This window comes from Solanum lycopersicum, chromosome 6 (genome assembly GCF_036512215.1).
Source record: "Solanum lycopersicum chromosome 6, SLM_r2.1".
Lineage (NCBI taxonomy): Eukaryota > Viridiplantae > Streptophyta > Magnoliopsida > Solanales > Solanaceae > Solanum > Solanum lycopersicum.
Genome location: NC_090805.1, coordinates 18708170 through 18780258, shown reverse-complemented (window position 1 = coordinate 18780258; position 72089 = coordinate 18708170).

Sequence of the window (72089 nt, the reverse complement as noted above, 5' to 3'; positions counted from 1 at the left end):
ACTTAACTATCATGAGATGAGACTTTGCGGCATACAGAGTATGGGTCTCCTTATATCTCCTACTCATTGAACCTATACTGATAATATAGGGATCTAGAAGGGTTCAATTCCCTATATACTCTAGATTTTTTTGGGTCCTTTGTGCGATTATTCCACCTCTTTTTGGTGTGGGGAAGACACATAATTTCATGATGCTCACATGATCTATGTTTGTCAAAGTTAATGTTCCCAAAGAATGAATGAGGTCAGCCTCAAATGATACACCTAATGAAATGAGTGATACCAAAGGGTGTTACGATACAATAATCAAGAGGTTTGCTAGAATTAAGTAATGACACTAGGTAATTCTTGAACATTGCATAGCGAACTTGATGAAAGTCTTATACCACATTATAGGTATAGCTGGTATCTACACTAGCTTTTGATTTTATGAACTGAAGTACGTATGAATGAATGAAGCAAACTCTGTGCTTTCTAAAAAAGGCTCTCTAGTTGAGGTCCCATATATTTAGCCCTCATTTTTTCAGATGTCTTGATGTCAACTCCATGATTCCTAAGTCTCATGGCATATGAATGAATTATATGAAAGATGTTATGTGTTAAACACAATATGTTATGTGCTATATGCAATATGTTGTGTGTTATATGTAAGACGTTATGCGTTGTGTGCAATATGATACGTATAATGATGCATGTTACTCTAATAGCATGACTTTACCAATCAAATTTTGAAAGTCCACTGACTTTCCTAATCCAACTTTTGCAGGTCAACTAACTTTTCTAATCAAAATTTGTCAAGTCTACCTACTTAACTTTCCATAAATCATGTTGTTAGGAAGGAGTTATTCTTACTCATACATGTCCTTGGTGTGTCCTTGTATATACCCTCACTTAGTATAAGTGTCTACTTATCCCATACAACCCTATATTTTTTATACAAGCACAGGAAGACGCTAGAGCTTACAGGTTGACGTTGTAGCTATCCAGACGTGGAGATTTCATCTAGACTTGTTAATCCCTCATGCTTTCAAGGATTTCTAACGTTATTATCTAGTTTATATGTAGGCTATATCTTGTGGAGCATGTTCCACTAGTGTTTCTTTAAACTTTTGTTCGCACTCTGTATTGGTTTCATTTTTTCAAAAATATGTTTCATAAAATTATGAACTAATTTTTTTATTTTATTATCTCTTTATTAGATGGTTGATTTGTGAACACCTATGATATTAAGTTTAAAACTATTAGAATAAAATAAGAAAACATAAATTTCAAATTTTCTGCTAAAATTAGCCTAGATGAACTATGATTGACGTTTATAGGATTGACAATGACCTCTTAGAGGTCAACGACATCGGTCTCATCTGGGGTCTAAACTCGGGTCGTGACAAGTACAATCTCGTATCATTGGTGGTGAATCACGACACATCAAACAGTATGAGAGGCTATATGACTGTAGGGTTTCCTATCTTCATCATTCTCTTATAATTCCATAGAACTAAAGTCTATAAGATCTCTCTCTTATGTTTTCTATTCCGTTGGTATTTTAGATATGATTGGTTGGATGATATTATTCCCTATGCTTGAGGGAAAAACGGTGCGTTTAAATCGTAATCTTGGTTTTATACTTTGAATGAGTATGTGTGAATGTGAATTTTTGTATTTTTCGATGATGTGATTCCAATTATGTCTATATAGGAAAACTATGTGAAATAGCATATTATGTTTCAAAATATATGTCATGATATAATTAAAGTATATTAGAAGTTATTAAGGATAAAATGAGTTCTTTTCGAATGATGTGTTCCCAAATGGTTTTGCATGATGGTAGCCTTATGCTACGATTAAAACATGAAATGCTTGGTGACTACCTACGGAAGCATACTACCCTACGAGTACGTGCTTAAAAATTTCCAATGTTTTCCTTTACATGTAGTCCTTGAAAAGTTGCCTAGTATGTATTTGAGTCCTTTATATAGAATTCATCCTAGGTAAGATGATAGCTTGCTTGTCTTATTTATGTTTTGTATCCCATATGTCATGCTTTTCCCAACAATTGCCTCAATGTTGCATTTTGGAATTTGGAACCATGTTCACTATAATTTCCACAGAACTTACTACATTTTTGAAAAATCAAATAAATTGATCTTTCATTAAGATTTCATAAAATATGTATAGAATTTATGTATATGAACATAATATTGAACGTAAAAAGGAGTTGTGCGATTCAAAATAAAGAATGAGAGCCTTATGGAATGATGACTTGTACAATTGTTTCAAACATCATATTGTGTTATAAGTCTCTTGATGTTGTGGAATTGATGTTTCCATACAATTGGGGGTAGCACTCGTATCATTGTAGGGTGATGTTGTGGTTTTGATTGACCTAGAAATTACCTCACATTAATGTTGAAAAAAAAGAAAGAGTCCTTAAGACTAAGTAAATTGGTTAGACTTATAATGAAAATTGAGTCCCTTTTACAATGAAATATGTTGACTCTCTTAAAAACTATGTGACTCTTATGATTTGGAATTCATAGTTTTACGATCATTCTTGAAAATCGAAATATGTCTAGGCATATGGTCATGTGTGTGACTATAATTTGTGTGATTCTTCTCAAATTAAGCTTACCGTAAATGTGAGTACTAAGTTAGGGATTGAATTTTCTTGAAATGGCTTCCTATTTGTTGTGATGTAGTTGGTGTGACTTACTGATATACCGTGGTTTCACTGTTTTTTTAATGCTTTTTCCTTAAGTTTAGTGTGTGTACAAAAGCCTTTTTGTATTGATTTTTATGTAAGTTTCTATTTATTTGCAGGAAATCTCTCTAGAGATGAACGCTGAAGTTTTTGAGCAAGAAATGCAGAAACGTTACCACCTACGGAGCTTGTGCCGGTCTGTTGTGCCTGTGACGGTCCGTAGGTGGCATCGCAGTGAAGCGGCTGAAGGAAGATGAGGAAGTCTGACAATGTGTTGGGTTATGAAGTGCATGACGAACCGTCATAGCCATGACGGTCCATCCTGCAGGTTTGTCGTGATGAATAGAAATGTAGTCCCAGTACCCAAATTCAAAGAATTTAAGTGTTATGGAATAGAGACCCTCGACGGACCGTTGTGACTGTGACGATCCATCATACCTGACGTCGAGTGTAATGAACAGAGAAGCAAAAGAATTTTCAATGTATGGGACGACGGAGTCCATGATGGCCCGTTGTGACCACGACGGCCGTCACGAGGTCTCTCGACCCTGAAGCATTTTGATGATTTTCAGCAAGTAGAGTCCTTCTATGATTAGGTTTTTATTTTTATAAATAGTTCAAAAAACCTCGTTTAGGGGGTTAGACTCTTGTTTATTAGACACTTTCATGTTAGATTCTTTGTTAGTATATTATTTTGATTATTACACTTTTTATTGTTACACTTTTCTCTGGAATTGATTGTAGGTGATTTTGTCGATTAATCAAGTAAATTTATGGATTTATTTCTTTCTCATTGAATTAAGTGTATGAATTCCTATATTATATATATGAATATTGTGATTATGACTATAGGTAACTAAATTCCATAACTAGGGTTATGGGAACCATAGGTGAATAATGAGGTAAAACCTAACTAAAATAACAATTCTAAAATAGTAACTTGCATGTATTGATAATTCTTTTGCTTAAATGTATTTTTAATGGATTTCCAATGTTAGAACTCGCCTTAATGCTACTTTCCAGACCAAGGAGGTAGATAATAGGAAAAGAATTATCAACATAGATTTAGTGTATATTATCTAATAGGCTATTATTTATTGGTACGAGGTAATAGCTTGGTCAGATATCGAATACAATGCTTAATATGAGGTAAAGGTAAGGGTTAGTATAGCAACACACGTAGCCGGACCAAGGTGCGGACTAAAATTTTCTAGATGCCGGACCAAGGATTTAGAAATACATAACTTATCACTTTGCATGATAGATACTAGGGAACAATTGTTATAGTTATAATTATCAAGTTAGGAACATGTGGGCAACACGTAAAACCCTAATTACTTTAATTAATTAATTAAACTCCAACATTTGAATCTTTTAGGTGTCTACTTTAATTTAGTTAGTTATTTTCATTCATTTAGAAATAAACCCCCCTTCTATTCTCTTTGTTTTCAAAGGAAATAATTGACTAAATAGTAGAAATAATAGATTGAAGTTAAGTCTGAACTCTTTTTCTTGAGGGAACGATCCCAACCTAATTAGTTAGGTTCTTTACTTAATACAACCACTTTAGTTCTTTTTTTTTTGAAGTAAGTTTAAGCGTATCAAATTTTGGCGCCGTTGCCAGGGAAAATAACTTTTTGATTAATTTAAACTTATTACTATAGTTTAGGCAATATTTTCTTAATTTTACTTTGTTTCTTGTTTTTTATTCTTGCATAACTATCTTTCTTGTATGCCAAATACACAGAGAGGAACAGAACCCTTGTTTCCCCATGATCACGAATTAAAGTGTACACTACGCAACATGAATAGAAATTTGGGTATTAATGATGATGATCCAAACAAAAACATCCCACCTACGGTTTATGTTCATGGTTAGTTATTACCCGATGCTCCAGGTGAAAACCAACATAGGGGACAAAATTCCGCTCCAAATCCCCAAGAATACTACAGAGGCTATGACAATAAAGCAGACTCTGATGGGCTACTTGTCTTGCCCCCTCTACAACCAGGCCACACCTTTGTGGTAACTAGTAGCCTGATGCAAATGCTCACTGCAAGAGGTATGTTTTCAGGGCTACCTTCTGAGGATCCACATGCCCATATAACTAAGGTAAGGGTAGTGTGTAAAAGCTATATAGGGAGGCCTGCCTTGGACTTGGATGTAATAGGGCTAAGAGTGTATTATCTCTCACTAATGGGAGAGGCTGTTATTTGGTTTACTGAGCTCCCTTATAACTCAATTTTTACATGGATCCAAATAAGGAATGTTTTTTTAGCACGCTACTACCCTGTCTCTAAGAAACTAAACCACAAAAGCAGAGTGAATAATTTTGTGGCACTATCAGGAGAGTCAGTTAGTAGTTCTTGGGTTAGATTCACCTCGTTTTTAAGAAGCATCCCATAGATGCATAGATGATGAGTCACTAAAGGAATACTTCTATCGGGGACAAGATGATAATAATAAAGCAGTGTTGGAGACTATAGTGGGTGGTTCTATGGGGATTCTCCTTATGTCGAGATTGCCGAAAAGTTAGAAAAAATCTCCCAGAAAAATAAAACATGGACTACTAGGAAAGCAGATACTTGGAGAAATACCTTTGTAGTGCAATCGAATCACAACCCAGCCAAAGATGAGATTCGTGAAGAGATGGCTCAGATGAGATTGAGCTTGGGTTGGTATCAAAACAGGACACTAGGGGAGCATAAAAGATTAATGCAGTTAACTACTTGTTTAAACCACCATCACCACATGATGAATGCTATTATGAGGAGGATTCCTATGCATTAAATGAGCAGACGGGGATGTCCAACCGAGTGCGCAAGGCTCAAATCTGGAGAATTGGCGCCAAGGTCAAGGAAACCAAGGTCGGATACATGGTAACTATAACCGTGAGGGTCATTATGTCCGAGATGGAAACTAAAACCGCGACAACAACTTCAACAGGGGTAACTATGGTAACAGAAATGATAGGAATGGGCCCTATGTCCCTCCTCAAAATCGTGAAGTTATTCCTAGGGATGGTGGAGATTGTATGGAGCGAGTTGAGGATATGTTGCACAAAATGATGAGGAGGTTTGATGCTAATGATCAGAACATTAAAGAGTTAAGGACTGATTTAGCGGGTATTCGGCAGAAACTCGATATACATGCAATATTGATTAAGCATATTGAGTTGCAAATGGCCAAATTATCTGCAAATGTGAACAGATGGCATTTGGGCACTCTTCCTAGCAACACTTTCCAAAATCAAAAAAATGATGGACACTGTATGACAATAATTACTCGGGGTGGTAAGCAGACATTGACCCACCTATGCCGTCAAAGGACGAAAAGGTGATAAAAGATAATGATAAGGCGGTAGAGAGTAGTGGTGAAGTAGAAGATAACATTGGAAAAGATGCTGAAGTGCCTATAAAGGTAATTCCCATGCCTAGACCACCCCCCTTTCCTCAAAGATTAGTGAAAAACCGAGGATGGTAAATATTATTATTTTATAACAATGTTGAAGCAGCTTTCTATCAATGTCCCTTTGGTAGAAGCTCTAGAACAAATGTCCTTTTATACCAAGTTTATGAAAGATCTAGTTACAAAGAAAAGATCGGTCAGTTTGGAGAATGATGATAGAATACAACATTGTAGTGCTATTGCTACAAGATCTCTCGTACAAAACAAAGAAGATCTGGGTGCATTCACTATTCCTTGTATGGTCGGATCATTACATTTTGCGAAAACATTATGTGATATGAGGGCAAACATAAATCTCATGCCCTTATCGATTTACAAGAAGTTGGGTTTGGGTGACCCAATGCCCACTGCAATGTGGCTACTGATGGCCGATCGAACAGTGAAAAGGCCTATAGGGATACGCTACGATGTGCTAGTAGAAGTGGAGACGTTCATATTTCCAGCAGATTTTGTTATCCTTGATTGTGAAGTCGATGTTGAAGTGCCTATTATTCTTGGTAGCCCATTCCTTGCTAAGGGTAGAGACTTAGATGATATGCCAAAGGGGAAGATGAAATTTTGGTTGAACAATGAAGAAGCAACCTTCAACATTTGTAGGTCCATGAGGTAGAGCGGTGAGCTCCAATCGGTATCTTCTATATCCTACAAAAAAAAGATGAAGAAATAACATGACCTAAAAAGTAAGAAAACGAGAGTTTATAGTTGGGGATTTGGTGTTTTCAGACAATGCTAGGTTGTGTTGGCTTCCGGGCAAGCTCAAGTCCAAATGGACTAGCCCTTACTTGATTACCCAACTATTCCCTCAAGGAGTAGTTGAGTTAGAAAACAAGGAGGGTGTGCAGTTTAAGGTAAATGGACAACCAATAAAACTCTATTTTGGGCATGCTGACTCGGTGAATGAAGTGATAGAGGCATACCATCTTGATGAGGCTGGGTAATCAAGTGTCCTAAGTCATGCCGGGACATTAAATCAATCTCGGATTTGGAGGAAACCCAATACTTATAGTTTTTTTTTGTAATGGTAGAATTTTCTACTAATGCGTTTTAAATTTCTAGGTACATCACCAGCAAATTATGCAGAAAATCACTCTGCAACAGTCACTAACAGACACATCGACAGACTGTCACGCACGCGACAGACCATTGCAAAAATCCATCATGCCAGGTACGTCTTTCAATTATATTCATAACTAGGGATCATGTGATGGATCCAATGATGGACCGTCATACTTGCGACGGACAGTCGTCAGGCTTTCGTTACATCATTAATGAGTGTACCTGACTCGACCGCGTTGGGGTAATTTAAAAAATTTGCAACCTTTAAAAAACCCACCCCTTTATTTCACCTATTTCCTTCCCTCTCTCTCCCATTTCCCTCCCTTTTAAACTTCCTATTTCCTACCTCTCTTCTCTATCACTTCCCTAATTCCCCAAATTCCTAAAATCTACCCTCTACTAGTAAGATTCTGCTGCTGTGGTTCTGCTCTTGCTAACCAAGTACTTTCCCCACTTGTTTTTCTCAAATTCTCAGGTATGTGTCTCTGATTTCTACCCATTTACATTGCATTTTTGTTTATCAACTAAAATTAACCTATTTTGATTTTGGTGGGTCTTCATGCTTTGGTAAAATTTTGTCTGACCTAGGTTAAGAATCCTTAAATTGCATTGTTAAAACTCTAGACATAGATGACTTAGCATTGCTAGTTTATTAGGTATTTTGGTTAGTTACATTTAGGTTAACACTAAAGATTCCATATGGTTCATAGGGGATGATTGTGGTATCCCCAATTCTATCACTACATGACAGAACGAGACCCCGATGACTGACCGTCATACCCATGATGGACCGTCATAGGGTCCGTTCCAACACCCCCAACACCTTGCTGTCTGATTCTCTCAAAGTGTTTACCAACGGACACTTGCGACTGACCATCGTTACCACGACGGTCGGTCCTGCACAACTATTCTGGTTGTCAGAGACCCTATTCCCAAGGGTGTCTCACTTTTTCTAAGTGTCCTCTTATGGAAATCTACGACGGACTGTCATTTCCTCGACGGTCCGTCCTGCACAACCGTCGTGACAAACAGAAACTTATATCCTGAGGGTCTCCATACTTTTTATAAGTGTCCTCTGTTGGACATCTACGATGGACCGTCATATCCTCGACGGACCGTCATATCCTCGACGGTCCGTCCTGCACAACACTCGTGATGGTCAGAGACCCCCCTCATAAGGGTCTAAACAACGGACATTGACGACGGATCATCATGGTCACGATGGTCCGTCCTGCTTATCCTTCATACTAGAAAGAGACTTTCCTTTAGCGGTGTCCACATCAACAGAGTTGAAGTAAGACATGACGGACCCGATGACGTTCCATCGTACACACGACGAGCCATCAATTGGTCCATCATATTTTACTAATTATTGCAGAAAAATCATTACATATTGTTATATTTATTTTGTTTCGTTTTTGCTCATCTTGTTTGCTCCTTCTCGTACTAATATTGACTCTTTACAAGGACTATCTATTATGGAACCAAAATAAGATTGAGTTTACGCACGTGGGATATCAAAGTCTATCGCTCCGTCTGCTCTCCTGGTCATTGGTTCTATTGATGAGTGTTACCCCGAGTACGTGCCCTCTGGCAGTGCCACTCCATCCCGAGCTACACGTCTGCCAGAGCTACGCAAAAGTGGCGTCCGACGTAGTAACTTCCTCCAAGTTTGATAAGGAGTGTGCACTGATTGGCACATGTTCTGGGTCATCTACTCATTAAGAAGGAGCGTCTGTCTCCTTAGGAATTTTGTGGTCGGAGGAAGCCTCCGGGTCTTTTGAAGTCCCTGCACCTGCCATAGCTTCAAAGTCTGCCGCGTCTGTTGAGGCTGACAGTTCTGAATCCACTCCCGGCTCATCGACTCGTGCTCTCACCCTTGTTGCCGAACAGCCAAACAAGTTGTGTGTCAACAAGTATTATTCAGTTTATTAAAACGCAAAGTCTTTGAATGGTAAAGTAGTCAAAACACGGACCCTTACATAGGAGAGGCGGGTCCTTACAGGAAGTCTCCCTACAATGCAAGATATCCACAATCTCTTTACCAGACACCGACTGGAGCTTACAGTGCATTCTTTGGGCCGTTGAAGTAAAGAGTTGGTTCGAGAGTTCTACTCCTCCTATGTGGCTACTCTCAGATCACAGATTGATACGTGGGCTACCCCCGCCAAACAGGCCTCACTTGAGCATGTCTGAGTACATTACATTCAGGTTTATATCTCTCTGCCTGCCATCCGCCGATATCTATACGGTGAGGATGTTGATGCCAACCAGACCCCTCTCACCGCCGAGTTCGACTACCGTTGCAAATTTTCAAAGATGACCAATTCTTGCCTGTGTCATCGCTGAGAGATAACCAAAAGGTTGATGGCGTTGCACTTGTCTATTGATGTAGAGGGTGCCAACTGGGTAACCGAGCTGAAGGGAGCCATCAAGAAGGCTAACCTGACCTTCACGACTAAGTTCTTATAAGTGATTTTCCGCCATTGCCTTTCCCCACAGCCGCTGATAATATAGTCCCATGGTATCGTGCTGTTCTGATGGCGGCGATGATAGCCAGGTTAGAGGTAGAATTTGCTTGGCTTCTAAAGGCGCTCATGCACGAGTGGGATTTTAAGGTCACAACTACTTACCCTTTTTGTGCATGATATTTTCTTTATGCAGGTCCGCATGTGTGCCCATCTAGCACATTGATTAGCTTAAGATTCCGCTGGGCACTATTGATATCGGCCTCATAAGGGATGAGGACAATGAGTTGGCTCCACAAAGATGGCCCCATCCAGAGTTGCCTCCACTTGGTGACAATATGGGTGATACGGTAGCACAGGCTCGCACAGCTACACAGGCTGCTTCTAACACCACTGACACTACCCTGGTCGAGTCTATCTCGGGTAGTAGCACTGCCCCGAGCTCCTCTCGCTCATCCCCTTTCCCTGATTTGGTCCCACTTGCTAGGGTCCAGAAACTAGAGACACAGAGCGCTAAACTTCTGCATCACATCCAACGTTGGATGCAGAGGTCTATTGCCGAAGCAGAAGAGTACTTGAAGTGGAAAATGGTCCAGCACACAAAGTGGAAGATCGCTGAGGTTTATCAGCCCTTAGACGCTTTTGAGTTGCGGGTACTAGCACGACCATCCCCTTAGGTGGATGAATCGACCCTTCAGGCTGCGGGCGAGAGTCTTCGAGCGGACATTGATATGATCCTTGAGGTTAGGGTGCCTGAATCTGAGGCCCCTTCTTCCAAGGCTGTTGAGGACACAGTGATGGAAGCCTTATTCGCCACTTCTGAGATTCCACTACCTCCCCCTTGAGAGCATGCCAAGAGGCGTAAGGGTCGAGAGGAGGATGAGGCTAGAGCACGGAATAATAAGCGCCGTGAGATGGAGGCTACGTGGAGAGACTCTCTTGCTATTGATCCGATCAGGGCTGTACAGTCAGCTGCTGGGGCATCTAGCTCCATAGATGTGGCGATTACGGGGGCAATGTTGATTGTGTTGTTGCTGATCGTCGGTGCTTTATGCCCCAGGTCTACTTTACCTACCACTCTCATATTTCAATTTTTTATGCATTGGGGACAATTACATGTCTTTTTGTTGGGGGTGGGTAAATGGAAAGTTAGTGCTAGAGTGAAGTTTGAGTAGCCCAATTCACTATCCTCTTTTGGGGTTTTCTTGACTGTGTTCTTTTTCCACAAGAGACTTATTATTTTTATTTTTGAACCTACATGTCTATATCTTGTGTACATAGTTTAACTCTGAATCATGATGGGTAAAATGATATCCTGATGAAATGAACATGATGCTTGACTAGGCATATTAATTGATAACTATGTGGCTCTAAGAATGACGTAGAGATACACCACTGCATGTCTCTAAGTTTAAAATTCTAACTAGATGTCTGATAATCTGTTAAAGTAATGAGATGTCAAGTGAGTGTTAGGAAGATTTAAATCGTCCATAATTTGTAATGAGATAGAACTTTCTTGATTAGTCCTGCCAAAAATTAAGTTGTGACAGCCAATTAGGAAAAGATCATAGGCCCATTTTTAGCCTAAATACGAAAAATAAAAGAAATTATTCATTCTTTGTTTCACATGATTTGAGCATAAACTAGACCTTTCTTTTTCACCCCAACTGATCTTTTCTGGTAATATTGTGTTGGCCCTTGTCCCTCCTTGGACATGTGCACCCCAACTTATGCCAAAATCATAAGTTAAGGGTGGATAATGCAGTAAAAAACCTTTTTATAGCGTTGATCCAACTTTTGAGGCTGGCGATTATGAGAAATGCTCTTGAAAGTGGGGTTAAAAGAACAAAGATATAAAAAGAACAAAAGAAAATTGACTCAAGAACCAGTTGAAAGAAAATTGAAATAAAAAAAAATCAATGCAATGAATAGAAGCAAGAATTGAAGAGAGTAAGTTACACAAATGAAGAAAGAAAAGAAAATAACAAGGTTAAAGAACATGAGGAAGTGGGCGAAATAAAATGATAAAAACTGGTATGTTTAGCTGATATATCAAGGAGGGAAAAATTCACTACTGTATACATAAATATACTCTACCTTACTTAGAGCCTATGTTCTAAGCATAGAAATTCCTATCGTGATCCTAAAAGTTATATAGCGAACTTAAAGTAGTGAAAATAAGGGCAAGCTTATGACAATATGTATGAATGAGTTGTGAATTTGTTCTAAGAGTGAGTGTTGAAAAGTAATCCTTACACTCAAAATTAAATCATTGTGTGAAAAATGTGGGTTGTTTTAAAGTGACGACACCAGTTGTAATATAATAAATATTAGCACCTCGATGAGAAATTGAAGAGGATAAGTGTTAGTGCGTGGCGAGTTTGTGTAATTTTTTGGTTCAACATAATTCAAGCCTAATAGTTATAACATGCATAAATATGATGAGACTGATTGGTATTGATAGCCAAATGATTACTAAAGCTAAAACATGGATACTATTGAACAATGATTTTTGTAGTTAGTCATAGTGCATAGCTTGAGTACAAACAACGAATTTAAGTTAAGGGTGTTGATATACCGTGGTTTCATGGTATTTTTAATGTTTTTTCCTTATATTTTGTGTTTGTCCAAAAGCCTTTTTGTATTGATTTTTATGTAAGTTTCTCCTTATTTGTAGGAAATCTGTCTAAAGATGAAAGCGGAAGTTTTTGAGCAAGAAATGCAGAAACGTTACCACCTACGGAGCTTCTGGCGGTCCGTCGTTCCAGTGACGGTCCGTAGGTGGCATCGTAGTGAAGCTGCTGAAGGAAGATGGGGAAGTCTGACCAAGTGTGGGTTTATGAAGTGCATGATGTACTGTTGTAGCCGTGACGGTCCGTCGTGGTGGTTCGTCGTGATGATCAGAGAAGTAGTCCCAGTACTCAAATTCCAAGAGTTTAAGTGTTATGGAACGGAGACCCTCGACAGACCGTTGTGCCTGTGCCAATCTGTCATACCTACCATTAAGGGTAATAAAGATAGCATCAGAAGAATTTGCACAGTATGGGACGACGAAGTCCATGACGGCCCGTCACGAGATCCGTCGACCATGCCGCGTTTTGACAGATTCTCAGCAAATAGAGTCCTTTTTTTATTATGTTTTTGTTTTTTATAAATATTTCAAAAAACCTCATTTTGGGGGGTAGACTCTTGGTTAGTAGACACATTAATGTTAGATTCTTTTTTAGTAGATTATTTTGATTATTACACTTTCCTCTAGAGTTGATTGTTGGTGATTTTGTCGATTAATCAAGTAACTTTCTGGATTTTATGCTTTCATGTTGAAAGAAATGCATGAATTCTTATATTATATATATTAATATTGTTATTATGACTATGGGTATCTAAACTCCATAACTAGGGTTGTGGGAACCATTGATGAATAATTTGGTGAAACCTAGCTAAAATAACAATTCTAGAATAGTGTCTTGCATGTAAACGGATGGTCAATGTTAGAACTCGCCTTAATGCTACTTGCCTGACCAAGGAGGTAGTTAAGAGGAAAAGAAATCAACATAAATTTAGTGTATATTATCTAATAGGCTAGTATTGATTGGTATGAGGTAAAAGCTTATCAAATATCAAATACAATGCTTAATAGGAGGTAAAGGTAAGGGTTAGTATAGAAACACACGTAGTCGGACCAAGGTGCGGAGTGAAAATTTCTAGATGTCGGACCAAGGATTTAGAAATATATAATTATCACTTTGCATGCAAGATACTAGGAAAGAATTGTTATAGTTAGAATTATCAAGTTAGGGACCTGCGGGATACACGTAAACCCTAGTTACTTTTATTAATTGATTAAACTCCAACATTTGAATCTGTTAAAAGTGTATACTTTAGTTTAGTTAGTTATTTTCATTCATTTAGAAATAAACCCCCCCCCCTTTTTATTTTCATTGTTTCCTAAGGAAATAATTGACTAAATAATAGTAATAATAGATTGAAGTTAAGTCTAAACTAGTTTCCTCATGGGAACAATCCCTACCTCATTAGTTGGGTTCTTTACTCGAAACGACCGCTTTACTTATTATTTGAGAAGTAAGTTTGTGCGTATCCCTTACCATTTAGACTTTACTAGGAAGGAATCATGAGAACATTTGAATCTGTTGTACTTGCTAAGGTGTGAAACTCATGATACATGTAAGTGTGTTTAGGAGAAGGACATTCATCCATGGACACCACTAACCATGGTATGATTGAGTATGAACTTTATGGCACAAGATCTAACTAATGAAGATCTTTGTTGATTAAATTAAATTGAGTCTATATGCATTTAATTATGAGTGCCTAATTGTTGACATATTACTATGTGTGACTTAAATAATAGTTCCAAAGATGATCTCTTAATTAATTAAAGTGTAAGGATCATGTTATGACTAGCAGAAGGATTTCCTCTTATGAACTTGATAGAAGCCTTTGTGTTTGATGCATTAAAGAGTGTGTGAGTATTGGTTTATCTTGCTTGTTTGCAATGACTGCTATAATGTTTTGATGTTGTTATAAATTTTTTTAAGTGCTCTATGATTTATTAAAATCCTTGTTGTAATTAAAGAGCCCTAAGTGTCATTCGAGGACGAATATTCCCAAGTGGGGGATATTGTAAGACTCCAAAATGAGATAAGGTGTGTAGAGCCTAAAATGTTTGTTTTAAGGTTATAAGGTATTAAAATGACTTAGATTGAGTGTGGAAAGTTTGAAGTGATTTAAAACTCGAACGTCAAGGGACGACTAAAACGTTCGACGACTAGTCACCTATGTGCCTCATGTGTCTATGCATTCTTATATTTGTGTTTAGTGAGCTTATGAAACCTCTAAATTAGTTATAATTATGGTATATGATGTATCAAGCAGTTTGGAGGTCAAACGACCAAGAATGTCATAGGCGTTCAAAAGATTACCCTTAAGATGTTCAACGTGTGTTTTGATGGGGCTTGGCCTTTTTCGATGTCTTGTAGGTGTTTGTTTTTAATTAAATTTATGTGGAAGGTCTATTACTTATTAAGGGTTGTAATCATGTTTGAAAGTTCCGTGTATCATTTCTAAAGGGACCCATTAGAGGCCCCAAAAGAATGATCCAATGCTGTTGAAGACACTGCCTGGGCAGTGTCCATTGACGACAGAACGATGGATCGTTGGTCCCCAAAAGCCCAAAGAGAAATTCTCATCAACTGTAAATTTCCAGGGGCAGGTCACAATCAAAGAATTTGGCTATGTTCCAGGCGACGAAAGCCAGCAACGGACCGCCGACAGCATGACACCTCGTCATTTCCTCCATCGTTGGTGCATTGTTTGTTGCAGGCTGCATCTGTTTAACTAAAGGGGTTAATGGGAAATTCACCTCATGTCCTAAACTGACCCTAATTGGTTTATTTAGATATTTTTGGGTGTATATAAGTAATCAAAATCGTTATCACCACTTTCTAGAATCCTCTCACACGATTGAAGCCTTTCCGTCCAAATATATTTCCCTTCAAACATCCATTGCTGGTGAAGTCAAGAACTTCTTGGAGATGGGTTTTCTATGGATGAATCATCAATTTTAGAGCTTCTGAACTATACAAAGGTATGGTTATCTTCATCTCTAGTTATCTTTTCATCTAAAGATCCATTCTCAAAGATTTCAAAAGAGACAAATATGATCAAACATTGTCTTCTTCAATCTAGCCACGGGTTCTTTATAAAAATATTTTGAACGATTAAATCATGATTAATTAAAGTTAACATAGTGGTTTGAACGTAATTTCGCTCCAATTGCATTATGAACCCATGTTCCTTCCTCAAATCGATTTAGCCTTGCATGGGCTTTGTGATCTTATCTTGTTATCGATTGAATTATGATTCCATTATGTTGATTCTCCTATATCTACTATTGTTTACATGAATTAATGTTGAATTCTATGTAATGTATCCATGAGGATCAATGTATGAAAATTTGAACATGTTTAGCTTAGTTTTACATGATTCACTATAACATTGGCTTCTTAATGATCTAAAGTTGATTTCTATTAAGTTGTGGTTCTTGTAGATGCTATTTAACTTAATAAAATAGTTAGATTATGGATATAAATCTTGTATGATCAAAATAAAGAAGGCTATGGTTTAGTTAATTAGGTTCTTCTTGTCTATGGAATTGTAACTTGTGATCTTCACGTTAGGTTAGTATTATATGAATTGATTATGGTTAATGTCTATACCTGCTGCCTATAATGAAATATGAGGCTGAATTATATATAATGATCACAATATGGGTCAACTCATGATAGTTTGAATATTATCAACCTATGTAAACTAACCTTCCATGAACTTTTTATATGAACCATCTTTATGTCGACTTTAATGGCAATTGTAGTAGTTTCTCATCTAAACTATGATTTCATTAGCTACTTCCTGGCATGTATTTTAATTGGTAACGTATGATTGGTGATCAAGGCCTTAGGGGATTTATTGTATTGGAAAATTCCACTATCCTCTAGCGAATTGACATGTCTAATGCCTATGTTGTAGCTTGATCTTCAAGTGCTTGAGAATGTTTTCATTGTGACTAAGTGTATAATAACTACTTCCTTACAGTAATATGATTCATGAAATATGATCTATAATTCATATAAAAGAAATTGGATAACGGTCTATTTTCTTCTATTTTATAGTACATGTGAGATCCCTTCTATTATGTTTTAGAATGATCTTGCAGAAACTTGTACATGGTTTCTTCTATGATTAAAAGTACATTTAGCTAGTTCCCTATATATGAATTTTTGATGAATAAGGTGTATTGATCAATAATAATCGAAGGGTGAGAAATTTATAAGAATGCTTATCTCTTCTACTTTCTTTATAGTATTGTAGTTGATGAAGCCATGTATGGCATTGTGTGGTATGGTCCACCTATGGTGGCAGTGCTTACTTTATTGTCAATCTATATATGTGTAGACTATGGCGAAGAAGGCAAATTGATGAATATATGAGCATGTGGTTATGATGATACTATGTGAAGCTTATGCCTTCTTTCCTATTCTAGTTGTTATTGTGTAAGCAAGTGTAAATCCATGATAGGGTGAAGTATAGGTGCTTCCATTAATAACTTAAATTTTGTTAAATAATCTTTTATCTATGTACCCTTATGTGAATGCATGAATAGCACAAGTTAGGAGTGTAAGTGTAATATGAATTTGGCTTATCTCCTATGCTATTGTGTTTTCTGTGGTTTATGCTTGAAGGTATATTATGGTCTAACAGGGCGGCCTCCTCAATATTTTTTTTATAGCCATTATGTGATCATGTTGACCAATGTACACACACACTCACGCACATGCATATTACAAGTAGTATAGGTGATGGTGTCTAAATGAACAATTGTTCTCATATTCACTGATGTCTACTACTATCCATGTAAAGTATATGTATGTGAAGTACATTATGTATTCCTAACAAGGATGACTTCATAGGTGTAATACTATGGGCAAGGGTATGGGATTTTGCCTATGCATTGCACATGTGCACCCTTATAGCGTAGTTCTAGTTATGGTTTCTACATATATGAATATGTATGTATGAACTTGTGTGATTTAATGTGTTATGTGAAAGGTTTGATCACATATATATATACATACACACATGTATAAATATATAGTCAAGAGAGGGGCCTTCTATGGTGTATTTTTGTGTGCCCTAAACTAATGATGCTTTACATATGCTATGTTCATGTGAATGGATTCTTTACATGATTTGGGTTGATTAACTTCCCTATGAGTTGAGAATATAAGTGGATGACTCTCCTAAACCTATGATTTATAAAGTAAAAACATACTAAATGTTTTTTTAAAAGGAAACTTATCTTAGCACTGAGTGAACTTGAATATGAGTGTGTGCCTTCTTATGGTAGGAAGGTTGGTCACCATAAATATCACGAGGTGGATAACCAGAATGCATCAATGAGCATATATAGGATTTTTTTTAAATAAATGAATAACTACAACCCCTAATCTTGCCATAAATACTGCTTTCACATGTACCTCCAAGTTCCATAACTATATTGCTACTAGAGGATACTAGCTAGTTGATCCACCTACAAAGCTATGTCACATTTGGTTCTACTTTGGCCGGTAGAACACCTCATTTCCCTGTGGGTTTTTATGACACATGATTCCATGTTTAGCATCACATTGTCTATGTCGGTTAAGGCTATTGTTTCCCTAAAGTAAAATGGATAATGGAAGTGAAATTACTTGGACCCAAAATTGAATGACTTAAGTTAGATTACATAGGATAGGTGGAAGTAATGATAAACCAATGAAGACATTGCACAAAGATCTCCTTAGGAAGGTCTAGGGAGGTGTTCTAATGCATGTCACTATGTATATGTTCCCTATGCATGACATTGTAGTATTTTTCTACTTTTTAGGAAGATGTGCATGATATGACTGTTTATGCATGATGTTGATCTTATAGACTATATGATGAACGTCTTGACGCAACTATGTATATGTTGTATTATACTTCTATGATTGTATGTGTTGTCTTTTATAAATTATATGTAGGCTTTTCCTTATGATCCAAAGGTGATACATTGCACCAAGTATCCCTAAAGGATTATTTGGGAGACTAATGAATTAAAATAAATAGTTTACTGTAAAGAGGAATGAGCTCACTGTAAACTGACCTCCAATTGAACTTAAATTCCATATTGGCTTTTTTTGACGTTTGGCCTTTTGTTATGTTTTTATGGAGTATGAAAATGATGTAAAATCTTTTTTTTAAATGTTTCAGAAGGATTTACTCAAAAAGGCATGAAATATGATTTTTATGAAAAAGGTCCCTTTTACATGCATATTTTTGCATGGTTTCCATACTTAGTGCATTCTTGTACTAATCCCATTCTTCTCTACTTTTTACATGAATAGTTTATGGATTCCTAGAGGATGTCATTAATTGTACAGAGCTTTCCATGTGATTTTCCAAGCTTAAGGAAAGGAATCCTTAAGTCCAAGGATGTCCTAATATGTACTTATAATAATGTCTATTAAATATTGCATAATTTTGTTTTATGACTTAAGGGTCGTGTCCCTTATGTATTCTAATGTTGGTGAATCTAAGATTCCAAAGAGACTTAGAGTCTATATATGTTTTATGACTTATATTTTATATGTATATCAAGTAAAGTTTGTAGTATATGAGGTGTTATCAAAAGTTTTAAATTTTTCGCTAAATTTACTATGTCGATGCGATGAATGATAACTATGGGCTTGTATAAGACATCTGACAGGTCAAGTATGCCATGTTACTTCTAGGGGGTGCTCCCCGATTGTGACACTATTATCATCATGTGGGATACTTACTAGTATTGGAGAAGTTTCATGAAGTTTAGGTGGTGGTATGGGATACTATCATGACATTGAACAATAAGCATGAAATATGTTAGTGAGATTCCCTAGGTCTTCTCCAAGACCATTACTTGATTGGTTTTATGTGATGAATGAGTCTTAAATGAACTAATGAATGTAATGAGTTAGGTTAAGAAAGCATTTTAAATGAAGAAGAACTTATGTAGAGTAGTTAAGGGTTGTCTAGTTAAGGTATGAAGGGGGAATAGGAATGATCACTCTGTATCTTACCTAGATAATTCTTAAGAATGACTCTAGTTAGTGAAGTTGGTTGATTATGTAGACATAATCCAAACATAGGTAGTTTTAATGATTATTCCTGTAATTTTGGGGAGGTCAATCACGGAAGTTATCTTCTTGATTTACTAGAGTAGGTATTTAATAACTTTTGGAAGAGAGAATGTCATATTATTTGTATGTTCTTGTATTAAGTGAGTATGATCTTATCCTAGGTAATCTATAGGATCTTTTAAGTGTATTTGTAAGGGATCTTATGGGAGATCATTTCACAACTCAATAAAGTGAACCTTAGAAAAGTCTTTGCTAAGAGGATCTCATGTTTATGTGGTTTATGTATTATACATTGTTTATCTCATTATAGGTGGTATTAAGGATAATTTAGGTGTTCTTAGAGAGGGTGTATGGGCGTTCCTTATTCGTCTTATTTAGCTGAGTCTTAGGATAGCTTTTAGTGAGGGAATTACATCGTAGAATGTGTCCAAGGTAAAGATAAAGAACTTTACTGTAACAGTGACTTAGTTCACTGTAATGTTTCAAATCTGATAAATTTATTAAGTGATTTTTTACTTGTTTCTAAGATTTTAAATGTTGTTCTTATCCTTATTATATGATGTTTTAATCAAAAAATGCATTTTTCTAATAGATGTGTGTTTTCATGATTTTATGTAGTATGCCATACTTAGTACATGTGTTTGTAGTATTCCATGATTTGATATATCTCTAAAAAGATTCATACGTGAAGGTGCTTTTGGGGGATATGGTTTGATTAGATAATCGTTCAAGCAAGTATGTCCTCATTTGACTCAAGGGCATAGATGTCTTTTATTTCTTTCATTGAAGTATTGTAATAGAATAAGTATTTCTATATTCGTATTGTATGGGCCGTTTTCAAAATATTATTGAGTCTAACATTTGATAAATTAGACTTAGTATTTCCTATGGTTTTTATCTAATAGATGTTTTATAATATTTGTGTGAAAAGTTTAATTTTGCACTACTTTTCATATGTATTTATGTGATGAACGACACAAAAGGTCTTGTACAAGACCTCGAAGAGGTAAAATATGCCGGTCCACAATTCGAGATTGGAACTATTTTCTAGGGTGTGGTATCGGGTCATGACAATACACTTGCTTTGATATTGCTATAATTGCCTTTTATGACATTATTGACTTAAGATGATATTTCCTTGTCAATATGAAGAGTTCCTTGTCAATATGATGTAGGTCTACTAGATGACTCCCAAGATGACATGAACCAAGATATGGTGAGTTCAAGATATGCTTATTGTGTGAGGTGCTATGGATGATTTACATGCATTGCACAAGTATGCTTTGGGGTTGCTTAGGGGCATAGTGCTCATATGATATGGTGACCCTAAGGTCTTAATTATTAATGTGGACTGTGAGCGAGAACGAGCAAGGAGATGTTCTTAGCTTTGGTAGTAGTATGAAACACTACCTTCGAGTTGCACTAGTATACTTGAAGGTTGCTTGTGAGGCATTTTATTTAAGTAGGAAGAATTATGATCTAAGAATGACCTCTTATGTGACTTTATGATTCTTTATTTTGCTTACGTTTTTCATGTAATACTTATGTCTTATTCTTTTATGATTATGTGTATTATTGACTAACCATTTGAAATAGCTTAATTTGGTTAGATAATTTCCATACTTAGTACATATCGTAGTAATGCATATTGCCTACATCTTGTTCATGTAATGTCTTGAGGATATTGTGTTGGTTTCAAGGGTAGATTTTCCAAGGCTTGAAGGAAAGAAGATTGCTGAGTCCTTACAGCATCCAAGGTCATCGCTACTACATTTTCCTTTATGTGCTTTCTTGTCTAGACTCTTTTCATGGGCTGTGACCCAATCCTATTATACTCATGATATCATAAATGTTTTTTGAGGCACAGGTTAGACGTTTTATTAAATGAATTGTGCATTCTGTTTGGAAGAAAAACATTTAATTTCGTGCTATTTTTCATATTTATGCAATGAAAGATGTCTAAGATCCTTGTACAAGACCTACGAGAGATCGAGTACACCGTGTTGAGACCTAAGAATTCCTTAACTTCTATGGTGTATATGCGGGTAGTTAAAAACCTTGTATCAGAGCATAAGGTTATGAAACGATGTGAGGATGTCTCAAAACCACATCTAGTACAGTCTTATTCATCCGTGTGCATCGCGACACATCTATGAGTAGGAGGCTACGAGATGCTTAGGAAAGTTTCACTTCTTCATTCTTCAACTCGTGCCATAAATCCACAAGGTCTCTCTCTCTCTCTCTCTCTCTGTCTCTCTTATCCCTTATTTGATAGTCTTTAGGATGTGATTATTAGAATGGTTATGCTACAAAAATTGAGGGAGGAAGGTTAATAGAAACTCCAAGTACGACTAATTAACATTATAAAGTTTGGATGATTGGTTTTGATGTTGATTTTTGTACAAATGGATTGATACATGGTTTGGTTGATATTGGTAGAAGGCCATGATGCTTTTGTTGTATGTTGTTAGAATTTGGTTGAGTAGAGTGTGTGAGGACTTCCTAGAAGGGGTGAGTGAAAATACTTTTCTAATGAGGGTAGAAGTTTATTTTACCGTGGTTTAATAGTCACCCTAGGTGAAAGATGTGAATTTTAGGTGATGTTTAGAAAGGAGTTATCAGGCTTTCACTTAATTGGGGAATGAGGTTTTAATGTATCATTGAAGTGCATAAGCTAGGGGTTCTAGATATTGTCACCTTCAGTGCTGGAGTTACTACGAGAAGTTTAGTCCCGTTTTCTAGGATCATGTAAGATTATAAATACTTCCTAGTTAGATTGACCTAAGACTTGGATTTCAAGAAGAGAAGCCAATCATGTTTATTCTATTAGTGTGGAAAGTGCTCCTCTAGCCAAGATTGATCTCTTTATTGATTTATTAATTTTTTTTAGAATTTCATTTGAATATGAATTTTCTTGTGATTTTGTTGTTTCCTTATGATGAAGAATTGATGTTAGAAAGACATGTTTACTTATTCCACTATGGGGGATAAGGGTCCTTTGTATGAGGTATTTATATGATGATGTGTACTTGTGAGTAGGTTGGAATTGAATTGTTTCCTTGATTTAGGAGTGTTCATTTAGGTATAATGCATATATGATGGACTGCTAGTGTAGAATAGGTCCTTTAAATAAGTGATTAAGCAGGTGTCATTCGAGGACGATTGTTTCCAAAGCGAGGGATATTATAAGGACTAAAAGTTAATTAGCGAAACCTAGAGCCTAACATGTGTATCATGAACATATGACTTCTGAAAATGGTCAATTATTGTGTTTATAGGCTTGTACAAGGCCTCCGAGACGTCAAGTATGCAGTTTTACGACCTAAGAATTCCCTTAATTCTAGGGTATATATGCAGGTGGTGAAAGTTAAGGGATGAGGAAATTGCTTCTAAGTAACTCATTATTTACTAACGAGGAGTATTCATCTCAAGACTTATATTGGGTGCAGTATTTCAACTCACCAATTGTTACCAACCCTTCTTCAAATCCTCTCAGTGCTAAGCATATCTCCCCCACGGAGTCTTAAACATTCATTCTTAAAAGTTAAGATATTACTATTTGACACCACATCTTAACTCATGAAGGGTATCCATCTTCCAACCTATCTTAGAAAACTCTTGTGAATAGTGAGTTTGCTACTAAACCTTTCATCTCAACTCACGAAGAGTGTCTCCCCCAAATGTCCCTTTTTTCCGATGATAGGGATAGTAGGGATAGTATAGACCCTTCATGTTTATTCACAAAGAGTGTCTACCTTAAAATCCCCCATTAGCATCTATTAACTTCATTCACTCATTCAAAGTGTGTATGTATGTGATTACATGTGAGCACATCTTTCATATAATCACCATTTTCATAGCATTGACTCCGAAACATGCTCATACCTCCATTCATCATATATCACACACTAGCACGCTTAACATATGCATATATTTCACTTAGACATAATCTCTACAAAAGATATATTCAAGCTTCACAAAGTATATAAAAAGAGAACATCATTACTATCACTTTACTTGGCATCTTAAGTGTTCAAGGTCATATTCACAATACACATATAAATATATAGTGATATACTTCAATAAACACCATCTCCATAGGTGGACCATGCCACTGAAGAATCAGTTAAATGGATACTGACGAAATAGATTAACTTACCCTTCATCAAAGGTCTCACCAGGTTTTATTAATATTTCACCAAAAACATTAATAAGTGTATATAGGAAGTAACTAACCCATAATACCACATAACAAACTCTACTCTAACATTACCAAGATAAAATCAACAAACTCACATCGTAAGCCAAAAGTTGATATTGAGAATAAGTATGGTTTAATTGAATTTTTTACAATAAAATCACCAATTAACACTAAAAACAACATATTTTATTCCTTAAAACGTTTTCATGCAATGACCCATTCTTATAGTCAATGATAAAGGAAGTTTGAGTTTAAAATCCTTTTTTAAACATCTTTGGAATGGATCCTTGAATAAAATAATGTTCAAGGATGAATAAACATACCTGAGCGTGAATAAACCTAGGAAATTTTGATGAAGAAAACGTCAAAGCATTCCCTTCTAGCCCTTCCTTGAGTTCTAGCTTCTATGGAGTTTGAGAAAGCTCTTTCTTCAGTGAGAGGTTTTGAATATTTGAAAATGAGGTCTTGTAATGATATAGGACTGTAAACAAACATAAATTACCTTCAAGACCCTAAAATAATCATTATTGATTAATAGAAGACCTAGGGTGATTTTACCAAAAAACAACCAAACTAAACCAAACTAAACTGCAGCTGGAAAACTTTTGCATGCCAACCATCGACAAACCCTAACAATGGAACCATTGATTAGACGATGGACCCTGATACTGGGCATTGATTGGTTATAAGGATGGTATCCTGCTGGTGAATCTCCCACCACTAATGGTGGAGCTACGGCCTCAAAAGGCGGGGCATCAAAAGAAATACAATTTGTTGATGAGGGGGTCTTAGACTGCTAGATTTGGACGATTTTGCCAAAACGTTGGGATCCTCTCATAGGGCCACTTGTGGTTTACATGTGATGTAATACTGGTATATTTATACCCTATTCATGGTCATATAGGTCTCAGGGACTCAACCACTATCAATTTGGACTCAAAAATAACCTACCAAATATGTCAAGGCACACAAGAACTCATTTAAGTGAATAGACGTCTACTCGTCAAACGTCTTGGATGTCCCTTGATGTTTGACCTCCAAACATAAAAGGGCGACTTCAAATATTAAAATTATCTATTTAAACACATTATTTACTCTTTAAACACTAGCAAATCTCTAGTTCAACCTAGTTTGTCATGAGTGTTGTTACATGGTCCATTAAGATTGACCTTGAGTATTACCATTTAAAGAAGTGCTTATGTTTTAGCTAGGTGTGGTTAATTGGATGTTTCCTCCAAAGGTGATGGTGTAGGTTGAAATGACCTCGAAGTTACCTAGCCTAGTGTAGAAAGAAATGAAAGATACTTTATGGCCATGTTTCCTCTATTGATTCCCCAAAGGTTTTCATGACCCTTGGTATTCATAGTGTACTTAAGGTCTTACGTGGTTGGGTAAAATGACCTAGGCTGATTGTCATGATTTTCTTACATATGCTAGACATTTAGGAAAGATGATGCATGGACATTACCTCTTAAAGATAGAGATAAGTCCCTCTAGCATGGTTTCACCTTAAGGTGTTGATGATGATTTGAGTATTAAGAAATCCAAGAGTTCCTCGTAGCTTGCCCATCATAGGAGAACTGCATATAAACACGAGTTGCATGTTCTCCATATGTTGTGCATGTCAAATTAGAGCCTATGTTGTGCATGTTTTTAAGACTCTTAGTTACAGGTAAGTTGATTTATTTAAACAAACTCTTGTTTTCTTATGTTGATTGTTCCTCTTTATATGCTAGTTGTGTGTTTGACTTCATGACATAATATAAGGAGCATGCTAGATGTCCCTTTTAAGGTGTGGTGTTTTAGACCATCATAAGAATTAGAGTGTCCTTTAAATGACTAATTTATGAGTTCTCCTGAAATAGTGTGACTTTTACGACTTGGGAAGTTTCATTGTAGGCTCACTCTTGAGAAGTGATGGTATGTTTAGCTAGTGTTCTTTATGTGTGCCTATAATTTGAAAAAAATTTCCTAATTGGTTCATATTTATGAAAACTAGTGGTATGCTAGGACTTAAAATAATGTGAAATGATTTTTTATTATTGTTATGAGTATGGTGTGATTACCATGGTTACTTCATTAGGAAGAGTATATGAGCATGCTTCGGTTAAAAGTGGAGGAGTTCTTTTTAAAATGAATCGACCTTTGTGGATTTCTTGTGTATGATCTCATGATAACACGTGATCATGTTAAGAAGAAGGACATTCCTCCTTAAACATATCAAAAAACCATGATGTTAAACATGTACAACAAGGTATTATGTCGAAATGATAAGGGTCCTTGTTGATCTACATTGCTCATGATCTAAGTGCATTGAGTGTGAGTTGCTTAGTTGTTTCTTGAGTAATGCTAAATCTTCCTATGTGTGTGTTAAAGGTTTTTTCATGTTTAGATATTAAAATAATAATATTTAAAGAACATGTTGACATATTAATCCTATGAACATGAGAATTGCCTATGTGCTTGATTCTTTCATTAAGAAGTGAGTGAGTAGAGGTTTTACTTACTTGTGTTGCATTGAGTGCATTATGTTCTAAAGTTAGTGTTCCTTGTAATTTTGGTGCATTGACTCCTATGTAACGATATGCTTAATGTTGTGAGCTTCTCTATGAGTCATTGATGTCTTGAAAGTGTTTTAAGATATTCCAAGTGTAATTCAAGGAAGAATATTCTTAAGTGGGGAATATTATTAGGACCCACAAGATGAATTAATGTACCTAGAACCTAAAATGTTCCTAAAAAGGTTAATAATATGTTAGTTATGTGCTTTAAAGTGTGTATGCTTGATTTGAAGTGATTTGGAGGTCAAACGTCCTAGAACATCCAAGACACTCGAAAGATAGAGCTTAGATGTGTTAATGTTTTTCAGTGTGCTTTCGTATGTTTTACATGTTTTATTTATGCTCAAATTTATAGGAACGGTCTGTAACATGTTTATCATTGTAATTAGGTTAGAAACTTCCGGGAACGACTCCCCAACGACCATGCAAGGGGTCCTAGTGAAGGATCAAAATGTTTCCTTTGGATGTGTCAAAACACGGAGCTAGCTTTGATGGATCATGCCTCCATCGACACACCGTCTATTGAGGCAACTTAGAAGTTTGATAATAGACCCGCAGTGATGAATGTCGGTCACCATCGACGGTTGTGCAGCATAGAACCGTCGTTCCATCAACAGTCTGTTTCAACAAACATAGAGGGGAAGCCTGCAACTGCTATCTGCTTGCTGATCATTAAAGGTGTGAGTGGGAAATTCACCCCAAGTACTAAATAGACCATAGTATCTTATTCAACCTATTTTTGGGTGTATTAAGTAAGTTAAAAATATGAAACCCGTATTTTAAGTCATTTTCAAAATTAGACTTTTTCTCTCAACACAAACTCTCTCTAGAAACCTCCATTGGAGATGAAGCTCAAGAACATCTTGAAGATTGTATTTTAATGGTTTATTCATCAATTTTCTTGGATTTCTCAACAAATGAGGTATGGTGAGATTGTTCATCCTTAGTTATCCATTCATCTAAGGAGTTTCTTCCAATGTTTTTAAAGAGATTTCGTGATGAAGTTGTCCATCTTTCAAACTAGACAGTTTACAAAATGATTACCGAATCATGCTTATGATAAATTGATGATTCTATACTGCTTTAAAATTTAATTTCAATCCAATTTAATGGTGAACCCTTGATCCTCTCAAGTATTCAATTTATCCGATAATATGGGATTGTGATCATTATTCTATGTTTATTGAATTATGATTCTAATATGTTGAATTATATATTTCTACTATTTTGCATAAGAATTTATTGTAAATTATTTATAACTAATCAATGATGATAAAGTCTTGGTGAATTGGTAAGATTTTTCTACTTCCTCTAGTTGTTGATAAAATTGATAAATGAATTGGGCTTGAAGGCCATTGTGTGTTATTCTCCACTTATGGTGGTGCTGTTTACATTTTTTTTCAATATGTGTATGTACTGATCATGGCCTTGAATGATATTTTATGAATTATGAAGTGTTGTAGTGATGATCACACAAGGAAAATTATATGCCTAATCTTTCAATGTAGTATAATACGCTAGGTGTTAATGGTGTCTTGTACATTTGAATGAACTTGTAAGGAATAGGTACAGAGTATTATCTTCCATTGATTGTGTGTTTTTATCCAATGTTAGGAGTCTTGTTTGTAGTGTAGACACTATCATGTGTCCTATGCTATCAAGTGGTGTGTGGTCTATTCATGAACGTGTATTGTGATCCTTGTAGGGTAGATGCCTTACAAATCTTTTAAGTGACATTATGTGATCATGTTGTCCAATGTACACACACCTCATGCATGCTTGTGTAAGTGTGACAATGTATCTTAACTATGATTACTTGATAGTTGAACTAGTATAGGTAAGTGTATGAGACTTTTCCTATAAATTGCACATGTCTAACTTGATTGAATAGTTCCTAGGGTAACAACAATATCTATATGAATTTTAATGCATGATCAAGATATGAACATAAAAGTAAATGATATCATGAATTATGCATACATGCAGTGTCAAATGTGGTACGTGAAAGGTTTCCTCATGTATGAAAATATATACACACATGAATGAATGCATAATGAAATATGTATGATAAACTAGTAAGTAGAGTCCTTTGAAAGGTTTGCTCATACTACTCTATACTAGACTATGCTTAAGTATGTTATGTCCATGTGAATGGTTTTCTCACTTAATTTAGGTTAATGAAAGGACTCACTCATTTATAACGGATGAGCTAAGCATATGAGAGAGGTTAGCGCCCCTAAACCCTATTTTATGAAATAATGTTAATAAAGGCTTTTTATAAAAAGCAAACTTAACTTAGCACCGATTGAACTTGACAATGAGAATTGTTGACTTCCCTGGATGATGATTCACCAATGGTTTCTCATGAGATGAACACTGCAATTATAATGGTCATGGAGATGGTCTAGTACATATTTCTTAGTTCCATAATTATATTTCCCTAAGACCTAGCATGTGGAACCACATAAAATATGCTAGTATGCTACTCATGTCGTACCATTGCAGGTAAGATACCCTCTTTTGGTGTTAGGCGGTGACACCAGATTACATATTTAAATCTCGTGATCTTATTGTCGGTTAAGGCTAGGATTTCCTGATAGTAAAATGGAAAATGGAAGTGATGTAATGAACCTTATCTAGGATATCCTAAGAGAAGTTGCTTAGTTTTTGTGAGTTGTAATCACCCAAGAGGCCCCCCTTGAAGTTAGGGCATTCTTGAATTAAATCATGGTGTACTTTACCTCTAAAAGGTCTTGTACAAGCCGTTTAACATTATTAATTGCATACATGTATGAAAAAATAGTGCATAATTAAACTTTTCATACAAAATATCTTAAAATATCTTTCAAATAATCATGGAGAACACAAAGTTTAAGCATATGCAAATCTTAGACTTAAGAATACTTGGGACATGGACCATACAACACAAATATATATATATACTTGCTCTATTACAATAAGTTGAATAAATGAAATCTAAAGATAACTATTTCCTCGATCCAAGTGAGGACATACTTCAACCTGCTTGAAAGAATCCTAGTTTCCAAGCATTGCTACAAAACGCTTATCACCTTCCACCTACACCTTTTAGATATCACAAAAATGTATGTAATTTGTACAACCACATGTGATAACTATAATTTATTGCATAAAACATGAGAAACATACAACTATGAAAATATGCTCTTTTTTATCAGAACATCATATTAAAAGTATAAGAACAACATTTTTATAGAAATTTAGTTAGCATTATAGTGAACTCAAACTAACAATACAATGAACTCATAGTTACACACATTGATAGCATCAAGAATACATCACAACATATAGACATGAGATCCTTCTACAAAAGGTGAATCTATGTCTCAATTGAGTTATGAAGCGACCACCCATATAATCCCTTCACACACAAGTAAGAGATCCTTTAAACAAGTTAATATAAGGTCATTCTCACTACACACAATAGTATACATATAATATGACATTCTCTTCCTAAAATTTATCAAAAGACTTACTTAAGTAATTCCATAAGAAACCGCAAATACACCATCTCCAAGGTCACCTAAATAACCTTAAGACTACCTAAATTTAGAGTCATGTCTGCTTATCAATTTACTTACCCTATCTAGAGTAATTCTTAAGACTTCCCTAAGTAAGACATGAAGCGACCATTGCTCTGCCCCCTTCATACCTTAAATAAGCAACCCTTAAACTACTCTAAGTAAGTAATTATTCGTTTACATGCTTTATAATTTAAGCCATTATCTTTAACATATAAGGAGATTCAAGTAATGGTCTTGGAGTAGACTAGGGACTCACTAACTAATATCATCAAATCCTAATCGTGCAATTTCTATATAGAGTCTTATACCACCACAAAAACTTCATAGAACATCTCCAATACTATTGGGTATCCAATATGATGAGAATAGCAATAACCAACATAGACCATACTAGCTATGTATGAAATCTGGATTCATGAACCAAATCTGTTAGAGGTTTGTTTTACGAGCCAATGGTAGAACTAGGAAACCTCCCATGTAGGCACATGATTAAGGAATATGAAGGTTTTCATTGTGCTCTAATCTCATCCTTACCTAGATCTACATCCCAAAAACTAAATCACTCAGTGCTAGCCTTTCTTCTCATAGAGTACTTCAATAATGGAATACATGAAGAGGTTCCATATTTAGTTCATAAGCCAATCACATTACACTTTACTAAAGAGGGTCCACTACGGCTACCTACAATGGTTAAAAGATTTGCTCAATGAGTTTCCTAAGGATGATTTATGTTTGGAGGGTCTAGGAATAAAATTGTATTTTTTCAAGATAATGGTAGTATCATAATTACCCTAAATATGTAGTTAATTATTTTATTAATAAGGTGGAGGGGTATTTTTGAAAGAGAGGGCAGAAATTGCCCTTTGAGCAAAATCTTGCTCCACCAAAGGTCGAACCTAGGTGAGAGCAATGATTTAGATTGTTTTATTTAAATTGATAAATTAAAAAAATAACTAATATTTATTAGATGATTTAAGAAAGAGTACAATCAGATTTTTAATGTCCTGAAAGAGTCATAGTTGACCAAGTCTAAATTGCTCCACCTAATCCTAAACTACCTTTCAAATTTTAACTCTCTCTGTCTCACGTCAATATCTCTCTTTTATTTTCACGTTCTGTCTGCCTTAATAGAAGAACTGATTAGCCATGAAAAGTTCTTCACTATTGAAGAACTTGCACATAAAAAACATATACAAAACCTAACAAAAAATGTTAGAAAAGAGGTAGGGTTTTTCCGTCGAGTTGGTGTTGAAGCTTTCAAACTTGTACGTGATTTTGGAGAGGGTCTTGGGCAGCAAGTTCAAGGTTTGAACATCAAAATAAGGTATGGGTATTCTTACTCTTGATCCCTTTACCAAGAGACCCTTAGGACTAGATGAGTCTATTTCGAAAACAAGGGTTGTTCCCCGTTGCATGTCCCTGTCTCTAGCCCCCATCAATTTTTTGGTTGGGTATGTTTGCTAGTAGAAATTAGGGATGTAATGTTTTTTCGTAATGATTACGTTCATGTATGTATGTTCGGAGTTATGTGAATATTTGGCATTCTCTCCTAAACAATGTGTTTGTGTGTGTGCGCAATGTGTAGCTGTGACATCTACTCTTAGTTTGATGTTCGATAATGATATGTAATTGTTGTATTCTTCCATGCACAAACTAGTATAAATTGTGATGTTCATATGATGTATAATGTGGCTGATTTGAATGGAAACTATTAACTAAATTAATCCATGAAAATGCACCTAAACATGTACTAAATGATCCATGAATTACCCTAAAAACTAACATGTAAATGTTGATAAAAATGAGCTGAAAAGGGTACATAATTTCCATCATCTTTTTGATGATTTTCAGCCAAGATAAGTCGTGAATCATGCTATGTAAAAAGAATTAAAAATAGGTGAGTTCATTGAGAATTGAACCCGTGACCTCACCATGTTAAAAATCATAGAAATAATGTGATAGAAAAAGAATGTGGCATATGGGATTCGAACCCATATGCCTTGACCAAAACATGAAAAAGATAATGAAAAACAAAAATTTGAGGCGTGGGGTTCGAACCCAGAACCTCTCGGCCAGACATGTGTGAATTGAACCCACGACATCTAGGCTGAATAAAGGAAATTATGCAGAAAAATAAAGTAGGAATGTGGGGGTTTGATCCTACACCCTCTCGGTCAGACAAAAATGATTTAAGGAAAAAGAGAATAAAAGAAAATGAGGTTGAGGGTGTTCGATCTCACATCCTCTTGGTCCCCAACGGACGGAAAATAAAGAAATTAAGGGAAAATGAAGAGAAGGCGTTGGAGCTTGATCTTGGGTTCCAAAGTTGAATGGATCAAACTAAAACAAATAAAAATGTACGTATTGTCCAAAGGATTCAAAATCAGGTTCCCATACCCAATTTTCGTATTCATACATTTGTCATATATGAATAAATGATCAAAATAATAATGCCTACATAGATGGAAATCGATGATTTTGGCATACACACAAGATTCATAAGTCTTGTATCAAAAAATCATAGGAAAATACGAATTACTTAAACGAACTATGGATGAAGCGTCATGTCTTGTATGTATAAACCCATAAGTCTAGCATACGTTTAAAAGTAACTGAACATAAGATGTATTTAATGAAATGTTGTAACCTAGAAGGGTTAAGTAAGAGTGTGAAACACACTAAATGGGCAAGTGCATTGGCATATGATGAAATGAACATTCACAAAAAAGGGGTGAGTAATTTTGAAAAGCAAATGAGATAAAGTTAATGAATCAGGTGACAACATGAAAAGAGGCTAATGTGAAAGATGAGACCAATCTCAAATGAGCCTAAGTTAATGTTACAGAAACGTACTCACCTATGAGAGTATAAAGTTAATTACGTGACAAGTCTCTATGAACACTGTAATGAAATCATTGAGATTGATGTATACTAGATATTGATGATGAGATGAGATATCATCTAATGAGAAATGACGTCCTCATACTAGAAGGCAACTTCAATGAAGTATGACTTGAATGTAATGGAACATTATACTGAGCACGACAGGCTAGTTTTGAGCGTTGATGCCTTCTTTCTGGAAGGACGGAGGTTTACGTAACTCTCATGAGATGAGATTTTTCGGCATGCTTGGTATGGGTCTCCTTATATCTCCTAGTCTTTAAACCTATACTTCCAATATAAGGATCTAGGAGGGTTCAATTCCTTGTATATGCTAGCATATTTTGGTTTACCTTGGCTGGTGATTCAACCTTTTTTGGATGTGGCGATGAGACAATGGATTTCATGATGATTAAATGATCTATGTCGATTAAGTTTACAATTTCCAAATAAAGAATGAGGTGAGCCTCAAATGATTCACATAATAAAATGAACGACACAAATGGTGTTAGGATAGGATAATCAAGAGGTGAGATAGACTCAAGTAATGACACTAGGTTATTCTTTATAATTGCATAGCAAACCCGATAAGAGTTTTAAAATTACATCCTAGGTATGACTAGTGGTTGCGCTAATATATGAATTAATGAAATGAACTAGGTATTAATAAATGAAGTACACTCTATATTTTCTAAAGAAAGCTTCCTAGTTGAGGTCCCATATGTTGATCCCCCATTATGGAAACTCTTAATGTTAATTCCATTACTCCAAGGTCTCATGGCATATGATCGAATGATATGAAATATTTTATGTGCTATATGCAATATGTTATGTGTTATATGTAATATGTTATGTGCTGCGTGCAATATGATACGTATGATGATGCATGTTACTCTCATGGCATGACTTCCCTAAGTCCAATTTGTCAAGTCCACTAACTTTCCAAATTCAAATATGGCAAGTCCGCTGACTGGACTTTCCAAAAATCATGTTGTTAGGAAAGAGCTATTCTTACTCATGCATGTCCTTGGTGTATGCTTTTGTATACCCATACTTAGTACAATGATGTTTATATGTGTTTTTGAAGTTGTGATGAGCTTATGAAGTCATAAAATGAGTTATAATGATGTTTATAGATAGTATATTGATTTTCATGAAGTGTGGAGGTCAAACATCCAAGAACGTCACAGTTGTTTGAATGATAGTTCGTCATATATGTCTTGAGTATGACTTGCATGTTTTGATGTTTTTTACATGTTCATTTTGGGTTAATATTGAATGGAAGGTATTCAACATGTTAAGGTGTTTATTTATATTGGAAACTTCAAGGTACACATTCCCAAAGCCCTGAAAGAAGACCTCAAGAAGGACCCAAAGGTTGTCGAGACACTGCCTTGACAGTGTCAATCAACTATAACAAATGACTCCTCGTCAGTGGAATCCCTGTCGATGGGGAGGTTTCAATGGGAAATTATCCTGTATAAGGACTAGCCACATTACAGCCTCATACCAGAATGACCGAGGCACAAGACGGTCCGTCGATGGTCCAACGCCCCGTCGTTGGGTCCGTCGATGCAGGCCTTCAGTTACTGCCATGCATGCTGCCTATTTATGGGGTGACTGGGGAATTCACCCAACTTGCTAACCTGAATCTAATAGGTTTATTTAAATATTTTTGGGTGTATTTAAGTTATCAAAAACGTGATCAACCAATTCCCAATCCCTTCTAAACAAATTAGACTTTCCCTCTAAACATATTCTTTCTAGAACGTCCGTTGAATGTGAAGCTCAAGAAAAGCTTGAATCTTGGATTTACATGGATTCTTCATCGTGTTTTAGAGGTTTTCTTACATATTAGTGTATAATGATCCTTTATCTATAGTTATCCTTCTATCTAGAGAGTTAATCTCAATGCTTTCAAAGATAAAAATGATCAAATCTCTTCTTCTTCAATCTAGCCATGGGTTTTTTTAAAAAACGTTTTTAAAGGCTTCCCAATGATAAATTGAAGTTAAAATGGTCATTTTAACATGAATTTTAATCCAATTTCATGTTGAACTCATGCTCTCATCAAACAATCGTTTGAGCCTAACTATGGGCTTTATGATCATTAATGTTAATAATGGAATTGTGTCCTAGCTTGTTGAATTAATTTTATATACTTCCTATTGATTATTGATAATGAAATATGTAATATTGGATCAATATGGATTGATGATTTTAAAAAAATGATCTCAACTTTTTAATTATTGTTAAGCATGTCATTCAGTCTAACGTCGACTCTATTATGCAAGATTGTGGGATTCATTTGTGTAAGGATTATTGTAGCTAATTCATTATTCGAATATCATTGATCATTTTAGATAAGTTATAGATATCTAAAATTATCAATATGGGTCATGGTTTGATTATCCTATATTCTTCTATCCTCTATGGATTTCTAAAGTAAAATGATCTGTAATCTCGAGTATATTGCAATAGCTGGATTTCGTTTACTTTATGAAATATTTAACCACTGCTTTATAGTGATGTTGTTGATTAATTTTGGGTATAAATCATTCATTATCAAAATAAGCAAGTCTTGGTAAAGTTTGATCTAGTTTATTAACCTATAGATTGATAATGATATATACATGGTGTAATCTCAATTCTAGGACAAATGAAGTATAAAATAGACTTTATTGTAATGTCTTTAGATACTGTACTAGATTTATACTATTAAATAAATATGATGGATTATCATTGCAATCAATTTTGCTTAGAGATGTATGTCCTTCTACTTTCTAGCATGTTGGTGATATGTTGTACTAGTTTGTAGCTTAATCTTGTAGTAGCTTATGCATGACTTCATATATGATTATTGTACTTTAGCTACTGTCCTATACTTGATTTTTTCATAGTGATTAGTAATGGTTAATGAAGCCTTGTATGGTATTGTGTAGTATAGTCCACTTATGGTGGACGTTTTACTTTATTGTCAATATATATTTGTTGACTATGGCCATGAAGTAAAATTAATGAATATATAAATGTGTGGTTATGATGATCAAGCTATGTAAATCCTATTCCTACCTTCCTATTATAGTTGTGATCAAGGTTGTATGGCTATTGTATGAGCATGTGTATATCTATGTGAGGATCATGTGTAGGTGCTTCCATTAATTAAATGTTAACGATTGATGACCCCTTAACATGAACCCTAGTATGAATATTTGAATAGCTAATGTTAGAACTCTTAAATTATAATAAGAAGTTAGCTTGCCTCCTATGCTAAATTGTGTTGTATGGTCTATTCTTGGTTGTGCATTTTGGTCATAAGAGGGTGATTGCCTCAGTGTTGTTGATTGTCATTATGTGGTCATGTTGACCAATGTACACACACACTCACACATTATGGATTCTTACAATGTAGTAAAGGGTCATAGTGTCTAATGAAAGGTTGATCTCATATTCTCCACATGTCTAGTACAATGCAATGTAAGGTAAATGTATGTGAAGTATGTTATGTATTCCCTTAACAGGAATGACTTGATAAGTGTACTAGTATGGGAAAGGGTATGGGACCTTGTCTATGCATTGCACATGTGTACCTTGATAGGATAGCTCCTAGGTTTGGTTATCTATATTTATGAAAATGAATGTATGAACATGTTATGAATATGACTTATATGATATGTTGTTATATATATGATATTATGAAGTACAAATGTGTATAGTGTCTTCAAGTGTTGACATAAATGGATTGCTCATATAGGTACACCTCTAGAATTATCAGAAAGGTTTGCTAACAAATAAGTATACACACAAATGTATGAGGATCTAGTTAATAGAGGGTCCTTGAAAGGTGTGGTCATGTGTACCCTAAAACTAGATAGGTGCTTGAGTATGCTATAAGCATATATGGAATCAATATCCTAATCCTATGTTTTATGAACTAAACTAATAAATAGCTTTTATATAAAAGAAACTTAGTTTAGCAACAAGTGAACTTGAAAATTAGAGGTGTTGAATTCCTTTGGACGAAGAGTCACCATTAGCATCCTCGAAGGTTTGTCTTCCCTTGGAGGAATATTCACCTATGGTTCCACTTTAGGTTGGGGCTTCCCTTTGAGGAAGGTTAACCCATGTTTTCTCATGAGATGAGGTTCCAGTGACAATGAGGATGTAGAGGGTTATGTATATTTCTTATTTCCATAAATTATACCTGCCACATAGGACCTAGCAAGTGAATTCACTTAGTATGCTAGCATATTTTAGTGATCTATCTTTATTACGTAAGAACACCTTACCTTGGTGTAAGTCTCTACAACATCAAATTCCATGTTAAACACCCCATGTCTTAGTGTCGGTTAAGGATGTGGTTTCCCTAAAAGTAAAAGGGACAATGGATGTAAATTAAGGACTTTAACTATGATAACCTAAAGGTGGTTTCATAGTTTAGGTGGAGGTATGGAACATCACCTATTCTTTGTACAAGTGACTCTTGAAGGAAGTCCTAGGAAGGTGTTGGAATGTACGTTTCTATTTATATGTTCCTTATGCTTGATTTTGTAGTATTTTTCTACTTGTTGCGATGAAGAGCATGATATGAGTCTACGAGATATGTGCAAGGTGTTCGAATGCATGTTTCTATTTATATGTTCCTTATGCTTGACTTTGTAGTATTTTTCTACTTTTTGTGATGAAGAGCATGATATGAGTCTATGAGATGTGGTCTTATCCTAATATACACTAGATTGATCTTAATGAACACATGATGAAGGTTATTGACATGAATGAAGTTGTCCTCACTTGCTATGTTGATGTATGAATTGTATGTTAAGGCTTGTGCTCTTATGATAGTTACTAAGTATGTTTGAGGTTATGGAGCTTCACATATACATTACACAAGTAGACTTAGAGTAGGATTGTGAGTAAGGGACTATAATGCATTGATGTGTAGTGAAGTTAGATTAGTGCAATTGGATGTAACTTATTATAATATGCTTATTGTATTGGCTTAAATGTGTCTTTGAGGTATTACACTTCTATGATTGGTTATAGGTATGGTTTTTATTGTGGCCTTAAGGTGAAGCGTAGCATCAAGTATCAGTAGTGTGTTAATTGGGAGGTTAATGAGTTAAAAGAAGTTCACTGTAAAGAAAAAAATGCTCACTATAATATGAATGAGCTTAGAGTAAAGTGACCCCAAATATGGCTTAAATTGTATGTGTGATCTTATATAATATTTGGCCTTCAAATATGTCTATATGAAGTATGTGAATTATATAAATGATATTACAAAAATGTTTTATGAAGATTTACACAAAAAGACATGAAGTATGAATCAAGAAAATGTCCTTTTTAAATGTATGTTTTTGCATGGTTGCCATACTTAGTGCATTCTTGTACTAACTCCATTCTTCTTTACTTTTTACACAAAGTGTAGGTTATGGATTCTTAAAGGAGATTTTAAATGGTGAAGAGATTGATAGATTATTCCCTAGCTCAAGAAATGGAATCCTTAAGTCCAAGGATTCCTAAGTCATGTCTTTACATCAAATTCTTTTATTATTGTACTTATGTATTATTATATGTTGTCCATGTCCCTAAAGTACGCTTATGATATTAGGCCTAAGATGGAAAAACAGTCTAGTGTCTTAAACTATCTATGATGATATTTTATACATATATATGAAGTAGTGGTCTAGCATATGATGTGCTAAGAAAATTTTAAATCCACTAAATTTACCAGTGAAAATTCGATCAATGACTACTATATTCTTGTATATGACCTCCGAGAGTTTAAGTAAGCCATGTTACTTCTAGGGGTGATCCTCGGATGTGACAAACGTCGTATCAGAGCATGAGGTTTATGAAAGCTATTTTAGGTTCTAAAAGTCTCATATGTCACGTTTAGTAGAGTCTCAATCATTACTGGTGAGTCACGACACATCTGTGAGCGAGAGGCTATAGGATAATAGAGTTTCCATTACTCATCATTCTCATGTATTTCCATAGAACTTAACTCTATAAGATGCATCTCTTATGTTTTATTTTCCCGTTGTATTTAAGATGTGATTGCTTGGATGAGATGGTTTCCCTATGATTGAGGGGGAAAAGGTAAGATTTGATGCTTATCTTGATTTTATAATTTCATGAGTATGTGTGAAGGTGAATTTTGCAATGATATGTTTATATAATATCCCTTGTGGCTATATATATGAGAACTATTAAAACTAGCATGTTATGTATAGAAATGTATGTCATGATATAGCTAAATCATGTTAGATGTCATAATGGTTAAATTGAGTTTCTTTTTGGAATAGTATGTTACTATATGACTTTGTATGATGTAAGTCTTATAATGTGATTTAACATTAAATACTTTAGGAGTATGTTAAATGGTAAACATGCATGTTGCCTAAATATATGTGGTTAAAGGTGTTCAATATTTCCCTGTATATATGTGTGAATCTTCCTAGTTGTCTTGTATGGATTTGAGTACTTTCTATAGGCTTTATTCTAGAAGTAAGGGTGGCCTGATTTTCTTGGTAGGGTGATGATGTTGGTTGATTGACCTAGAAGCCCCCTTAACGTAAAATTGAATAAAAAGAAAGAGTCTCTATGGTTAAGTCACCATGATGTTTTACTCTAATTTTGTATGACCTTGGTGTCTATTGTATTGTTGAAAACATGTTTTAGTTTAAGAGTATGACTTATCTGAAGAATTTGGGGATAAAGTTTCCTAGATGATAATGTTTAGAATGCCTTGGTTTACTTACTTTAATTCCTTCAAAAGTGGTAATCAATTTTAAGTGATGGAAATAAAGGTTTTTCAGTTAAGATCCTCTTGAAGATTTAGTTAAGTTGCTCTTAATTAGGGTTTACCCTAAGTGGGGGATGGTGATGTAGTAGTGAGGTTGTAGATATGTTCTACATTGTCTTTATATTCTTACTTGAACTTGAAACTAATGAATTCTTATTAAACATGTACACAATAAGAGTTTTGAATTAATGTATGAATGGCATGACCATTCTATGTTTGGTATGTCTTGATTGACATTATATAAAGAAAATTTTGAAGATTCTAAAGAACTTGAATTGGAAATTTTTATTAACTTCATGGTTTTCTCATGTTGATTGTGCGTCTTTATATGCTAGTTGTGCATTTGACTTCATGAGATAAGGTAAGAAGCATTCTTGAAGTCACTTTTCATATGTAAGGTTTAGACTTATAATGAGGAATTGAGCCTCTTTAAAATAAAATAAGTCGAGTCTCTTGAAAACTATAAAACTTGTATAGTTCGGATGGCATGATTGTAGGTCCAATATTTAATAATGAAGGTATTATTACTTAGTGTTCTTTTGAGTACCTATAATTTATGTTACTTTTCCCATATGATTCTTTCTGTGAAGGCTATTCCTATGTTAGAAATTTCTATTTTTTGAAGTGGCTCTCTAATTGTTGTGATATGGTTGGCATGACTTACCATTTAGACTTCACTAGGAGGGTTGTTTTAACATGCCATTATTAAATTTGTGGAAATTTTTATGTTACATTAAGGTTTACCTTTGTGAATTTACTTAGGTATGAACTTACGAGAAATGTAAGTGTCTCGAGGAGAAGGACATTCGTCCATGGATAGAACTAAGCATGGTATGGTTGAGTATGACTCTGATGGAACTAGTCTTAACTAATAAGAATGCATTGTCAACCTATCTTACTAAAGTATATGTGCATATAAGTATGACTGCCTACTTGTTCTTGAGTGTTGTGGAAACTGCCTAAGTGTGACATAAAGATGGTTGCAAGAAGAGGTATTAATAAAATTGATTGTAATGACCATGTTATTATTAGGAGAAGGATGTTCGTCCTATGAACATGTTAAGTGCCTATGTGCTTGATGCATTAAAGAGTGAGTAAATATTTTGCTTGCTTGTGTTGCATTGAGTGCTAATTGTTGGAAGTTATGTTCCTTGTGAGTGTGGCGCATTAACTTCTACATGATTATGTTATGACTATTATAAGATGCTCTATGATTCATTGTAGTCCTTGTTGTGATTTAAGTGTTCCAAGTTTCATTCCAAGAATGTTCCCAGGTGGGGGATATACTATGATCCCCAAAATGAGTTAGGGTTTCTAGAGACTAACATGTTCTTTTAAGGGTATAATTTACTAAAAAAATTATTATGTGTTATTGAGAAAGTGTATAAAGTCTTAGGTGATTTGGAGTGAAAACTTCAAGGGATGACCAAGACGTTCGACGACTATTCTCCAAAGGGGCCTTAGATGTTCTTACGTGTTTTTAAAAGTTTCATCATCGTATGAGGTCTTAAAATGAGTTATACTGATTTTTATAGGTAGTATAAAGAGTTTCATGAAATTTTGAGGTCAAACGTCTAAGACGTTTGGAAGTTGGCCCTTGAGACGTTCATGTGTGTCTTGAATGTGCCTTACATGTTTGGATGTGTTCTACATATTCATTATAGGTCAAACTTGCATGGAACGTATTCAACATTTGTAAGGTGTATATTTACATTGTAAAATCTGGGTACAACTTCCCAAGGGCCCCGTAAGAGGCCCTCAAGAAGGACCAACAGGATGTCGAGACACTGCATAGGCAATGTCAATCGACGAGTCAAACGATGCCTCATTAGTAGACTAATGCCCCATGGATGAGGAGGCTTCGATGGGTAATTAGCCTCAAGAATGATTATCCACATGGAAGCTTCGTACGGACACGACATAAGACACAAGAGGGTCTGCCTATGAACCAATGCCTCGTCGTTTGGTCCGTCAATGCAGGGCTTCAGTTACTGCCAGGAACGCTGTCTATTTATGGGGTGAATGGAAAATTCACCCCACATGCTAAAATGAACCGAATAGGTTTATTTAACTATTTTTTGGTGCAATTAAGTGATAAAAAACGTGATTGACCCATTCCCAATCCCTTCTACACAAATTAGACTTTCCTTACAAAAAGATATTCTCTGTAGAACCTCCATCGAAGGTGGATCTAAAGAACATCTTAGATATTGTATTTCCATGAATTCTTGATCATGTTTTAGAGGTTTTCTTACACATTGAGGAATGGTGATCCTTTTTGTATAGTTATCCTTCCATCTAGAGAGTTAATCTCAAACTTTTCAAAGAGAAAATATGATCAAATCTCTTCTTCTTCAATCTAGCCATGGGTTCTTTCTCAAAATGTTTTTAAAGGATTACTAATGATAAATTGAAGTAAACATGTTGATCGTAATTATAATTTTAATACGATTGCATGATGAACCCATTCTCCTTTCAAATAATCGTTTTATCCTAAGTATGGGCTTTATGATGTTGAATGTATATCGATGGAATTGTGATGCTAGCTTGTTGAATTACTTTTGTGTACTGCCTATTACGTGTGTTGATTATGCATTATGTGATATTGGATCAATATGGAACGAGGCTTGAAGAACATGATCTGTACTTCTTAATTATTGTTTAGTATGACATTCACTGTAACATTGATTCTTTTATTCATGATTGTGGGATTCCTTTGAGTGAGGACTATTGTATCTACTACATTATGTTAATATTAATGATGAATTGTAGATAAGAGATCCATGTGGATCATGTTTTGATTTGCTTATATTCCTCTATCTTCCATGTATTTCTAAAATAACATGATCACTGTAATCTTGAGTTTATGGCAATTGTAGTAGGATTTCGTATGAATTCTTTAAACCCTACCTCATATTTATGCTATTGATTAATTTTTGGTATCAATCAGTCATGATCACAGTAAAGAAGTCTTTGTAAATATTGATCAAGTTTCTCTAGCCTATAGATTGATAATGATTTAATCATGATATGATCTCACTTCTAGAATAGATGATGTATGACTTAGACATGTTCATAATATCTTTATATACTGCTCTAGAGTGATACTATTAATTCAATAGGATTGATGATCATTGTAATAGAATTTCATTAAGGATTTATTTCCTTCTACTTTCTAGTATGTTGATGATGTGTTGTACTAGTTTGTAGCTTGGTCTTGTAGTATCTAATGCATGAATTGATATATGATTACTGTGTTGTAGCTACTGTCCTATACTTCAATTGTCGATAAGAGAGTTGTAATGGTCAATGATGACCAAAGGCTAACGTATTGGTAAGAATGTTTCTACTCTTCTACTTCTATACTTAGCTATAGTATTGTTGATCAAGCCTTGTAGGATATTCTGTGGTTTGGTCCACTAATGGTGGAAGTGTTTACTTTATTATCATTATATATCTTTTGACTATGGACTTGAAGGCAAATTGCTTATCTATGAATGTGTAGTTATGATGATCACTTTATATGAAGACTATTCTTACTGTCTTATATTAATTGTGATGTAGGTTGTATGTCTATTGTATATGCATGTGTGTATCTATGTTAGGATCATGTGTAGGTTCTTCCTGTAATGAAGTGTTAAGGATTGATGACCCCTTCCCATGTACCCCTATGTGAGTGTATGAATAACTAATGTTAGGAGTCTTAAAGTTTAATATGAAGTTAGCTTGCCTCCTATGCTAAATTGTGTTCTGTCTTCTATGATAGGTTGTGCATTGTGGTCTTAAGAGTGTGTCTTACTCAGTGTGTTATTGATAGCCATTATGTGGTCATGTTTACCAATGTACACACACACTCACATATTATGCACGCTGAAATTGTAGTAAAGGGTCATGGTGTCTAATGAAAGGTTGATCTCATATTGACGACATATCTACTACTATGCATGTACCGTAAATGCATCATAGGTATGTTATGTAATCGGCCATGTATTCCCTTATTTTGGACTACATGGTAGGTGTACAAGTATGGGCAAGGGTATGGGACCTTGTCTATGCAATGCGTATGTGTACCTTGATAGTATAGTTTCTATGTGTGGTTATCTATGTTTATAAAAATGAATGTATGAACATGTTATGAATATGAGTTATAAGCTATCATTTTAAGTATATGATATGATGAAGTATGAATGTGCATAGTGTCTTGGAGTGTTTATATGAAATGATTGCTCATATAGGTACACCTAATGATTTATGCTTTAATATACGAACATGTGAAACATTTATAACTTATGTGAAATATTTACTCACATATAAGTATATGCACACATCTATAAATATATTGTTAATAGAGGGTCCTTGAAAGGTATGCTCATATGTACACTAAAACTACAAAGGTGCTTAAATATTCTATAAGCATATAAGAAATCAATATCTTAACCCTATGTTGATTAAGTAAAGCAATAATAGGATTTAAATAAAGTGAACATTGCATACGATCGAGTGAACATGAAAATTAGAGGTATTGAATTCCCTTGGAGGAAGATTCACCACTGGGTCCCATATGGTTTGACTTCCCTTGGAGGAATATTAACCATGGTCCCACATGAGGTGGTGGCTTCCCTTTGAGGAAGGTTCACCCATGTTATCTCATGAGATGAGGCTCCAATGCCAATGAGCATGTTGAGGGTTATGTATATCTCTTAATTCCACAAACTATGGTCGCCACATAAGATCTAGCAAGTGAATTCATTAAGTATGGTAGCATGCCTTAATGGTCTACCTTGCTAGGTATGAACAACTTCCCTTGGTGTAGGGCTCTACTAAATCAAATTCCATTTTTAGCATCCATGGTCTTAGTGTCGGTTAAGTCTATTGTTTCCCTAAAAGTAAAATGGACAATGGAAGTAAAGTACGGACAATAACTAGGATAACCTAAGGGTAGTTGCTTAGTTCTAGGTCGCGGTATGGTACTTCACCTATGCATTGCACAAGTGGGTCTTGAAGGAAGTCCTACGAAGGTCTTCTAATGCAGGTATATATGTATATGTTCCTTATGTATGACTTTGTAGTATTTTCTACTTGTTGTGATTAAGTGCATGGTATGAGTCTATGAGATTTGGTTTTGTCCTTCTATGCACTAGGTTGGTCTTACTGACTTCATGATGAAGGTTGTTGATATGAATGAAGTTGTCCTCACTTTCTATGTTGATATCAACAAATATGAATTGGATGTTAAGGCTTGTGGTCATATGATAGGCTTACTAAGTATGTCTGAGATTATGGGGTATTCACATATACAATGCACGATAGACTTAGAGTAGGATTGTGAGTAATGGAATATAATGCATTTATGTGAAGAGAAGTTAGAATATGTGCAAGTTTATGTAGCTTATTCTGATATGTTTATAGTAATGGGTTAAATGTGTCTTTGGGGTATTACAATTCTATGATGGTATGTGTTGACTTATCTAAGATGTTGGTATGGTTTTCCTTGAGGTCGTAAGATGATGCTTAGCACCAAGTATCACTAGAGGGTAACTTGAGAGGATAATGAGTTACAAAAATTTCACTATAAAGAAAAAAATGCTCACTGTAATGTGAACCATCTCACTATAATGTGACCCCAAATAAGGCTTAAATTCAATGTGTGATCATATTTTATATTTGCACTTTTAATATGTCTATTTGAAGTATGTGAATGATATAAATGCTATTACATAAAGGTTTTGTTTTGAAGATTTACTTAATAAAGATATGTAGTACGATTTCAAGAAAATGTCCCTTTTAATTGCATATTTTTGCATGTTTGTCATACTTATTGCATTCTTGTGCTAATTCCATTCTTTATTTGTTTTCACAAAGCGTAAGATATGGATGCTCAAAGGTGGTTTTAAATTGTGAAGACCTTGATAGATGATTCTCATGATCAAGCATGGAATCGTTAAGTCCAAGGATTCTGAAGTCATGTCTTTCATGTAAACTCTCTTATAATTGTACTTTTGGATTTTGTTATAAGGGTCGTGTCACTCTAGTACTCTTATAATGTTTGTTCGAGGATGGAAAAAAAGACTAGAATCTTAAGTTATGTATGATGATATATAAATATAATTATATATATATACATATATATGAAGTTATGTTCTAGCACACGATGTGCGAAGAAAGTGTTATCATTTTCAGCTAAATTTATCTATGACAATGCGATGAATGATAACTATGGGCTTTTATAAGACCTCCGAGAGGTCAAGTACGCCATCTTACTTCTAGGGGGTGCTCCCGGCATGAAACATCTGTCTTGTTTGTTGGAGCTTCAAAGCTTCATGAATAGAGGTTTTAGGGAGAATAATGGAGAGGTTTTGTTTTGAGTTGAGGTAATAGACTTGACTGGTGAGTTTAGCGGTACAAAAATTCTCAATAACCATCAATAAGTGATCCCAAATTTATCCAAAATATCCCTTCTCTTATTAGACTAATTAACCTATTAAAATTTGACTTAAAAACAATGAGACCAAATTTCAGAGGTCATAGCACGTCGAGGAGGAATTTTCAAATCTTGTTTCTCTAAACATTTGACACAGAATGTTTCATGACATCCATGCATTGTAGGGAAAGATTTTTGCGTATTCAATGCAAGTTGTGCGATGCACAGCCACTCCCTATCTTGGCTGGCACAGAAGCTTGGCTATCCCATGTTTGGGTCCTCTTTAGGGAACCTTCAGCTTGTCCACAAGATGTTGTTTTGGGATATTTCATCCCTTTACATGTAGTCTATGTGTAGGAACTATCGATACTGAATTTAAGTTTCAAACAATTCCCCAAATCTCCACTACAAAACACTACAAAACACTAGTTTAACTTGAACTACTTTCCGGACGTCTTGGATATTTGATCTCCAATCACTTCAAAATTTTATATAATTTTTATAAACACTATAATTAAGCCTTTCAATACTTTAAAAAGCATGACACAAACGCTAGATCCTAGTTTAACCTAGATCGTTTTAGAGGTATTACGTTAGAGTATGTGACTTTACTTATGCATCACACAAGTAGCTCGTGAAGGGAGTTCTCGGAAGGTCTTTATATGTATATCTATAGGTATATGTATATGTATATGTATTTTATGTATTATATTATTGTACCAACTAACTTGTATGATGAAATAAATAGTATGAGTTCTATTGTGTCTACATAATGACGTCTTACTATAGATGCATAATGTTGATCTTATTGATTATATGTTGAGGTCTTTCTTTGTATGTACGATGTTAGGCTTAATTGTCACTTAATGAAGGTCCTACTTGAGTATGTAGTTGACTGTTCTTGTCATCATAATGCGTTAAGTAAATATTATGCCTGTGGTCTCTTTGTAAGTTTACTTAGTATGTGTGAGTTTATGAGACATCACATGTCCATTGCACGAGTAGGATTATACTGAGATTATGAGTAAGGTCTTATGATGTTGTAGTAAAGTGATGTCAAATCATTTATTTGTTGATTGTTGCCTTATTATAATGTTATAAGTAGTCTTGACTTGTATGTTGTCTATAAATGAGTCTTCTATGTGGTCTACAAAAAAATGTTGAGTCATTGATGAAATAGTTGTTTTGTGATATGCTATGTTTTCATGAATTCTTATATTTGAGTTAAAGAATGGTATGTGATATTTTGACGTGGTGACCTTAAGGTGATGCTTGGGTTTGGGTAGTGGAATAGGACACAATTCATGCATTGCACCAAGTGTTATTAGACAGTTACTTAGGGGTAAAGGACATAAGGTAAAGAAAGAAAAATGTTATAGAATGCTAAATCTGCATTGAATGGGTTATGTGTCTTTTGTGATGTTGTAACTATTGTGCATATCTTTATGAGAATACAACATATCTTAGTTGGTGTGTTGTTATCAATAGTGTCCATGCCTATGTGAAGTACTTTTTACTTATTGTATCAAGATTTTATGAATTTTTAGGAAAACGCATGATGCATGTTTTTTCTAATGAAAAGTCCTCTTTAAATAAATGTTTTTGCATGGTCGTTATACTTAGTGCATTCTTGTACTAACACCATTCTTCTTCACCTTTTTAAACAAAGTGTAGGTTATGGATGCTTAAAGTATGTCTCAAAAGTTATGGTCTTAATAGATGTTTCCCAAGTTCATGAAAGGATCCTTATGTTTGATGGATTTACAATGTAAAGTTACTCTTAAGGATATGTAATAGCTTCATTAATATTTTATGTTATGTTTATAAGGGTCCTGTCCCTACTCTACTCTAATGATATTTAGTCTAAGATGCCAAAGAGACATAGAGTCTAACTATGCACTATGACTCATATTTTATATATATATATATATATATATGAAGTGATGATTCGAGCATACAATATTCTATGAAAAGTTTCAGCTTTCTGCTAAATTTTCTTAAAAAGTGTGATGAATAATTACTATGGGCTGGTATTAGACCACAAAGAGGTCAAGTACGCCATGCTACTTTTATTGGGTGCTCCCCGGTCGTGAAATGTGTTGCAAGTCCTTAAGGAACACACAATAGTTTCCAAGTATAGTAAGTGTTGTAACACTCCAAAAGTCTAAAGACCTAATCAACCGCCTCACATGTTGATACCAGTTTTGTCACCCTGTTTCTAATCCTAAGATAATGTTTATAAATCATTTTTAAACTGTTAGAGTCAAGATGTCAAGAAACCACCAAGACATCCAAAAACAAGCTCACTTGAGACTAGAAAAACATCGTTAGGTTGTGTGAAGGTTTGAGGGTGTTGTATCAGGTCTTACACTTGTAGAATTATTTTAAATAAGTAAATGTATGTATATAGAGTGAAAATGTCCAGGTCCGAACCTTCAAGGGTCGCCCTAGGGATCCACGAAAGGACCCCAAACATGGACAAGAAAGCTAAAATAAAAAGTAGCAAAAAGACACATTGGTAAATTGTGTCCGCGTCACATACTTGGTGTTTGATTTGGTCAAAAATAAAGTCTGGGTAGCGGTCAAGTTACTAACTCTACTGTCTTAAAAAATAATTTAGAAAATCTTGTGGGAGTAGCTCCGTGACACGGACTTGTTCCCTCACGAATATCTGAAAATTTAGAATTCAAGTTTGACTGCATTAAAGGTCAACATAAGTGAGCGGTCTTTTGGGTATTTCATGGAAGGTTGATATATTGATTTTAAAACAGTTTTCCTTCACATTAACTAACTCAAATCAAATACCCAAATTAAAACATAAAAGCTCTCACCTTTCTCTAATTTCTCTCTCTATTCAACCTCCATTGAAGGAAGAAGGAAGCTTGAATAAGAAGGTAAATTTCTCTAGGATTTCCCTTGAATTTTGTGGATTAAGTTTCTTTAAGGTATGAGTTATTCACTCATGGGATTCTTTTCCCCAAGAGGTCCTTTCAAAGTGGATTTGTAAATCCCATGTATCATTGAATTTAGATTGTTATGAAATTAAGGTTAATTAGGGGAATTTCTTGTGGATCATGTCCCTTTTAACAATTTCCCCAAATATATGTATCATGTATATGCGAGAGGTCAATGTAAACCTCAACTTAGAATTAAATAAAATGTTTTAATTTTTCTGCAAGTTAACCTATGAAATATAATGACGAATGCTAAGAGGTTTTTCTTAGTCCTCTTCAAGGATGACGACACCGGTTACTTGTACGGGGTGTTCCCCAAATATGGCAAGTGTGTGTTTTTGTTAAGATCGATTGTGTTCTTTGGTCATACTACTTCTCCTTTGATGTAACACGTTAAAAGTCCAAGACCTAATATAGAACCTTACTTGCTGGACTAAGGTTGGTAACACTTTTTTAAGACCTAAAATAACTTTTATATATCATTTAGGGTGTTTTTGTGTCATGAAATTAAGAAACATCAATAACGTTCAGACACTACTCATGGAGGTGCTAGTGTGCCTTAGCCTATTTCAACAGGTTCTAAGAATCTAAATTTGATGAAATTTGTTGGAAAGGTGTCAAATATGTATTAGAGTGTAAATTTGATGAAATTCGTTGGAAAGGTGTCAAATATGTATTAGAGTGTATTTAGGGTTGAATCATCCTGGTACAAATCCTAAAGGACAACCCATAGGTCCTTGGAGAGGACCATTGCATTTGACCCAATTCTGTAGAATGAGGCAGTAGCTACCTACGGTTGCACACGACGAGGCATAGGTTGAATGAAGGGGTGTCAATGCCTCTATTGTTCAACGCATATACATTTTCAAAAAATGGCCAAAATGCATTGTCTGTGATAGAAACGACGGTAGTGCAAGACGGTTGGTGCAATGGGTGTCACAAACCTACGAACCGTAGGTCATGGTCTCGTTGATTAGGCCTTCGTTTGCTGTGATATTTGAAGTTGTTTCATTTAGATAGTTGGTCAATAAGTTAGTTAATTAACGTTAAAGGGAGTCTAATTAGGTTAATTAAGGACTTATATAACGACCTAAGCCTAATTAAATTAACTAAACTCCCCACAAATTCCAAAATTCACATCTCTGTAATATCTCTCTAGCCTCTCTCATCCCTAAACTTCAACCTCCATTGAAGAAAACCAGGAATCAAATTCAAGGACGAATTCACAAAGGTTTTCATCCAAAAGTTCTGTCAAGATCAGCAACAAGGTATGTTTTCTTTTACTCTTAGGATTTCTTTCCCCAAGTGGCCCTTCAAAATGATTTTAAACTTCCCCTAAATTAGGGTATCAATCTATACATGAGTTCTCTTTTAAAAATGAAATTGTTAACCAATTATGATGAATAATAGCCTTTTATCATTTAACTAAGTATTATTGGTCAATTATTGTTAATCAATCAAGATTGCCCCTGTGAACTTGTATCCTACCCTACATTAATTGTGTCTTGTAATTCTGTAGTAATTGTAAAGATGACGATAATGTGAAGGTGAAGAATAGTAATCTTTATGTATTACTTCATAGATTTAACTTTTTATGAATGTTTTTATGAAATTCATGGTAATTGAAGTATGAAGGCAACGAAAGGGCAGTAAGGTATGAAGATTGATTTTTCTTGAACTCTAGTATAGAGTATGATTTATTTTGATTGCAATTCTTCTACGTCTATTGCATGGATGTGATGTTGATAGTAAGTATCCCTCATCCTTAACCCTATACTATTAAATTGATTATGAAGTATGTCAGTATGTTACAGTATGATTACCATATGATTGAAACTAACTTCTCATGATTATGATAAAGTATTGAGTGAAAGGTGTACTTACATGTATGTGGTCTTCTAAAGTAAAAGGGTAGTTCTCACTTAAGAATATCTATGAGCCGTGATGATGAATTGTTCACATAGGTCTACAAAAGACTAATGTGATCTTGTATGAAAGGAATGACTATTACTAAATGGAATTGATGTTTAATACCTAAAGGGCATGAAATAAAATAGAGTTCTCACGTTTAGTATAGACGGACTCCCAAACGGGTTTCTTCATGTTTAGCAAGTATGTATTCCCAATATATGTGTTGTCTCATGAGATGGATACATTCACATTAGTAATTCAAGGATTCTAGTAACAACTATACTTGACCCTTAACTATGTGCCCTCGTAAGACTATAGATTAGTGGATCCACCTAGATAGATATGTAAATCAGTTACACCTTAGGCAAGTGTTAACCCTTTCTTTTCGGTGCGGGAGAACACCGAATTCCATATAGCCTACATGGTCTTATGTCGATTATTTCACTATTTTATCTATTGTACTAATATAAATCAATAATTCAAGTATGTAGCTATTATTTGGGTTGTATTAAAGGTCATAACTTAGGGAAGGGAGTGTATGGGACTTCTCTTACTCATTGGGCATGTGGGTTTGTAAGGGATGATTCTAGTAGTAGGTTATATGGTCAAGTTGTTTATATTTTTTGAGAATATGCTGTATGTATGCAATAAGTGACTTAATGTGGTACTTCGCTTTGGATAGGGCTATGGGGTTCTATTTTTGGAAACACACAAGTATTTATTTGGGTTTCTTATATGTTGTCATACTATTACGTTAGATTGACTTATAATATTCCAAATATGTCTGTTTGTTGTGTTATTGAACATAAAGTATGATTTTGACTAAATTGTGCCTTTTCTCATGAATTTATTATTTTAAACATAGTAGTCATACTTAGTTTATATGTTTTCTACTAACACATATTTCTTCCTTATTTCCCAACATTTTAGGTTCCGGCCATTAAAGAGCTTGTAGGCCACTTTTTCAAGAATACTTTGAGTTCTTCATCCAAGTAGTGGTGAGTACTTCAAGTTTGAGGATGGTGATGTTGATCTACCCTAGTAGTATTGATATTGTCTAAAAGATATTCGTTGCTTTTTTATTCTTAAAGACTATTGTTGTAAGCCCTAAGAGTCAATATGTACTTCTGTAAGGGCTATGCAAAAATATTGTACTTAATTTATATGGATTAATGTGAGATGGTAGTACTAGACTAACTCCCTACATGTTGTATATGTTAAGTAAATGAAAAGGCAATGTAAACTTTTGATGTGAGGAGTCTATGTAAACTCCATAGGTATATATCCAAAGTAAGAGAGAGGTCTATGTTTGCGTCTATATGCATTATGTTTCAAATTCTTCAGTATTTTGATCTATGAAATGTACTGATGAATTCTAAGAGGTTAGTAATAGTCCTCATCGAGGACGCTGGCGGCGATTAAGTCTAGGGGATGCTCCCCGGTCGTGACAAACTTTGTATCAGAGCATGAGTGTCACATACGGGGGTACCCTCTAAAAGTAATCGGCATCTTCATCCTCAAAGAGGACTAAGACTAACCTCTTAGCGTTCATCATTACATTTCATATGTTAAATTGAGGGAAACATAAAACTTTTTAGTTACATCTACATTGAGGTTTTCATAGACCTCCCGCATACACACATAATATTTATATGTAACTATAGGGAGTATAAATAGACTCCTCGAATAAGAAGCACTACAAAGGCTTCTACTATTATTTCACATACATAAGATAGCAATATAGATTCATAAGAAGTCTAGAATATGTATCATATTAAAACCATCTAAAAATGAGTACAACATTGGACATAGTCCATACTTCATACAATAAAAGTCACATTTAGGCATGTGCAACATTAGTCTTCAAATGAAAGGAACAAACTAAATTTTCTTTAAGACTAATCAACATCAATAGCTAGATATTGGCATCATCCTAGGAATGTGAGGACCTACCGAACTTGGACAATGAGAATCAAAATTGTTTTCAAATGGACCTCAAAAAGCACAATTGCCGGAACCTACATTTTGTAGTAAACATAGAAACATTGATTAGTCCATCACTTGTAAAAAGTATGTTAATATGCAAATATAACATTTGGAAAGAATGCATTGGAAAGGGACATTTCCTTTAGAAAACGTGCTACGTGTCACATATGAGAATACACCCCAGACGTAATCGGCATCGTCATCCTCTTTGAGGACTAAGACTAGCCTCTTAGCATACATCATTAAATTCATAGGTCAATTCATCATTACATTCATAGGTCAAATTAAGGGGAAATTTTAAAACTTTTCATTACTTCTACTTGTAGGTTTACATATAACTCTACATATACATAGTGTATATATATCGAGTATAGATAGAACCTTCGTATAAGAAGATTACTTAGTCTTCTAGTTTTATTGCACATAGATATATAGAATATAACATAGTTATAATAGTTGTGCGATCTCATAACCATCAAAGAAGAGTGTAAGAACATGGACATAGTCCACACATCAAAGTAATAATGCCTCACATGGTCTATACAATGTTTCATACTAAATGGAAAAGAAAGAAACATAGAAGTCTTATACTAGAAAAAACTCAATTAGCTAGATATTGTCATCGCCCTCGGAATGTGAGTACCTACAATACTTAGACAAATAAGAGATACAAGCCTTCTTTAAGTCGTCTTAGAAAGCACTTGAACGACCTGAACCTAGAATGTTGGGAATAAGGAAAAAATGGGGTTAGTACACCACTTGTACTAAGTATGAGACCATATGCACACATACTTTTGAACCATGCGAACAAAAAGGGACATTTCATAAACGTATGCAATTTACATTGAAAACAATTATGCATATTCAACAAGACCATATAAAATCACTTAGAAAAATTCATTAATTCATAGTCATGTACATAACAAGACAAACAATATCAAAACTAGTCCATTCAACATGTATATCATGTAATTGAATACATGGTAAACTAACTCAACAAGAATGATCACCAACATCCTACTTCACATAGCATCGCAGTAAAGATTGCATAGTATCATACTTTAACAATATAGACAAACACATATATTCATAAGTGAAACAAATCATCATATAGTATCAACATTGTGCATGTTCATCATATACATATCATATACTATCATAAGCATATTCATGTATCACAACATCCTTCTTAAGACTTCCTTCAAGGCTAACTAGTGCAATGTTTAGGTAGAGTCTCATACCACAACCTAGACTAAGCTAAACCCCTTAGATCATCTTAGTTAGAGTTCATTCCTTTAGTTTATTATATATTTTGGGAACATCTTGCCTTAACTGACATACACCACATGAGATAATCTGGAATCCGGTGTCATGAAACACTACATCGAAAGAAGGCGGACTCCTTGCCAAGGTAGTACCAAAAAATGAACATAACAACAACGTGGATCCACTAGTTAGTATTCCTATGGGGACAACGTAGTTCAAGAACTAAGATATATAGTTTGGACCCTCTTGATGCTACATGGGTTATTGTCTCCAATGTCAAGTACATTAGTGATCCTACCTTCCTTATGTAGGAAGGGACACTCCACTCTAGTTCACTTGGTGCTAAGCTAGAGTCCCTTTTTCAAATTTCACTAGTGTCTTTATAATATATCATAGGTTATTGTAGGTCATAGGGTCTAGCCCTTGTATATTCATCATAATCATACCTCAATAAGAATTGCATGAGTATAATCCTTTCATTACAATTCATATAAGATATTTACATATCACTTCATAATAAGGAACATTGGTAAATCATTCACCATCCTTATAACATTTATGTCTTAAGCCAACAACTCACAAACAATAGTCAAAACATTTCAATTTAATATCATACAAACCCCATAAATCATAATTCAAGGTCGTACCATCAAACCTCAACGCAACTCAATTATGGTATAACATCATCATTATTCAATAATCAACATGATTACAAGGCTAATAGAATCACTACATCATAATTCAATACTAGCTCATAGCTTAGAAAAGATACTTAGGTCAATTAACAACGTACTTCACAACCTAGATCACTTCTATAGAACTAGCATGAAAGTACTATAATTAACATTAAATATTTCATTATTATTATAACAACATCATCTAGTAGTAATTCAACAAATAATCATGTCAATTGAAGCAATACAATATAATTCATTCAATATCGTAACCTAGGGTTAAGGGGTAAAGATGATTTTATACAATCATGATTAAGTTTATATACATGTTAATCTATTCATAATAACTAAAAGGAATAATAAAAAATCAATTCATAACATAATTCTCGAGATTGGATTAAACACACTTGAAAACCCAATTTGGAAATCAATTTGATGGAACTCTTTGAGGAAAGAGTTGTCATAGGTGAAAGATATCCTAACCTTGCTAATTGATGAAGATTTATGGTGAAACTTGACTCTTTGCATCCCTTAAATTCTATCCTAGCTTGGTCGTCTATATAGTTATTCATCAGAGAGACCAAGAAGAGAGTTTGGGTTTGGCAATTATGCGATTTTAAGTTAGTCTTAATTAGGTTAGGACTTTATATAGGGGGTTATTTTACTTAATTAGACCTACCTAAACCCTTAAATAATTAACTAACCACCTAATTAATTAATTTAATCCAATTAAAAACGTGCAGGAAATCACAGCCCACACAGACGAGACCCCGATCGACGTTCTGTCTTTCAGTCGACAACGTCTCCCCCTTCCGTCCTACATATCGATCTCTAAGTTCAGAGACTTTTCAAAAGGAAACCTTAGACAAAATGGCTAGTTTTTAGTTGACTAATGGCATTGACGCCCCATCGATCCACCCACGCCTCGTCGATTCCCCTCGCCGGTACACACTATCCAGGTAGTGCTTTTGACTTATAACGAAAGGGTCCTCCTCAAGGTGTCTTGGGGTGTACTTGGGGAATCATACTCATACTTTTTGACTATAAATAACCATAAAACAATGTTAAAAACCCTTCCATCAATTTTCATAATTTTCAGATTATAAAAATCTAGTTAAATAGGTTAAGACACTCTAGCACCTTCTTGAAATAGTTTCCGGACGTCATGGACGTTTTCGTTTCTAGACTTCCTAAATGACTTATATTCACTAGAATAGACTTCAAAACAATGTCTACACCATATAAAACTTAATTTGTCTCTATAACACATCTTGAATCGATGACGTGTTATATTATCCCCCCTTAGGAATATTCGTCCCCAAATGACACTAAAAATTTCATTTGAATGAAGGAATAGACTTAAGACTAGCAGCACAAACAACAATAACACTATAAAAATATCAATAATATTATTTACCCAAGGCAATGCAATGCTGCAATTAGTATACATAAGGCTCAACATCAGATAATGAGGAATATCCTTCTCACAACAAGAAGAGCTCAACATAGCATTTATGAGTCAATTATGCCAATGTTCAACTTACGAACATGCTACTTATCGTTCATAAAGACTCACTATATCCAAAAGCACAACATGACTCAAACAACAAAAATTGCAAATTATTAGCACACTTCAATGTAACAATGTCCAAAAATGCACATTTTTCACAACATCATAAAAAATCAAGAAATTAAAATTTTAGTCATTATTTTTATTATTAGTAGAACTACTAACCTTAGTTATAAAAAAATGAGGGTAACGGGACTTTGTGTCGGCCTCGGCCTCCCATGTTTAACCCTCAACTAGATGATTCTTCTATAACACCTTTACAGAAGCCACCTCTTTGTTCCTTAACCCCCTTTACTTGCCTATCAAGTATTTGAACTACAACATCCTCATAGGAGAGGTTATCCTTCACACCAAGACACTCAATACAAAGAATAAACTCAGGATCACTAATACACTTCTTAAACATAGAAACATGGAATATGACATTTTCTGAATCCAATTCACTAGGAAACCTTAACTCATAAGCAACCTTACCAACCCTTTGCAAGATTTCATTGGGACACACATAACGAGAACTTAACTTCACTTTGTTGACTAATCTAACCACCTCTTTTATGGGAAAAATTTTCAAATACACTTTATCACCATCATAAAACTCTTAATCACTTCTCCTATGTTCGACATAAGACTTTTTCATACTCTAGGACACTTTCAACCAGTTTCTTATGATATGAACCTTCTCCAAAGTCATATAAAAAACAAATCAGGACCAAGAAGTGAAGGATCAGCCACCCAAACCATCCAATAGGAGACGTAGACCTCCTATCATACATGGCTTCATATGGAGCCATGGATATTGATTAATGGAAACTATTATTCTAAGCAAACTCCAGAAAAGGAAAATGCTTATCCCAACTTCCCTTGAAATTTATAATAAAATTTCTTAGCATATCCTCAAGGGTTTGAATAGTATGCTCCACTTAACCATCCGTTTGGGGATGAAATTTGGTGCTTACCTTTACCTTGGTACCCAACCCTTCTTGGAAGGACCTCCAAAATCTAGATGTGAATTGTGCACCCATATCTGATATGATGGACAACGGAATACCATGGCATCACACAATCTAATATATGAAGATAATTAATAATCTTCCACCTAATAAGTAGAATTGACAGGAATAAAATAAGCGGACTTGGTCAACCTATCAACAATCACCTATATCGAGTCGTGTTACTTTTCTTTACGAGGAAACCCTACCACAAAATCTACATTGATGTCTTCCAACTTCTAAATAGAAACTTTGATTTCTTCTAGTAAACCACGGGGCTTTTGTTGTTCGTCCTTAACTTGTTAACGATTTTGACATTTATCGTAAAACTCCGGTATGTACTTTTTCAAACATTTCCACAAAAATACTTCCCTAAGGTCAAGGTACATTTTCGTAGAACCCGGATGAATGGACTTACGGGAACCATGAGCTTCCTAATAAATCCAACTACTCAAACCATGTATATTAGGAACACATAACCTACCTTGGTACCTCAAGACCTTCCCCCCCCCCAAGGAAAATGAATCATTGAGTCTACTAAGAATTGATTCCTTTAAATCAATCAGTTCTTGTTAAAGGTGTTGTTGGGACTTCATATCGACAACGAAAGATGACTTGGAGTTATGAAGTTCCACGACACCACCTATGGGAGAACATTTAATCTTAACCACTAAATGAGCCAACCTATGGACGTCCATTACTAGATTTCTTTTGTCTTACTCAATATGTCACGTGGATGCCCACTTTCCAGTCCCTGTTTCTTCAAACACAAGGGTCCTCCTCAATGACCCTTGGTTTGACCTTGGGGAGTAATTCTCATACGTTTCAACCATGAAACAACTCAAACACCTATTAGCTACCCTTCCACCAATTTCAGTACATTTCCGACACATAAAAGTGTGTCAAATAGGCTAAGGCACACTAACACCAATTTTAAATGATTTCCCAAATGTTATGGACATTTTTGGACATTTTGGTTCTTAAACTTCCTATATGAACTATATTCAATAAAATTTACTTAAAACATTACTTAAACCATATGATAGCTATGTTAGGCTTTATGACACATCATGGATTTTCAAAGGGTTAAAACATAATACTAAACATGTCGGTTCAACAGTAAAATAATGACTTGCTTGGGGAAAAAGAACACAGGAAAGAAAACCCCAATAGAGGATCGTCAGTTGGGCAACTCGGACTTCACAATGCAACTCACTTTTTCGTTTACCCCACCCCAACAACAAAGTATGTAATTGTCCCAAATGCATAAGACATATATAAAAAAAAGGTGTTAGGTGAACCAAATCTGAGGCGCATAGAGCTGAAGATCAACAAGAAGATTGGTCCAGTTTCATTGAACCCGCTCCCTCAGTAGTAGGGACACCATCAATAGTATACACAACAATGTTACCACCCTCAGTGGTGTTCCTCTCAACATATTAAGACCTTGAGGTAGACCCCCAACAGCTAGTCACGGGCCCTCATCTGTCGGGCCTCTTCATTAACCAATAAAGATCTCCCCGTAGACCCCATGTCATTGCTCTCCACTAAAACCACTTTCTTGAGATTGACCGCAACCCTTGTCTAAACTCTTCAAGTTTGGAAAATCTCTAATCTTGTGACCACTCTTGCCAAATCTAATGCAATTATCCATCCCCATAAGGCAATCGCCATAGTGCTTTTTACGACACCTTGCAGTTTTAGCATCTCTACTCTTTCCATTAGTCGTTGCCTCCTCAACCCTTCTTGGATGCACCATAAGATGGGAAATGTTCATATTGCCATGTAGCATGGCCGAATGATACTCCTCTTATAAGTCCTCTGACACCCTTGTCACAAAATGACTCATTTGGTCTCTAAGATAAGAGACCAAAGAAGGAGCATATTTGGAAATGTTTATGAATTCAAAAGAATACTCATGGACAGTCCTTTCTCCTTGGAAAAGATTAATGAACTCCACCATTTTTTCCACCCTTCTATCCTTAGGGAAGAACTGATCTAGAAAAGTCGCCTTAAAGATCTCCCAAGTCACCCGACCACCCCTCAATGATCTATTATCCCTCCATTGCACATACCATGCTTGTGCCACATCTTTTAGTTAATAAATGGCCAACTCGACCTTCTCACTTGTGGAAAATGCCATAAGCAAAAGTTTTTTAGAGACCTCATCGATGAATTCTTTGGGTATTCATAAACCTTAGACTAATAGAAAGTAGGAGGGTTCATTCGAGTGAAGTCCCTTAGAGGGAAGCCATATTACTGACCTTTTGATGACGACGAGGCACAACCTCAGGGTATGATTGATCCTTCATAAATTGGGCCATTTGAAGAAAATTGGTCCTTAAATACTTGCAAAGGTAACTAAAACATTAAACATAGCAACTACGTGGATCAACTAGCTAGTATTCATATGGGGGAAACATAGTTCAAGAACTAGGAGATTTATTTGGGACCCATGCATTACAGTCTCCAACCTCAAAAATAATGTAGTGTTCCTACCTTCCTAGTGTGGGAAAGGACACCCCTTAATCTAGTTTACTCAATGCTAAGCTAGAGTCCCTTTTTGAAATGTGTTTAATCTTTTAATTATCAATCATAGCTTAGTTAAGGTCATAGGGTGTACTCCTTTTATAATAATCATCATCAATAACTCAATAAGAATTGTATGAGTATAAGTCCTTTCATCACAATCCATATAAAAGAGATTAACACATTAGTATTTAATAGCATATCAAGGCAAATTGATAGTTTTCACAATCTTTATATATCACATAAACCTTAATAAACCGTACACCATAGTTTATACATTTCTGTTAAATAACATACAATCCTATAATACTAATATAAGAAATATTCATATGTAATATCATGACCTGACAATAATTAAGCAAAATTAGAATAAAAGATAGAGATTCTATGATTTACCAAGTCTTCTTCATAGTCTATCATCAAGGTCTTACCATCAACTCATAGTTCAACCCAAATTTTGGGGAGTAATATCATCACATAATGATACCATATAAGATAACAAGTCCAATAGTATCTTTATAACACAACTCAACACTACATCACAACTTAGGACAAGATAAATATGCTAATGTTACATTACAATTCATTACCTAAATCACATCTCATGAACTAGAATGATAGGAACATAATTTATATTAATTTAATCATAATAACACCATAGGATAGTAATCTAATCAATAACTAATTCAATTGAATGATCACAATAGAATATAGGTCAAGATCACAACATAAGGTTAGAGATTGAGGATCATGTTCTTCAGTTATGACCAAACCATAAAAAATTACCATAAACCATATAATTACATGTTAATATATTCAATGTAACCCAAATAAATCATCAACAACTCAATTGATAGCTTCAATTTCGTAATTGCATGAAACCCAAAAGAAAACTCAATTTTTGAAATCTATTTTGAAGTAACCCTTTGAGGAAAGAGTCTCAAAAGTGAATTAGATACCATACCTTAACGTTTGAAAAAAATTGATGGTGAATTTGTCCCTTTCTATCCTCAAAATCCTAATCCATGCTAGTCTTCAATGGTGAGTTCAAGAAGAGAGAGAAAGAAGAGAGAATGAAGATAATTTATTTGTGAGTTATCTTTTGATTAATGAGGGTTGAGTGTATTTATATTTGGACTTAATCAAATTAATTAGACTTACTTAAACACCTAATTAATCACCTAATCCCCTTACTAATTAAATAAAATTAACTTAAATGAATAAAAAAAACTTGACTATCATAGAGGAGATCCCAATCAACAAGCCATCTGTGAGTCAACGGTCCCTCACCCTTCCGTCCTACACTCCGTCAATAAGTTCAGAGGTTGTGTAGGCGGAGGCCTTCCTATAATTGTTTAAGTCTAAGAAGACGGTGGCATCGATGCACCGTCACTCAATACACGGATCGAAGGTGGTCACGTCGATGCCGACAATCTAGGCACCGCTTCTTAAAACACAAAGGTCTTCCTCAAGGGACCTTGGATGGTCCTTGGGGAGTCTTACTCGGACATTTATATCGTGAAACAATTAAAAACACATGTTAGCTACCATTAAACTAATTTTTGTACATTTCCGACACCTAAAAGTTAGTCAAATAGGCTAAGGCATACTAACGCCCCTTTGAACCAACTTCCCGTACGTCATGGACGTTCTTGGATGTTTTCGTTCTTAATCTTCCTAAATTGTCCTATATTAATTAAAATGGACTTAAAAATAGTACTTAAAATTTATGACCCCTACGTTAGGTGTTACGACACGTCTTGGATTTTCAAGGTGTTACAATATCCCCCTTTATGAACATTTGTCCCCGAATAACACTAAAATTCTTTTGAAGAAAGGAATAGACTCAAGACTAGCAATCCAACAAATCAACAACATCAAATAAACATAAACCATTTCATTTCAAAAAGGCAATTATCAAAATTCATTTTACTACCCATAAGGCTCAAAAGACTTCATCATGAGCAATTTCCTTCTCACAACACTTATGAGCTCAATAGACACTACAATAGTGAATTAGCACAAACTTGAGCTTAAAAACATGCGACATATAATTTAAATGTGATTTACCATACCAAAATGAACAACATAAGTCAAAACAAGTAAAAAATCAAAATTTCAATTTTTCATAAGAAATATTTTAGTTTCTTCACTATAATGTTTTGAAAAATGCATAATGTCCAAAAGTTCTCAAAAAAATCAAGAAACATAAATTTCTATTCATATTTATATTTATTAAAAAGAATGAGTAACCTTAATTCTCAAAATGATAGGGGTAACGGAAATTCATGTCGGACTCGGCCTCCCATATTGCACCCTCAAGTAGGTTATTTTTACATAACACCTTTACGGAAACCACCTCTTTATTCCTCAACTTCTTTACTTGCCTATCAAGAATTTTAGTCGTAACTTCTTCATAATAAAGGTTATCCTTGACACCAAGACCCTCAATCGGAAGAATGGACTCGGGATCACCGATACACTTCTTCAACATAGAAACATGGAAAACCAGAAGAACCGAAGCTAATTCACTAGGAAGTTTCAATTCATAGGCAACCTTTCCCACCATTTGCAAGATTTCATAGGGAACCACATAACGAGAACTCTAATTCCCTTTATTGCCAAATGTAATCACCCCTTTCATTGGCATAATTTTCAAATAGACCTTATCACCTGCTTCAAACACCAAATCCCTTCTCCTATGATCGACATAATTCTTTTACTCACTATAGGCCATTTATAACCGGTTCCTTATGATATGAACCTTTTCCAAAGTCTTATAAAGCAACTTGGGACCAAGAAGTGATGCCTCACAAACTTCAAACCATCCAATAGAAGACATACACCTCCTACCATAAAACGCTTCATCGGGCGCCATGAAAAAGGATAAATGAAAATTATTATTATAGGAAAACTCAACCAAAGGTAAATGTTTATCCCAATTCCCTTTAAAATCAATAATGCACGCCCTAAGCATATCTTCAAGGTTTTGTATCGTACTCTCAGCTTTATCATCCATTTGGGGATGAAAAGCGGTGCTCAACTTCACTTTAGTACCCAACCTTTTTTTGATTTACCTCCAAAATCTAGATGTGAATTGTGTGCCCCGATCTGATATGGGTAATGGAATGTCATGACGGCACACAATCTCATCTATGAAGATTATTGCATAATCCTCCGCCGAACATGTAGATTTGATGGAAATAACATGAGTGGATTCAGTTAATCGATCAATCACCACCCATATGGAATCATACAACTTTTGTGTCCGGGGTAAACCTAATACAAAGTCCCTATTGATGTCTTCCCACTTCCAAGTATGAATTTGGATCTCTTGTAGTAAGCCACACGACTTTTGGTAGTTGACGTTTACTTGGTGGCAATTCAAACACTTAGCCACAATTCAGCTTTGTTCCTTTTTAGACCTTCCCACCTATATATATCCTTAGGTCATGGTACATTTTTTTGAATTGAGTAGGGGGACCCACGTTCTTCTTCTAGAATTCGATCCCTCAACCATTCTACTTTGGGAAAACACAATCTCCCTTGGTACCTTAGCACACCATTGCCCCAGAAGGAGAATTATTCATTCAACTAACCGGGAACCGATTCTTTAAACTCTATTAAGTCTGGATCAAGGTGTTGTTTGGACTTCTCCTCAACCATTAGAGATGATTTAGAGTTAACATGAACTATAGCACCTCCCTGCGGAGAGCTATCAAACCTCACCCTTAACCTATCAAACCTATTTACCTCCCTTGATAGGTCCCTCTTGTCTTCGTCAAGATGGGATACACTACCCATAGTCATATGACTTAGGGCATCCAAAACTACATTAGCCTTACCAGGGTAATAAAGGACACTCATATCATAATCGTTCAACAACTCCAGCAACATTCTTTGTCGGAGATTCATCTCTTTTTGGGTAAACTATATTGTAGACCCTTATGATCGATAAAGACGTCAACATGCACCCCATACAAGTAATGCCTATAAATTTTCAAAGCAAACACCATGGCATCTAACTCAAGGTCTTGAGTGAGATAGTTTCTCTCATGTACCTTAAGTTGCCTAGAGGCATAGTCTATCACTTTCCTGTGTTGCATAAACTCATAACCCAAACCCACTTGGGATGCGTCAAGATACACAACAAAACCCTTTGTACCATCCGATAAACTCTACCTCGGAGCGGAAGGGAGCCTATCTTTCAACAAATGAAAACTTTTCTCACATGCCTCCGACCACTCAAACTTTTTACTCTTTTGCATCAAAGTAGTCAAAGGAGATGCAACAGATAAAAACCATCTATAATCCTCCGATAATAACCCGCTAGACCAAAGAAACTCCTAATGTCGGTTGGATACAATGGTCTAGGCTAATTTTTCACCGCTTTCATATTCCTTGGATCTACCTCAACTACCTCATTGTAGATTATATGCCCAAGAAATTTCACCGACCTCAACCAAAACATACTCTTACTATATTTGGCGTACAATTGATGTTCTTAAGGGTTTGAAATTCCACCCTCAAATGACCTATATGATCACCCTCATACTTTGAATATATATCGTCATTGAACATAATGACAAATGAATCTATGATATTTCAAAACACTATATTCATTAGGTCCATAAACGCTGCCGTAGAATTAGATATATCGAAAGACATGCCAAGAACTCATATTGCCAAAACCAAGTCCAAAAGGTTATTTTTGGAATGTCCTCACCTCTCACCCTGTCTTCGTGATACCCCGACCTCAAGTCTTTGTTTGAAAAGTAGCTCACCCTTGGAGGTTATCAAACAAGTCATCAATCTGAGGAAGAGGGAACTTAATCTTAATAGTGACCTTGTTGAGTTTGTGGTAACCAATACAAATTCTCAAAAACCCATCTTTCTTCTTCACATACTAAACTGGAGCACCCCAAGGAGATATATTAGGCCTCATAAAACACTTATCTAGTAAATCCTTGAGGTGAGCCTTCAATTTCTTTAATTCGGTCGGAGCCATCCGATAAGGAGAGATTGATATGGGATTTGTATCTTGTATCAAATCAATGCCAAAGTCAATTTCCCGTTCGGGAGTAATACTGTGAAGGTTATTAGGGATGACCTCTTGAAATTCACTCACTATGGGTACCGACTAAATAGGAGGAACTTTGAAGTCTAGATCTTGGAAGCTTACTATATGATATAGACAACCTTTTGAGATCATTTTGCATGTTTCAGATAAAAAATAATAAGACCTGTAAAAATTGAATATTCCCCCTTCCACTCAACAATGGGTTCATTTTGAAAGTTAAACCTCACAACTCTTGTCCTACAATCAATAAAGGCAAAACATGCATGCAAAATATCCATACCCAATATAATATAAAAATCAATCATATATACACTTTTTGCAACAACCGACTTACCCACTAGAGTAGAATATTTCTATACACAGTTTTTGCAACAACTGACTCACCCAACAGAGTAGACACTATAAAAGGTTCATGCAAAGTATAGCGTAAAATATGAAATCTTTTCTCTACTAGATGTGTAAGAAATGATAAAGTAGCGCTAGGATGAAGTAATGCATATACATCAATAAAAAAGACTTTCAACATAACGGTCACCACGTTGGGAGAAGTATCTTGCTCACCCCTAGAACGAAGATCATAAAAACGGTTTTTTGGAGCATCACTAGAACCACTAGCTTGGGCTTGACCGCTACCCTTGTCTTGACTATTCAACTTTGAACAATCTCTCATCTTGTGACCATTCTTGCCACAGCTAAAGCAATTATCCGTCCCCTTAAGACAATCACCATAGTTGTTTTTACTACACTTTCCATAAGCTAGCTTCCCATTAGGTTAATTAGTACCTTTTTCCTGCTTGAATTTAGGGTTAGACACTCTATCACCACTAGCTTTTTGGAATTTAGAAGGGACTTGATTAGAAACCCGCTTCTTAAGTGTAGGCTTGAGTTGTATTTAAAGCCTATTATTTGAAGAACCTCAATCATATGACCTTGCTCTCTTAGCATCTCTACTCTTTCACATAGCCCTTGCCTGCTCAACCTTTAATGCATGCACCATAAGACTGAAAATGTTCATGTTGTCGTGTAGAATTGCCGAATGACACTCCTCATATAACACCTATGACGCCCCATCAAAAACCACTCATTTGGTCTATAAGAGCGGAGACCAAAGAAGGATCAGATTTTGATAACTTAATGAATTTCAAAGAGTACTCATGGACACTCGTTCCTCCTTGGAGAAGATTAATGAACTCCACCACTTTTTCCTTTCTCATCTCCCTAGGGAAGAACCGATCTACAAAAGACGCCTTAAAGATCTCACAAGTCACCGGACCACCCCTCAATTTCCTATTATCCCTCCATTGCACATACCATGCTAGCGCCACGTTCATGAGTTGATAAGTGACAAACTCGGACTTCTCACTTGTGGACAGCCCCATAGCCAAAAGTTTATTAGGGATCTCATTTATGAATTCTTGGGGTCTTCATCAACCTTAGACCCATAGAAAGAAGGAGGGTTCATTCGAGTATAGTCCATTAGACTCGAGGCAATAATAGTGACTTGTTGATGAGGTTGGGGCATATCCTCTCGATTTGCTTGATCCATAATAGTTTTGGCCATTTGAAGAAGAGCGGTCCTTATACACTTATATTTAAAAGGAGGAGGATTGGACAATTCTTGCTCCATATTATCCTCTTCTTAAAGTGGAGGAACATGCTTACCACGGGGTGGAGCTCATGCATTGGAAATTTTCTCTTCAACTCTTTGCGCTGAATTTCTTCAAGTGTTCATGTTTCCTATAAGCACAACAATATGATTAGATATGAAAGAACACCGTGAGTATACTTTATTGGCACGATATAAGATTTCCTAGAAAGAGAGTGATTCCTAAGAATCATATATATTCCTACTCATAATTGTGGCGCGGTTCATGATTATGAATACAAACCTACATAGACGTGGTAGAATGAGAGTAATAACTCAACGGTGTTCAACCTCATGCTCTTATACTATATTTGTCAAATCAAGGTTTACCCTTTGGATGTAACCGACGTCGTCGTTCTTTTTAAGGACAAAAACTAGCTTCTTAGTCTCATATCATTACATTCATAGGATGAAAAATGCAGGAAAAAATTTGAACTTTCATTATCACTACTTGGAGGTTTACATAGACCTCTACATACAAAAAATATGCATTCATATCGAGTATGCATAGACTCTTCATATAAGAAAGTTACATAGCCTTCTACTTTTATCGCACATACGTATATATAAAACATAGAAATAGTCTCAACGATTGTCTCATCTCTTAAAATCTAAATGATTATCATAATATAGGCATAGCCCTTACATCAATCAAAAAAGACTACATATAGGTCATACAAAATGATAGTACTCAATTGAAAAGGAAAGGAATGAAAGATTCATTAGGATAATAACTAGTTCCTAAGATAGATGATGGAATTGCCTTCGGAAGTTGAGGACCTACACCACTTGTATGAAAGGAAGAATCCAAGCCTTCATTAATGTCACCTACACAAATTCATCGACCGGAACGTAAAATGTTTGGGAAAAGGGAAGAAAATGGGGTTAGTACTCAACATGTACTAAGAATGAGACCTTATACACACACAAAAACAAAAGATGCTCAAAATGTACTTTTGTAAAAACATGGCATTTTACCCTTTTAGGGACCCAATGCAAACCAAGCAAATCATATCAACAATCCAAACAGGTTTACAATCTCAACAAGTAATACTTTTCTCAACATACTTGAAACAAGGATTTATTACAACCCTATCATAAAGGAACAATATCATAAGAATCAATAAGAGTCGATCATATCATAATAAGCAAGACAACTACTCATGAGTCCTTATCAAGTCAACAAGTTCAATGACCAAGCGAAGACCCATAATCTTCCTAAATAAAGTATCCTCAACAAGAAACCATGACAAATGTCCAACTTTACATAACATAACAATTAGGTTTACTTTTTATCATATATTAACATTATGACCGAAGGCATATTCATAAATGAACTAATCAACATATATTTTCAAAAATGTGCCACAGTCATCATATATACATCATATATAATCATAGCATAAACATATATAAGAAACTACTCCTAAGAATCCCCTTAAGGATAACTAGTGGAATGTTTAGGTAGAGTCACATTCTCCTGACTAGACTAAGATAGACCGCTTAAGTTATCTAAGTTAGAGTTCAATTCTTTTACTTTATTTTACCTTTTGAGAACATCATGATCTACACCAAAAGAAGGTAGAATACTTTCAATGGTAGTACAAAACATGAAACATAGCAACTACGTGGATCGACTAGCTATTATTATTATAGGGGAAACATAGTTCAAGAAAATAAGAGATTTTGTTAGGATACTTTTTATGCACCATGCATTATAGTCTCCACTCTCAAAAATAATATAGTGTTCCTACCTTCCCTAAGTGGGAAAGAACTCTCCTCAATCTAGTTCACTCACTGATATGATAGAGTCCCTTGTTGAAATGTCTTTAAGCTTTTAATTATCAATTATAGCTAAGTTTAGGTTATAGGGTCTACCCTTTTTATAATCGCCATTATCAATAGCTCAATAAGAATTATGTGAGTATAATTCCTTTCATCTTAATCGATATACGTGAGGTTAACACATTAGCATTTCATAGCATATCAAGGCATGCTAACACATATCAATTCATAACTTCTATTTCGTAATCAGATGAAACCCATAAGAAAACTCAATATTTTAAATACATTTTGAAGGAAACCTTTGAGGAAAGAGTCAAAAAGGTAAATTAGAACCATACCTTCACGTTTGAAAAAAAATTGATGGTGAATTTCTCCCTTTCCAGCCCCCAAATCCTAATCCTTGCTAGTCTTCAACGGTGAGTCCAAGTAGAGAGAGAAAGAAGATAGAAGGAAGAGAGTTTATTTATGAGTTGTCTTTTGATTAATGAGGGTAAATGGTATTTTTATTGGGACGTAATAAACTTACTTAGATTCCCTTTAACCCCAAATTATTCACCTAAGCCCCCAAATAATTAAATGAAAATAACTTAAATAAATAATAAACTCAACACTCATACCGTCTGTGAGTCGAAGTTCCTTCACCCCTCCATCATGCACTCCATCAATGAGTTCAGAGACTGTGCAGGCAAAGACCTTCTTCAACTTGTCTAAGTCATGGATAATGGTGGCCTCGAAGACCCACCAGTCACACATAGACCGTAGGTGATCACGTTGATGCCCACTACCCAGTCTCTGTTTCTTCAAACACAAGGGTGCTCCTCAAGAGCCCTTGGTTGGTATTTGGTTAGTCGTTCTTGGACGTTTCAACCACGAAACAACTAAACACCTGTTAGCTACCCTTTCACATATTTTCATACATTTCCGACTCTTAAAAGTTAGTCAAATAGGCTAGGGCACAGTAATACCCCTTTGAACAAACATTCCGGATGTCTTGGACGTTCTTGAATGTTTTGGTTCTTAAACATCCTAAATGACCTATATTCATTAATATGGACTTAAAAAATTACTTAAACATTATGACATCTACTTTAGGATTTATGGCATGGCTTGGGTTTTCAAGGTGTTACTACAAGATACTAAACATACCGGTTCAATAGTTAAATTACCAATCTCTTGGGGCAAAAGAACACAGGGAAAAAACCCCAATAGAGGATCGTCAGTTAGGATACTCAGACGTCACCCTTGCAGTCTTTTTCCATTTACCCCACCCTCGACAAAAAATCATGCAATTGTCCCTAATACATAAGAAATATAAAAATAATACCCTTGACGCATAGTGCCAAAGATCAATAAGACGGAGGGTCCGGTTTCTCGGAACCCACTCCATCAATAGTAGTGAAACCATCAGTAGTATCCACATCAATGTTAGCAGCCTCACTGGTGGTCCTCTCAATATCAACAAACTTGGAACTAGATGACCCAGCAGCTAAATCACAAGCCCTCATCTGTCGGGTCTCCTCATCGACCAATGATGCTCCCTTCACGGCCTGCATCTCAGTGGGACCCTTCTTCCTAGCCCGAGCCTCCTCATTCTTTCTAAACCTTTGCATCATGGAACTCTCACGTAGTGAGGCGGTCGTGCAGTAGAGGTAGTGAACAGTGGAACGAGCAACGTATCCTCAACAAGCTCCTCAAGTGCGGACTAAGTCTCGGGCACCCTCATGTCTAAGAAGGCATCAACATCCGCCCTCAGACATGCCACATTTAACTGGAAAGACACCATATAAATAGAGGGGGCTGGGTGTGTGAGGACTCTCAACTCAAAAGTATCGAGGCGCTGGTGGACCGCCTTAATCATCCTCTCCGTCTGTTGTGCTACCTTTTTCTCAATACGGTCTTCATCCTAAGCAATGGATCATTGCATCCAAGGCTGGATATAATGCCGCAACATAGACATTTGGGCATGTAACTTTTTTACCCTAGCAATTGGGACCTGTTTTGCTAGTCCCCGCGGTAGACTCGACTGGGGCGGTATCTGTAGAATCTGATGTAGCTTGATCAACCCCTTGGGCTTGCTCAACTGTATGTGCCATGTTTTCATCAAGCTGCTGCACCTCTAATCTGGGACCTCTCTGTGGTACCGCCTCATTGGCGTGAACCCTAACGAGACCAATATCCAATGATCGGTAGGAGTACGGAGGACATTTACATGCAAAATGGGAAATCCAGTAGTCGTGCACAGCTCAACGATCATGAAGAAAAATGGGTAAATGGTAGAGGATTTGAAATCCCTCTCTAACACATCCACCATCGCTGCTACCAAGACCGCTCTATCCAATGTAAGTATGTTATCTGCAGCTGTGGGGATAGGTGGTGGCGGATGAAAAGCCAGATGAACTTGGCTGCAAATGTGAGGTTGGCTTTCCTGATAAGGCCTCTGTGATCGGTCACCCAGTGCGCGCCCTCACAATATATATATATATATGCTAGGCAATCCACCTCTTGGTGGACTCTCTCAAATCTCTATCCCACATAAAATGTCCACACTTTACCATGTTCCACCTGTAGTAACACTCAGCGGTGAGGGGGGCCTCCCTACATCAGTGGTGTCACCGTAAAGAAAGCGGCGAATGGCGAGAGAGGAAATATACACCCACCGGACTCAAACCCGGACATATGTAAGTGGTGCCTATTTTGTTGAGTTTTCTTGCCTGTCCAAAGGCCCTCAGAGAGCTACTATGTAAGAGACATAGAACTATTTAACCGTATACTCACTATAAGGTTCCATGCTCCTAGACATCCACTCGAGCTCGTGGTGAGTAAATAAGGTATGTATCGTAGGGGCTGTGTGTAGACTCCGTAAGATTGTGCCTTCAAAAGTCATCACCCCCTTATCATTGAGTTTCTTGGCATCCCATTATATTCGTTACTGCCCTTCTATGCACCACCAGTCAAGCTGATCAGCAATGCGTGCAGGGTCTTAATGTCTTGGTGCCAGAATAGAGTTCGAACTCTGGGCCTCATCAGACGAGGCATGTTGTGTAGGGGCATTTTGGACACTGTCTCCATGTGAACTTAGACCTGATGCAATGGACTCATTCGACCCTGTAGAATGGGCCGATTCAGCCTCGGAAGAGTAATTGGAGCCAGAAGCTCCCTAAGAGCCAAGGCAGATATAGACGATATGCCGGTAAGTGTGCGCTCCTTATAAGACTGGGAGGCAGTGACTATGCCAGACGCCATCTTTTTGGGTGTACTTCGAGTTGTCCTAACAGAAGGTGTCGTGTTTTTGTGCCTGGGGGCACGTATTCGGGATCATGCTCATTGTCAGACGAGCCAATCAAATGGTGTGATGGTGCGACGGATATGAACCATCCTCTAGAATAGACAAGATCTGGTTTGTGGGCCACTAGTTCCTATAAAGGAGAGTTATTAGATTCGTTATATTGATCCTACACACACAAAAGAAGCACTTTTTTTTAATAAAAGACATAGTAGAAGTGCAGAACTGGTCGACGAGCTTTATCAACTTTCCGTCGATCAAATAACGGTTTGTCGATTGGGTACATTTGTGGACACTTAGCACACTTCAGATGTTACAGGTTACAAAAGTAGTAGTAAGAAATGACAGATGTGCAGAATGGCCCGTCGATGAATCGATGAACCGTAGTCCACTTTCGTCATCCCAAAGTTAAGCAAATACGTGGTGCAACTATTAGGCGAACCCTATCGACGGTCCATCGATTAACAGATGGTCCGTAGACGCGGTCTCGTACTTTTGATTAGAGATATATTTTTAAAACATCAATTGTACCCCACAAATAGACAATTTCAAGCACATCAAGACACATAATTTTAA